At 46.8% G+C, this 63,803-nt stretch overlaps 3 protein-coding genes across 5 annotated transcripts; all 3 read right to left on the bottom strand.

Annotated features, from left to right (window-relative positions):
- Positions 1 to 9,184: 9,184 nt before the first annotated feature.
- Positions 9,185 to 19,330, bottom strand: TREML2 (triggering receptor expressed on myeloid cells like 2). Of its 2 annotated transcripts, XM_034991154.1 has the most exons (5): positions 18,803 to 19,330; positions 16,362 to 16,682; positions 12,544 to 12,961; positions 11,382 to 11,488; positions 9,185 to 11,086 (listed from the first exon to the last, which is right to left on the bottom strand). In XM_034991154.1, exons 1-5 carry the CDS (start codon positions 18,861 to 18,863, stop codon positions 10,992 to 10,994), a joined length of 1,002 nt encoding a protein of 333 aa, XP_034847045.1. In that variant the 5' UTR covers positions 18,864 to 19,330; the 3' UTR covers positions 9,185 to 10,991. The 2 variants fall into 2 exon arrangements, with proteins under 2 accessions (XP_034847045.1, XP_034847046.1); XM_034991155.1 differs by lacking the exon at positions 11,382 to 11,488.
- Positions 19,331 to 30,421: 11,091 nt separating this feature from the next.
- On the bottom strand, positions 30,422 to 40,972 carry LOC118001113 (triggering receptor expressed on myeloid cells 3-like). Of its 2 annotated transcripts, none has more exons than XM_034991079.1 (5): positions 40,782 to 40,972; positions 37,836 to 37,882; positions 36,709 to 36,809; positions 31,026 to 31,102; positions 30,422 to 30,788 (listed from the first exon to the last, which is right to left on the bottom strand). In XM_034991079.1, exons 1-5 carry the CDS (start codon positions 40,805 to 40,807, stop codon positions 30,743 to 30,745), a joined length of 297 nt encoding a protein of 98 aa, XP_034846970.1. In that variant the 5' UTR covers positions 40,808 to 40,972; the 3' UTR covers positions 30,422 to 30,742. The 2 variants fall into 2 exon arrangements, with proteins under 2 accessions (XP_034846970.1, XP_034846971.1); XM_034991080.1 differs by adding an exon at positions 34,294 to 34,396 and having other exon boundaries at positions 30,422 to 31,102.
- Positions 40,973 to 46,343: 5,371 nt separating this feature from the next.
- Positions 46,344 to 55,588, bottom strand: TREM1 (triggering receptor expressed on myeloid cells 1). Its single transcript, XM_034990937.1, has 4 exons — positions 55,481 to 55,588; positions 51,846 to 52,202; positions 50,020 to 50,233; positions 46,344 to 46,745 (listed from the first exon to the last, which is right to left on the bottom strand). Exons 1-4 carry the CDS (start codon positions 55,527 to 55,529, stop codon positions 46,640 to 46,642), a joined length of 726 nt encoding a protein of 241 aa, XP_034846828.1. The 5' UTR covers positions 55,530 to 55,588; the 3' UTR covers positions 46,344 to 46,639.
- Positions 55,589 to 63,803: the final 8,215 nt, after the last annotated feature.

A 63,803-nucleotide genomic window follows, 5' to 3' on the forward strand; every position in this document is an offset into this window, starting at 1 on the left:
AACCACATCCTCGGCACAGGGAGCCTGGGATGTCACAAGTGACAAGCACTTACCTCGCCTTCCTCCCTGAGGAAGACCTTGTCCTGGTACCCCAGCCTGCCAGACCTCAGACCACCCACCCTTCTCCTCTCCAACCCCTCTCCCTTTCTGGCCATGAAGCAACCTGACCCTCAGGTCCCATCCTGGAGTCAATCTGATGTTTCACTGTGAATGACAAAAAACATTCACAAACAAGCTGCTTGAGCAAGAGGCGGTGAATTCCCTGTCCTTGGAGAGACTGAGGCAAACACTGCATGACTCACTGGGATTTTGCAGTTGGACTCACTGGCAATTGGATCCGATGATCTTTAAATGTTACCTTTGAGAAGTGATGAATCGGCAATTCAAGCATTCTTTCCCATGACGTGGCAGGACGCCACCCTCCACCCCCATGGCCTGGAGTTTCCGCAGTTCAGAGTCACTCCTTGGGGGCACCTAAAAAAAGGGGGCTCTGTCTCCATAAGGGCCCTGTGCAAGTATACTAGGGCAAAACAGGAGGTAGCCCTCAGCCCACTCTGCTTGAGATGCAGCTAGCTGAGTAGATGATAGTTTCCATGGAAGGCAGAGGAACGCAGATCAGTTCTGGTGGAGCTGCAGGGGCCGCCATGGGGAAGGAAGCTCCCATGCCCCACCTTGACCGGCAAGGCCAAGGGTTAGGTGGGACCCCCTGAGAGGCAGGCACTGCCCACATCCTGTCAAAGTCATTTGTGAGAATCAAATCAGGAGGTCAGGAAGGAGAGGAGGAGCTAGGGTGGAGAGATAGAACTTTCTAGCCAGGCTTAGCGGCCCTGAGAGAGCAGCCCTGGCTGTCATGAGTAGTGTCACCAAAAAGGAACTTGCACCGTGTGTCAGGATTTCACAGCCCCTGGTCAAGAAGGAAGTGAGGGTCACAGAGTGGGGAGATCGGGTCACTCGAAGGCACTGGGGTCCGGACCCTATCTAATTGCTCCCTGGGAAGGGGAGCAGGCAGGTGTCTAGAAACCCCTTCTATAGGCCCCAGAGCCTGCCCATCGCTCAAAGCTTCTCCCTTCTGCAGTGATAAGGACTTTCCTTTCCTCCTTCCTCCTCATCTTCCTTGTAGGAAGGGATGACCTTTTGCTGCTTTGGGACCATCTTTGCCACACTGAAGTGCCCCCCATCTCTGGTAAAGCAGCCCTGTGCCTCACAGGTATTTGCTAAGTGCTCACTGCCCAATGAAGTTTGTCTTTAGCTCTTGAGCTCCCTGTCCAGGACAGTCAACTTGGAGGGCTGGGGTCTGGTTCCAGCAATGCTGGCATATTCTAAAGTCAGAAGGGGGTCAGGCATGGGCTTCAGGTTGGGCTGGGTGTTGACATAGATGGTGTCCTCAGAGCCAAATTGGTTCAGGTGGGTAAGTGAGGCATAGCAGATGGCCCCAGTGTCCTCATCAGAGCCCATCTGTCGATTGGAGCCCTGGGAATCAAAGATGACAGACGTTCATTGTACAGATCATAGCTGGGAGTGGTCAGTGGCCCCCGGGCCTGCCCAGAGCTGGGTGGAGGACAGAGACAGGGATAAGGTGTGGAACAGAGTATGGACTCTGCAGAGCCTCCGGGAATGGCTAAAGGCAGCAGAGTCGCCATCACTGAAGATGTTTAAGAATAGGCTAAGGAAGAGGACACAGGGTGTGATCCATGGCCCAATAGCACCAGCAGCCCCTGGCAGTTTGAGAAAATCTCGGGCTCCACCTAAGATCTATGAAGGCAGTCTCTGGGGGTGGGGCCCAGGAAATTCTGTTTGAACAAGTTCTCCAGGTGATTTGTATGCACACTCAAGTTTGAAGACCATTGATCTAGAAGAGCACTTGGTAGGGATGCCATTTGTAGAGTTGATTCCAGCATTACAGAAGGTTGAACCAGATGACTTTAGATCCTCCCAATCCTGCGATTCAGTGATTTCAAGAGCCTTAGGTCTTTAGACAAGACAGACCTACCCAACGGCAACGTCCAGTTCCCAGCTCCTGATGAGAGAGCACCTCGGGAGCCATGTTTTTACTATGGGACCCCCGTCCCCCTAGCTGACTGGACTGGTGGCAGCCACACCATGAGATGGACTCCCCATTAACAGTTGACTCCTGTGGGGGTGAAGATCAAAAGCTGGGGCAGTCAACTTCTTTTTCTTTCTAAGCGGTTTGAATTGGGAAGGATGGGGCCAAGGGTGCATGCTGATGAGGCAACAGGAGTGTAAGGAGTCACGAGTGAGCCCAGGTCCAGAGTGAACAGAAACTACAAGTAAATACAAGCTGGGAAGCTGAAAACAACAACAACAACACTGACAAACAAGATACCCAGGAAAGCTGAGATCACCTCTGCCCTGGTGAGGGATCCTTCCTATGCACAGTGCTCTGCTCTTTCTGGGCTGAGATGTTGTTATAGATGTGGTGTGATTTGTCCTCACCTATGAAGAAAAGGGTCCAGTTTGGGGCAGGGTCCTCTCCCTAGGTCCCGTTCCCCTGGGAAGGCAGGGGTGCTGGAGGTCCCCACTGGGCTGAGGGACCAGGGCTGGGTCTGGAAATCCTACCCGGCCCTGGGGAGTTCACCGGTGGCCAGCACAGAGGGGTGTCCAGGGATCAGACGTTGGTGCCAAGGAGCAAATCAGACTGGCGGCATGCAGCTAATTTGCATAAAACTGGGAAAGCTGAATCAATTCCAGTCACTGAAAGTTCCAAATTTAAACATCCATTTAAGTATAATCTATTTGCTGGTGAAGTTGTCTATAATGCCTTTCAAAATTTTGGACCGGTAACCACAATGAGAAACATTTTATCTTACTCCCACATATACAAACACACACACTCATACACACACACACTCAATCTCTCTCCTAAAATAAAAGTCAAATGAAAAAATATTTATCCTTCCAATGTGCAAACCACTGTGACATTTTGCTTTTCTATTTTATTCTATGAAAATAGTATTGTGACCCACTAAATTGACTATACATAGCACAGTTTGAAAAATATGTGTATACAATTTTACAACCCATTACTATTTAGGATTTTTATAGCACGAAAAATTAAAATCACTGAAGTCCAACATAGTGCTGACCCGCCTCCACATTTCAATCTTGCCAACAGACACATCACACTGGATTATATGGTTAATAAATACACAGCACATATGTCCTAAACAAACCAAACAACAAAAAACAAGGCAGGCATCATCAAAAGGAACTAATCTGATAAGTCTTGCACAAAATGCTGGTGATTTTACATGTGATTAATGCTAAAACCTTGCAACGTGGGAGATTAAAAAGTCCTTTAATGCTTTTAGGAAGACAAATTTTTAAAACAACAGTGACAATTAAAAAACAATACGGTTGACCAGAAAGGTTTTTAGATAAATCTGTTTAAAAATCCTTAGCTATAAGAAGATGGCAAAATATATGCTCCCAAATGGACACTAGAATTCCCGGTTTTAGGCGAATGAGGCTTGGAGGGTACTGACCTTGATTCTGAAGAGAATGATCCCGCCTGCTTCTCTGACAAAGCAAGAGAACCAGGGATCCTGACCACTTCACCTCAGAGGCCTCAGTTTCCTTGTTGGCAAAATGGGCATGAGAAGCCTTCGCTTCAGGCTCGCAGGCATGGTGACATCATGGCTAAACCCTGGGTGGTCTGCCCAGAGCCAGCACTGGGGTTTACCTTTCCTGGCGCTTCTGCGGGCTTTCCTGAAATACAGAGTCATGAGGAGGGTGAGCACCATCGAGCTGGGAACGATGAGCTGCCAGTTGCCCTGGGGGCTTTGGAACAAGCAACGACCAGCCAGGTGAGGAAAGTGGGAGCCAACCTTCTGCCCAGAAGCCATCCCTCTCCCCATGCAGGTGGCCATGACAGACTCCTGCTGAGCTGGCCAGGAGGCAGCCCCATGGTCAAGGGCTCTGCCCTGGAAGCCGTGCACGTCCAGCCACGCCTGGGCTTGTTTCGTCCTCTGTGAAACGGGGATGTGTTTGCTCCTTTTCCCTTTCTGGCTGCTGTCCCCTAACTTGCCCCCGGGCCCTTGTTGCAGGGTCTGTACTCACCCCTCCCACATCCTGCTCTTAACTATGCTTGGTCCCGGTTCCTCACCCCTGCCCATGAGATGCACTCAGCTCTCGGAATACTGGTGTCCTGTGACCAACAGCGCTGCCAAATAATAAAAGCCTTTGAAAAGTACCCGTCTTAAGTCAGAGGCAGAGCACTAAGGTAGGCTTCCTTACACCACAGCAGGCTCCCAGGGAAGGTGTCTGGGATGTCAAGGGTCAAAGCCCTAAGCCCAGGAGGTGGCAACTCTACACCTCTCTGCTCCATGGCCAGCACCACCTAGTTTCTGGGTATAACGCCTGGAAGCAAGGAACCAGGGTTTGTGAGAGCCCTGGGCTCCCATCGCAGTGATGGTGGATGGGGAGAAGGCAGGGGAGGATGGAGGCCAGAAGAAAAACAGCTGTTGGGTCAGTCCCAGGGGCTGGGTCCCTGGAACCATCAGGCAAGGGGAGAGAAGAAATCAGGCCATGGGTTTGTAGGAACTACAGAGTGCGCCCTTCCCCAGGACCCCTGCGGCTTTGGGATGGAGAAGAGCTGGAAGAGGGGAGAGGCAAATGAGGCAGCACTGGTCACGTGCCTGGCATTGGGCCAGACCCAATCCCACCTCATCCTCACAGCCACTGGTGGTTGCCAACTGGGGGTGCTTGTGTCCCCCAGTGCAAACTTGGCAATGTCTGGAGACACTTGGGTTTGGTTGTCACAACTGGATGGTCTGGGGGAGGTTTGCACTGTTGCTATCTAATGAGTAGGGGCCAAATATCCTACTGTGTACAGGACACCCCTGAGACCAAACGTCAATAGTGCCAAAGGCAAGCTACCCTTCTGCAAGGTGAGGACGTCATTGGCCCCATTCTGCAGATGAGAAAACTGAGGTTGAAAGAGGCGAAGTGACCTGATGCAAACGGTTTGACTCCCATTTCATCCCTTGAGAGCCAGGCAGCAGTGGAGACATGGTAGCTGGAGGCATTTGTCACAGTTGGCCGTGGGTGGGAGAAAGTGGAGGGCGGAGGAGATGGGGAGGGAGGTGACAGTACCTGTCAGTGACAGGGCTGGTGGCAGAGGTCCAGGCTGTGGTCCCGCTGGGGGTGCTCCTGGTGGTAGGCAGGGTTGAAGCTGTAAGAGATGACAATGAGGGGAGCACTCCCATGTGTTTGCCCCACACTCCAGCCTCCCCACTTCTAACCCTTGGCCCTGGGAAGGACGAGCCCACATATGGCCCTGGGCCAAGTGGGGACTCTGAGAAGCACCATATGCCCTGCAAACGAATGGAGGTGTTACGCTGTGTGGTGTAGGATTTCCCTCACAATCAAGTGCTCCAGTGCAAGTGTCTTTAGGTTAGGATCCCATGGTCACTGGTATACTGGATCTATTGCACAGTCTTTTCTGCTTTCATTGTTCTTGACCATGCCATGCACTCTCAACCTATAATGCGTCCCTCACACCTCCCCCCACTTTTGTCTCTTCTGGATCAATTCCTGCTCACTCATAAGGCCCAAGTGGTATCACCTCCTCTGGGGAGTCCTCCAGGAGAATCCATACCACTGCTTTCTCCAGGAGCCTTGTCCCTCCCTTCACTGGGCTGCCATCCAACAAGCTTCCATTAGGCCACTTACCACCCACCATCCTAACTGTTCACTTATGTGTCCGCCTTGGGTACAGGGGTCGGAGGGGGCACTGTGGAGGATCCAGCACAGGATAGTCTTAGGGTGTTTGATTCCCCTTCCGGAGTGCAGCCCCCGCCCTCCATGGAGTGGACAGTGAGCCATGGCTTGGGTGGTGACTGACCAAGCAGCTGACCAAGGTCCTCTGGGCGCCCAGCTCACCGAATGGCTGAGCAGGCTTGGCAACTGGGCTGGGGTCTGGGAAGACGCCATTCAAGCCCTGGCCATCATAGGGAACCACAGGGGCCTTTGCAAGTCTGAGGTTTTTCAGGAAAAACACCCAGGGCCTCAGTCAGGAGTACCACCTGGCTTCCCACCTGAGGCTTAAGGTCTCTTGACTCTAAGGAGCAGGTCCAAGGTGAAGACCCAGGCTCTCTGAGCCCTTGGCCGCTCCCTGTCTCGCCCCCCAAAGTCCCGCGTCTGCCTCACTAGCTGGCTGTCTCCTGTCTGTCCACATTTCTTAACCCACCCAGTCACCTGGAACTCAAGCACAACCCTGCTAGAGAAGGTTAAGGGTTAGGGGTTAGGGCCAGGAGTCGGGATGCCCAGGAATGGCCCAATCAGCCAGTCTTGCTCAAACCTGAGGAGGCCTTAGAGTCATTACAAATCAATGGATGAGTCTTGTTAGTAACAATAAAAATGTTCAGAGAAACACATGTGGTGGGAAAGGAAGAACCAAGTGAGCCAAGAGGTCTGACTTCTGGTGCGTGATCTGCCCTTAACCAGCAGTGACCTTGGGCAAGGGGCACTGGTTTTTGGCTGTAAGAGCACTGAAGACAATTATTTCAGAGTCCTTCCTCGCTCTAACATCTTGTGATTTAGGATGACTGAGATACCACCAGACGGATGTTTCTATGAACAAAGATCCTGGGGGATTTGTAGATTCCACATGAATAAGATCCAGAGTCTTCTACCCTGAGTTCGGTCATGGTGATGATAAAGTAGCCCCATCTGATGTTATCCTGAATGGAGTCTCGAGGCTTCCAGGGCACCACAGGTCCGTGCTGATACCTGCCTGCGCCAGACTTTCACCGGTTTTGAGGCTTGCTGGGACTGGTACGGGCATTTCACGGAGACTGACTTCCCTTCCAGCTGAGGCAGCGACTCTGGCTTCTGGTCCCACGAGCCTGAAAATACGCTCTCACGGCAGGGAACCATTCCTCAGATACTGCGGGGCTGGCAGGTGGGTGCCTCGCTCCTCAGAATGTGCCCCAGATCCAAGGGCCTCTGGCCACAGCCCAGCCTGCCCCAGCCCTCCCTCTGCATTGCCCCCCTTTCACGCCCGCCTCACCTGGCCATCTCCCCCTCCTCTTGCCCTGTTCCCTCCCTCTGCCCTCCTCATCACCTGAGGCCAGGAGCACCAGGAAGACAGGGGGCAGCAGGTGTGTGGCTTCCCGGGGCATGGGCCCTCTTCTTGAGCTGGGGTGGGAGCAGGGAAGCCCTGAGGAGAGGGAGGCAGTGCTGGGGCGCAGGGGTGGGGATTCAGCCCAGCCCCTCTCCCTTGTCCGGGAAGAAGAGCTGAGGAAGGCAGAGTCCTCCAGGGGGGCAGCGGGAGGCCTGGGAGGAGGGAAGGTCTTGGCCTGTAGGCGGGACCCTCCTGCTGCAGGTGCTACATGTGGGCTGGCTCTGGTCTCAGGGCTGAGGCTCCAGGGGGACTCTGAAGCTTCTGCCGGCTCTCTCATGCCCAGCCTCTTCCTCCTTGTTGCACTAGGGTTGGGGTGTAGAAGGCTGTGAAAGTCCAGGAAGAAACTGGTGAAACCAGAACCTATTTCTCCTTTCTCCATCTCTCCTCTATCCTACCACTTCCTCCCGGCCCCAACTACTGCCTCCCCACCCAAGTAAAAAGTCCCGGCTGAAGGTGAGTGACAGAGTTAGGGGACCTCTTTGGAGGTGCCCAGTGGTCTGAGACTTCCTGCCCAGGCCTGTCTGGGAGCCCGGGAGCTCTGTAGGGATTGGAGGGGCATAGGAGAAAGGAGAGGGAGAGTCATTTCCAGGAACGGAGGTGCAGGAAATGCCCCTGGCAAGGGTGGGAGAGAGTGAAGCTGGGGACATAACCAGCAGGGGCCGGGGGAGGGGGGGGCGGTAGAAGATAGATGCAGAAGGACGGGACCTGGGGGGGGTCTCCTCCTCCAGGCCACCCCATGTCCCCAGCTCTCAGCCTGCCATAATCACCCCATCAGCATTTGTCAAAAGGCCACCGTAATCAAGCACATTTTAAGGAATAATTGTCATTAGAAGAGCTACAGAAAAGCTATCACCACAGGCTCTTTACAACCAAGAAAGGAGAAAACCCCGTGAAAATGCAGCGTGGCAGGTCGGGTTTGCGGGGCACTGGCTGTGTGGTGGAGATTAGCACAGGAGGCCGGAAGTGCCCGGGGACAAAGCCAGGATGAGAAGGACAGGCAGCAGGCCAGGGTGTGCAGCGTTCTGAGGACAGGATGCTCTCCCGATGGCAAGGGGGTGCTGGGGCTTCAGACCCTGCAGCGGCCGGTCGGGGGTGGGGGCGTGGCCGGCTGCCCTGGGAGGGGCCTGGCTCTCTGCAGCTGGGGCAGCCCCCAAAGGGGGCCGGCAGAGGAGGCCTTCCTCTCTCACTGCTCCCAGCAGTGGGGCAAATCCATCAGCCTGAAGGAGGAGCATCCACCGACTCAGTATGATGCAGCCATGTGGGAGAACTGTGACCCTAAGGCTTGCTTGCTGGCCTCCCCGCGGGGGCTTGTGTGTCCCACAGTGACGGATCTGCCTGCCACGCTCTGCAGAGCAAACCCCCCTCGGTGCTGGGTTTTCTTTCCGTGTCCTTGCCCTTCCCAGGTGTGTCCCGTCGTCACAGCCCACTGCTCAGGAGGCTTTTTTGCCTTACCCACTAAAGGCAGCGGCTGCCCGGGCCTGTCTTGATAGCCCCACCTGCCCTGCACCTGCCTGCCCTCCGACTGCCGCAGCTCGGGGTCCACCTGCAGCTCCAGGGAGAGGAGGAAGAACAGGAAGGAGAAAATGAGAGGCTGGGGCTTTGAGGAAAATGTCCCAGAGCACTGGAGGTCCAAAGAGGCCACCCAGGCCCATCGGAGGTGGAGAGCTGGGGCAGGGGGTCTGGACCCCTTTCTCAGAGCCCTGTGTTCTTACTGTGGAGTTCATGTGGGAGCAGACTCCGTGGGTGGACACCTCGTGCAGGCTCACCCCATTCCAGGAGCCCCTCATCCTGGGCAAAGAGGGATGGTAGGTCTCCTAACAGCTTCCCTGCCTAGCATCAGGGCACAGCCAAAGGCCTCCACCTGGGTCCAGCCCCCACCACCTGGGCCCTGACCGTGTGCCCCTCTACCCTCCCTGGCCCCTTCCAACTGAGGGCAAAACAGAGAAATAGGGTCCAAAGGTCTTCAATGCAGACAAAGCCCACTAGAGCTATAGAGGAGAGCTTGAGGACCAGCAATCACGAGGCATTAACTCAGTTGTGTGAGGTTCAGGTCGCTCCATTTTATCCTGAAAGCAGTCTTGAGAGGTAGGAGTTAGTGTCCCCTTTCACAAGAGAGGAAAATGAGACCCGATAGGGTTAGTGACTCGCACACGGTTACACAGTGACAGGTGGCCTCACTGAGTCCCAGTCCTGAGTCCTCTGCGGCTCTCCCACAGGACATCCTGTTCTCAGACGAGGCAGGGCTGTCAGCGTGCAGTTGTAGGATCTCGAGTGGAGTGGGGCTCTTTGGGAGCTATTTTCCCCCAGGGAAGTTAAGCACCGCCCCCCGCCCCGCCCCAGTTAGACACCAAGGTCGTGGCCACACCTTCCTGCTAAGGAGGATGGATTTCAGTGTGTGTGTGTGTGTGTGTGTGTGTGTGTGTGTGTCCTGGCACCAAGCTTGTCCATTCCTCAATCTGAGTCTCTCCTCTAGTGCCCTCTCCTGGACGTAGGACAGAGGTGCCTCCTCCCTGCTGTCCCCCAGAATTACCTCCTGCCCCTTCCTCTCTCCCCGCATCCATTCTGGAGAGGCCCCCCAGCTACCCATCAAGGCCCGGGCTGTGTCATTCTCCTGACTGTGACATTTGCTCTCGCACCGGGGAGGTCCCTGCCCCGGGGCGCAGAGTGGAGATGTCACATCCACCCTTAGGTGCTTATTTCAGTTGCTCCAGGCTGGTGGAGGCCCTACTCCAGGGGACAAATCCAGCCCATATTCTCCAGTCTTCACTGTGGAAGAGGCCAAGTCTGAGCCAAGAGCCAGTGAAGCAGAGGCCAGACTCCTAGGGCCATTGGACCCCTGGTGAGGCTCCTTGGCTCCATCCTCCCCATCTCTTCCCCACCCAGGCGTTCCTCCAGGCTGTGCCCTGCTCCAAGCTGTGCTTGCTGGGTCACAAGTAGCTCCTCTCTTCCCAGGGGACGATGAGTCCCGGGGGAAGGTGGGTGATCTACTCTTTCTCGGAGCCGTGGCCTCCCCTGCCACGGACTCTCGAGGGCCCTCAGTCTCCTGTGGGAGCTCAGACCTGGAGCTTGGAACTGGGGGAGAGAGCCCCGAGTGCAGCCTCTGCATGCCAGTCTCTGGGCGACCTGGTCACAGCTTTCCAGGGAGGGCCGGCCAATGGGTAGCACCAGTGGGAGGGTGGGCTCTGCTGGCTCCCAGGACTTGAGGGACAAGCAGCTGCTGTCAGGACAGGGCACATCCAGATGCCCATCAGAGGACGCAGGGCCCTGAGGGTGGGGGACTTGGACCATTCTGGGGTCCCCTGTTGCCAACACCCCTGTGGACCTCCAGCTCTTAGTCGCTGTTCCTTCCCCTCCAAGACGGGGCCCTTGACACACTGGTTGCCTCTGGGACTCTTTCTTCCCCAAGCCCAGGGGAAGCTTGAGGGGAGCAGAGGGAAGCTGAGGACACAGGATTCCAGATGGGGAGAGGACCTCTGTCCCCCTGTCTTCTCCCTCCCCTCTGCTCCATAGCAAGGGGTTCTGAGGCCCACGGGACCTGGAGCTCTCTGTGTACAGCACCATCAGGACTTCCCCACCACCCAGCTGGGACCCAGGGCTCTGTGGCTCTGAGCAGAATCCCCTCGGTGGCTTCCCCTGGGGTGTCCTGCCTGGCACTCCCCATTCTGGGGGCTGTCCCAGGTTCGCAGCTCAAGGTGACTGAGCAGGTGAAGAGCAGCCTCTGGTTCTGGGGAGGCCTGAGTCCAGCCTTGAGCAAGTCCTCAGCCTGGCTCCAGTTCAGACAGGTCCCCATCTTCACCCTCCTCTGGCCTCCAAAGGCCCCTCCAGGAGGAGCTCACGCACTCCACAGTTAAGTGGCCTCAGACCAAGCAGGCTTCCACGGAGGCTCCAGTCTTCCGAGTGGGTCCCTCCAGGGTCTAGCAGGATCATTGCACACCCTGTAGCCTGTGAGAACAAGGAGAGAGATGAAGAGGGGCAGGGCTCCTGCTCTCTCCTCCTCCCATGATCCTGGGCCAGTCCATCCCCTCTTCTGGCTCTGCCCTCTGCCTCCTGCCAAGTCAGCCCCAGAGGGTCATGCTGTGCTGTTCCTGCCTGCCCACCCTCCTCCCTCGCCTGGGTGCCAAGTAGTCTTTGTGGCTGGACCCAGGGAAGGACATACCGCCTGGGGACAGAGTGCAGTCAAGTGTATCAAACCCCAGTGCTCTGCCCTCAGGAGGCTGGGAGGGTGGGCTGTACTCACTTCCCATGTGTCTCTTCTTCCAGAACCCATAGACCAGGATCAGCATCACAGACACTGGGAGGAAGATCAGCATCCCCAGGAGCACAATGGGATATGAATCCTGGTGCCTGAGGGGACGGGACAGAGCAGGGAGGAGGTGAGCACCCAGTTGCCCCCACCCTGACCCATGTCTTTCTGCATGCCCCATGAGAGGAGCCCAGACCTGGAGAAATCTTCACAGCCCTGGTGGGAGTGTTTGCCTCCCTTTCTTGGGGACCCAGCTGTGGCAGGAGGAAGTGAGGAGCTCAGAGGTCAGGGGAAGAAGTCCCAGGTGGAGGGGGGCATCTTTCCACTTTAGAGCCTCCCCTCCATTGTTCCCTCAATCATGACTGCATCGCTGAGGATGAGAACTCTTAGAGACTCCCATTTGTGACAGATGAGACAGAGAGTCTTGCTCTCCTCATAGAGAGAGGCTCTCCTTGTGGCCCTTCCCTCCTTTGTCCTCTGAAGCAGATGCAGTAGGTGCATGGCCTGTATCCCCTTGCACCAGCCCTCAGCACCTCCATCTAAATTTTTTTCAGCCTGAGGACTTTCTCCTGTTCCTAGAGCCCTCATTGCTACCCATGGCAGGCAGCCCCCCACTGATGACGAACACGAGTAGTGTTGGTGCAAGAGTAGCTGTATCAATACCCCAGCTCCCTCGCCCTTCAGCTGGGAGTCTGATCCTGGGCCCCAGAGCCTCCCCTAGGCTTGAGCTCCACTGCCCACAATGGTGGCCAGCTTGATTAGGTTCTCTACCAACTGTTCCTTGTCTCCCTTCCCCACTCTCTTTCCAGTACTCCTGGTCCCAGAGGCTGCTTCTGGGGGAGCCCAAATTAAAGCACCCACCATTTCCCACTTCCTACCCCAGAGCCACATCCTTGTCCTGCCCCAACCTTGTCCTCTCCATCCACAGACTCTTACACTTGCCCGTCCCCAACCCTTACTTCTTACTGCCATCCTTTATGTCACATCTCCACCCTGGCATCTGGCCTCCTACCCACCTCCCATTCAGCAGCAGGCCAGACTGACTTCCTGCAAAGGAAAGCTCTGCTATAACATCTGCACCTTGAGGTCTGTTCAGGCACCAATTATTGTTGCCTTATCTGGTCAAAAGTCACCCAAGCCCAGGACCCACGGGTACCTGATAGGGGATAATTTGTTGAGGAGATCCCCACTAGTATGACACCTTCCCGTGGTGGGCGATCGGGTGTGCAGGTGCCCAGCCCTGGTGGACATGGATGCTGGGCCAGCAGAGGAGGCTCTGGCATCACTGGGAGACACAGTCACTGTCTGGGATTCCACGGTCCTCCTGGGCCCCGTGGCGGAAGGGCCAGTGCTGGTGAAGCTGAAGCCCGTCATGGAGGTCAGTCTGATGGACTCTGAGGCAGCAGGGGTCACGAGTCTGGTCAAGGTGAGGAGGCCAGGTGTGAGCACTGTCATGCTGGTGGTGAAAGGGGCATCAGGGCCTGAGGTGGGGGCTGGGCCCGATGTGACAACAATTCCACTCTTGAGGATATTGGCCAGCTGTCTAAGAGGAGTGCTTCTCTTGGTCGTGGAGGCTAAGGGGCCAGAGAGAGAGGAACATTAGACTGAGTAGGGGGCCTCACCGATGGGAGCAGATCCTCATCTCCCCTCCTTGACCTTGGACCCAGGATTCTGCTTTGCTGTGTGATCATATGTGGGTTTGCCAGGGAGAAGAAGTGGGCACAGTAAAGAAGGAAGAGACTCTCACAGTTTCTTTAACCTACCCTGTCAGGCCAACTTCCCTCCCAGTCCCCATCTCTCTAGTCACTTCCAGACCCTTCTCATTCCTGTGCGCCAAAGAGATCTCTTCACTATGATGTTGAACAGGGACTTTTCCAGGTGCTCCATAATTGGTGACCAGGGTCCAGAAATGAGGACAAAGAAGCATCGAAGGCCCACATTCCAAAGAATGCCTCCAGCAGCAGGGTCAGATGCCCTCCTTAGGAGCTTACGAAGAGACACTTGCTCCTATCATCCAAACCCTCAGCCTTTTACCTCTCATTTCCTAGGAGGCTGGCATTTGGATGGTGGAAGAGGAAGGGGTTGTAGGAAGCGTGAGGTCCCATCTGGGGCAGCGTGGTGGAGTCTATCTCCGCAGAGAACGAGAGAATTGGAGAGAGATGGTGGGAGAGAGAGAGGGCTGGCACGGGCTGCCACATCCCATGACTGTGCATGGCAAGAACACACTCCTGAGGGCCAAATGGCCACCATGAAAGGTACCCATCTTTCTGGGCAAGGGAACCCAGAACAAGCAGCATTGGTGAGAATAGGGATAGGGGAAGAGGCTGACCTGGAGCCAGACCTCCCTCATCACCCTACTCAGCAGTGGGGAGACCTCAAAGACCCTTCAGAGAACTCACATGTAGGTGACTTGGGAGAGCCAACATTTAGACACCCACCTTACAGAGGATCGCAAAGGGCTGGGTAGAAAAGAGTAACACCCAACAGAAAGAGAACTACGGCGGGCAGTGAAGTCACACAACCACTTCCCTTTCTTCATTCCTGCCTCAGTGCACCAGGGGGTTGGAAGGAGAAAGCAGGACGAGGTACTGAGAACAACCCCACCTTCCCCACCTGCCGAGATGAAGGAGAGGGAATTAGGCAGCAGGCTACACTCTTCCCTACTCTGGGTGGCTTGGGCCGTAACGTGTGGTCTTCAAGAAGGAGTAGAAGAGCATATATTGCTAGAAGATTAGAGTTTTTACATGGGCTGAGGATTTTTTATTTCCTAATAACTGAAAAGGTCTGCAAAGTTGGAATCTCCCCAAATGGTCTTTAAAAGGTAAACCATGGGATTTGACAATGGAGGGAGTGGGGGATATGCAAAGAAAAAAACAAAACCATTTCATGTTTGTATCCCTGCAAATTAAGACTTCGATATACTTGGTTTCAACGATTCCCTGGGTCTAAAGCAGAACCGGAGAGGGGGAATGAGATTTGGCCCCACATCTTAGAGATAGCAGTTGCCCTAGCTCAGACACAACCGAAGAGGGGGGTGCAGGTGGGTCAGGGAAATGGGGAAGGGTGGATAACTCATGTCATCATCACGGGCTGCTTTTTTCAGATTCTCTTGCTGGTTCCTCACCCTTTCCTATCATATAAATGTGGGAGGACCTCAGGCTTGGCCCTTCTCTCTTTTTCTATACTGAAGGGAGAACTTTTACATCCCCTTGATTTTTTAACAGCTTTTTAAAGATATTATTCACATTCCATATACCACACCCATTTGTAGCACCAAATTCAATGACCCTTAGTATATTCACAGAGTCGTGCAGGCAGTCAATTTTAGAACATACGCATCATCTCCAAAAGAAATCCCCACCCTTTAGCTATTACCCTCTACCTCCCTTTCTTCTCCCCCAGCCCTAAGCAACAACTAATCCTCTTTCTGTCTGTATAGATTTCTCAAATCCCCTAGACTTTAAACTATCTTCACAGAGGGGCGCCTGGGTGGCTCAGTCAGTTAAGCATCTGACTTTGGCTCAGGTCCTGATCTCAGGGTTGTGAGATGGAGCCCCTTCTCCCTCTGGCTCCCTGTTCAGTGGGCAGTCTGCTTCTCCCTCTCACTCTGCCCCTGCCCTCCCCTACTCGTGCTTGCTGTCTTTCTCTCAAATAAATGGATTAAAAAAATCTTTAAAAAAAGAACCAATAAAAATAAACTATCTTCACAGAGATACTTCCAAGTATATTCCCAGCTCTGACTTCTCACCTGAGCTCCAGGCTGATATATTCACTGCTGATCCATTTGCCCACCTGGAGTTCTAGGAGGTGTCTTAAACTTAACATGACCAAAGACAGCTCTTGATTTTTCTCCTCCAAACTGGCTCCTCTCCAGAGTCACCCTACCCAATAAATGGTACTGTCATGCACCTTGCTGATGGAATAGAAAACCTTAGAGTCACTCTTGATTCCTCCCTTTCGTTCACCTCCTGTCTTACCTCCAAAGTGTACAGGGTGGGCAGGAAGTCTGAACATCACAGATTTGAAACCTTCTACTTCTCTCCACCTCCACGGCCCACGTCCTACTTTAAGACACTGTCATTCTCGACCAGAATACCCACAGTGGTCTCTCTGCTCATCTCTTACCCTTCCACAATCCATCCTCCACACAGCAGCTGTTATAATCTTAAAGACAAGCCACAACACACCCCTGTAAACTCTCCAGTACTTCCTATTGTACTTAGAATAAAACTCAAACTCCACATCATAGACTTTAGGGCTGCTGTTTGACTCTCCCAACCTCATCTCCTGCCACTGTGCCCCACACTCAATATGGGGCAGCCACACAGCCCTGCCTTATACAAGCCCAGCTCTTTCTCACCTCAGGGCCTTTCCACATGCAGTTCTCCCCACCTAGATTATGAAGCACCCACATTTCAAGAGGGCTAGAAAGCTCTCCTCATGCAAGGCTCTGCTTGATGTCATCTGCCAGGGAGGTCCTCTCTGGTCTCTGGTGCTTCAATAGCTCCCCCACCACTGAGTTACTTTCTAGTTTGTCACACTGTTTGATTTTCTTAAGAACATTTATTGTTATCTACAATTATTCGTCTGATGATGTACGATCACCTGTCATCTCTCATAGGGCAAGACTGCGTCTAGTCCCTGGCACAGAGTTGGGACTCAATGAATATATATTGAACAGATGATGGAATAAAAACAAAGCGCAGAGAGCCCGAAGTTTGAATCTTGTCTCCCACTTGCTAGCTCTGTGACCCTGGGCAAGGTCAGATCCACAGAAGGCTTTTTAGATCTCATTTTCTTCATTGGGGAAGTGGGGGACAATAATGCCCATGAAGATGTCAGTAAAGGAACCATGAGAACCCTGTGGCACAACACGCCCACTGATGGATGATTCTTCTCACTACCTCTGCTGCGAGTGGAGTACGGGGCAGGGAGGACACCCTTACCCTCCCAGTGCCCTGCAAGCCTGCTCACCTGGAGACACTTCTAGCAGGAAGCCCATCAGAGGGTACAGGGTCCCAGAGCTATTGCGCATGCACCAGTACCGGCCGGAGTCCTGGCGCCTGAGGGCCGCCATGGTGATCTTGACCTCCTTGGCCTTGGCATCATCCTGCAGCAAGTAGCGCGGCCCCTGCACCCAGCCCCGGGCGAATCCAGGCTCACATCTCTTCCTCCTGATTTTGCACCATACCTTGCCCTCCACGTGGTTTTTGCGGCTCTTGTAGGAGCACTGCACAGACAGAGTCTCCCCTTCAAAGTGCTGCACTTTAGTGTACACGTTCTCGGCAGGGACACCTGGGGAGACACCGCTGGTGAGCAAGGTCTGGTGACAGAGGCATCTCGAAGGTCGGAGTGAGGGGAGAGGAGGTGGATACTGTCCTGCTGTTATGGGACTCAACAGTTTCAGGGAGAAACACAGCCCTACTCTGAAAGAATTTACACCCCCCCCCCCATCCAATAGAGGAGATGCTTGGGCCCTGCTAAAAACTAGCTCCCAGTCCGAGGGGGGAGACACAGGCCACTCCCTCAGGGAGCTTCCAGTCTGTTGGAGTAGACACTAGTCCTGCCCTCTGGGCTCAGGGAACTCCCAGTTTGATGGTGGAGACACAGGCACAACCCTCAGGGAGCCCCCAGGCTAATGGAGGAAACTCAGCCCTTACACTCAGGAAGCTCCAACTGACACAGCCCCATTTTTCATGGTATTTTCTAGCCCAATGGGAAGATACTAGCCCCAACTTCAGGGTTTTGTGGGAAAGACCCGGGTCTTGTCCTCAGTGAGAGAGATACACAGACACAAACAGAAGTCACAAAGTTATAAAATTCCAGAGCACAAACAACTTAGATAGATAAGAAAACCCAATATTTGAAAAAATGAAGAGTAGTTATTTATTTCACAAATAAGTCCATCCTAGTTATCTTTTAAATAGCAAGTTGTCATAGTTCATTTTAGGTACTATTTCATTTTAAAGCATTCTAGTTGCATAAAACCCAGAGATTAAAAATGACCAAACATGCATCTAAGTTCCCAATGGAGTGCAAACCGAAGAACTGTACAATTATTCACTGTTCGTCCACAGCCTGTTACAGTCTCCGCCTAGAAATAAGATGTGGTCCGTGCATTTCACAATCCACAGCTGGCAGGGAGAGAGTAGAACTAGGGGTAGGGGTGGGGAATCAGGGGACAGGGAGAGGGACAAAGCTATGATGGGCTCCCTCCACTCCACTGCCCACCATACCTCAGCACTTACTCCTCTCACACCCCCCAGAGCCTGCCGTCAACACACACACACACACACACACACACACACACACACATACATTTCTCCCCAGCAAGACAGAGTGCAGAGCACACATTTTGGAGTCTAAATAAATATGGGTTCAAACCCTGGTTCCACCATTGACTGTGTAAGTAGACCCCATAAGTCTCTGTTTCTCCATCTGTTTCAGGTTGGCTGTGGGAACTGGGCCTCAGGACAGTGCCTGGAAGGTAGCTGGGACTCCACGTGCTTCCTTTTCTCAAACGCAGGTTTCTCCAGACTTCTCCAGTCGAGCCCAGAGCTGTGGTAGCCAAGGACCCCGCACATGACAGGAGACATCTACCTGCTTCCAACTCAGCTGCACTACAGCTGAGGCTTGGGGTAAGGTAGCACCCTCTCTGAGCATCCCTTTGTCCCAAACAAACTAAACAGAATGACCCAACTCAGTGATTTGGTGGGTGGGAGGTTTGGGGGACCCCAGGATTGCTCCGCACAGGAGACATACTTCTGCCCTGACAGAGGGAGAAGGATCTCTAGGAGAGGTGCGGGGTGGGGTGCCCTTGGGAAGGGTCTGTGTTCGTTTGTGCCCACCTTTCACCCCCTCACAGGTGGTGGCCAGAACTGAACAGGAAAGGGTAACTTGGTGGCCATGGCAGTAAGGGAAGCAGGATTAGGGGAGGCCCCCTCAAGGGGCATTTAGTAACTATGGGGTGAGCGAGGTCTTCAAGGATGGCTTCCCCCCAGGACAGGGGGTAGTGGCCCAAGCCACTTAGCCAGTTAAAACACACACACACGTGATGCAATGATTCATGTACGCACCAAACAGGGCTTTCTCGACAAGGGAAGGAGACTTTTTGGGTGAGGAAATCAAGTGTCCATGGTCGGAGGTCCTGACCAAGCCTGGCAGATGAAGGGGCCCACCCAGAGAGGGTCCAAAGCTTTATCTTAGTTTGAGTCCTGTGTTAGCTTTGCCTGGGGCCAGATAGTGGGACGTGACCTTCTTACTGGTTAGGAGCCACTAGGTCAGCCCCATCTCCTCTGCCTTCTCCTCCAACCCCACAAGGCACGAAACCAGATTACTGGGCAAGGAAAAGCTGGGAGGGAGAGTCCCGCAAAAGGCCATCCTCTCCTCCCCGGCCAGCTCCTCTGCCCTCTCACCTGAGACAGGGCCCTGGAACCACAGCAGCGGGGGCAGAAGCAGCAAGAAGGTGGGAGCCATGGCTCCATCCAGCTGGGGACAGTCGCAGGCCAGCCGGGGGCGGGACACCTCAAATCCAGGTTTAGGGGCCCAGGCCAATGCAGGATGTGCCACTTAGGTCTGCCAGGGAAGGACCTGGCGTTCTGAAAGTGCAGTTGCCCATTTAGGGAAGTGAGGAAGTTGTGGGACCCACTGTGATCAGCAGACAGCGGGGCCCGCAGAGCCTACGGAGGGCGGTGCTGGATGCTGTTTACGCCCTCTTCCCCGAAACTTCAGGCAGGTGTGGCTGCTCCACCCAGTCGGCCCCCCACACCCCACCCCCCAGCCCAGCAAGGGTTCTTGGGGTCAGAAGACTTCCCATCCTCTCCAGTCCCCCCCTGGAAACTGGCCCGGTGGGGGTGCCTCCTAGCCTGAAGCAGGGGATTGGTGTAGGGGGCTGGGGTGAGTTTTCTGAACCCTCAGCTGCGGACTCCCTGGGATTCCCTGGGCTCAGAGACCCAGGGGTAGGGGCTTGGGGCTGGGACAGGGCACCTTGGATCCTAGGTTTTCACCAACACACATTCGCAAGGAGGTTCTTGTCAACTCCATTCATTCATCCCCTCAGCCCTCACTGATGCGTTCCTTATGGTGCCCCGTCTCTCTTGCCAAGTTCCTGGCTGGTCAGAGCAGCCCCTCTCGCTCACACTGGCAAAGAACCCCTTCCGTGCTCCCAGGCGATCTTATTTCTGTCACGGTTAGAGCGACAGGGACAAATGATGCAAATTGTTAAGGCTCAGAGCGTAGTTTGGGCTCAGGGAGGGGCTTCTGTGCTGTCACACGTGAGGGCGCGCGCGCACGCGCACCCCCCCCCCACAGCTGTCTCTCCTTTTGACTACTCCCTTGTCTCCTTATCTTTATCCCTCTCTCCCGTTCTCCTACCATCCCGTCTAATCACCCACCAGCTCCCCCACCGCCCCCCGCGCCCCGCCTCCCCCTCGCTGGCTGCCCCTCCCCCGCTTCTCCAGAAGCCACGCCCCCAGCCCCTCGGCCCCTGGCCTGGCCCCCTGCTGCACGCGCAGGCCCACTCAACTTCCTCTCGCTCAACCCTATCTCGCCCAGACAGCCGCCCGGCTGCAGCCGAAATGACCCAGCATTTGGCCCAAGACCCCACCCTTCACTCAGTCCGGAGCTCTAAGAATCAGAAGGACAGACTTCTGACGTCCAGGAGCTGTGTCATCTGCTCATTGGGGGCGAGGGGGACCTACACGATTAGGTGTGCTCCCCCTACTCACCTCTGCCAACTGTCTTCTCCTTAGACAGGACTCACAGTAAAAGTCTTCATCTGAGCTTGAACTCGCAAATCCCCAAACAAGGAAGCTTGATCTTTGCTGATTCCAAACTTTCCGTCTCTTTAGCTTATTCTCCGTTCATTCATTCGTTCGTTCGTCTTTACAGTCTTAGGCACCACTCGAGGCGCCCGGTGTATGGGGTAGGGGAATGAGCTTCAGTTGTCACTTCAGATCTCTCAGCTCCCAGAAGACCTGTTACACTTTCTTTATTCACCCTTCCTGTTTAATATGCCTTCCCAGCGCTCAGATCCCTGCGTTCAAAGGCTCTCTGCCCTCCCAACGCATCTTCCTTCCTTCCTTTCCTCCACTCCAGGGGTGAGTAGCTTCAAGAGTGGGGAGTTCTATTTACCTCTTGTGGGGACTTACTGCCTGGAATCACAGTGATAACTGTGACGATAAGGCCATAAAAACCCAACACTCTCATTCCACCGAGAGAGGAAATATAAACTGGATTCAATGTTTCTTGAGGGAAATTTGGAAGGATTTATCAAAAACTCTAAAAATGTGTATACATCAGGCTTTTATGTACAAGATGATTTAACACAGCACTATATTTTTTCTTTTTTTTTTTTAAGATTTTATTTATTTATTTATTTATTTATTTATTTATTTATTTATTTATTTGACAGAGAGAGACACAGCGAGAGAGGGAACACAAGCAGGGGGAGTGGGAGAGGGAGAAGCAGGCTTCCCGCTGAGCAAGGAGCCCGATGCGGGGCTCGATCCCAGGATCCTGGGATCATGACCTGAGCCAAAGGCAGACGCTTAACGACTGAGCCACCCAGGCGCCCCGCACTATATTTTTTCTTTACATTTATTTTCCCATCAAAAAACTAAGGTCTAATTTACATAGAGTAAAATAACCCTTTCCACAAAGAAAACTCCAGGCTCAATTTTCTTCAACTTCTTTAGTGAGCTGCACCAAATACTTAAGATGGAATAACACTGATGTTACAGAAACAGTTGAAGGTAGAAAAGGAGACATATCCCAACTTGATTTGTAAAGTCAGAATATCCTTGACATTAAAACCTGACAAGGACATTATAGGAAAAGAAAAGCACAGATGTGCGTGCCTTATGCACATAGATAGAAACATCTCTAACAAACCACAAGTAAATCAAAACCATCAATGTATATAACATAAAACAATATGACCAAGTAGGATTTATCTCAGGAATGTGACCTATGTTCAACACTTGAAAATTAGTCAATCTAATTCACCACATCACCGAAATAAAGGATAATTATGGGATTATTTCAATTGATGCAGAAAAAAGCATTCGCACCACTCCCCCCACCCCTACCACCACCAATTCTTAATTTAAAACTCTCAGCAAAGCAGCAATAGAAAAGAATGTCCTGGCTTTAATAAGGAACATTTACCAAAAACCTACCTCTAACATTATATTTATGGCAAATATGTTGGCTGCATTTCCCTTAAGATCGTTTGTGGTGGACGTAGATTCTGAGAGCTCAATGCCCTGGCCTTGCTAGATGTTCAGTGTTCTGAATATGACTCTGGGCTTTTCTTGTTTTATGGATGTGATATCTTCTTCTGTTCCCTGAAACGTTTATCTTTCACTCACAGGCAATTACCCTGTTTGTTCAATGTTATTTTTTCTTAGACTATGAATTTCATCATGTATAGAGCAAACAGAATAATGGATCCTTTGTCACATTTTATTTGTGGACAAAGCATTTTGGAATAATTGTCTTCTGCTCACATTTTGGGCTGCCAAGGCATCTGCTTTTGCCATGTTGATTGCATCTGATTTTTTTTTTTTATAACTTCTAGGAATTCCTCAGTTTCTGGTCTGCTGATTACAACCTTTCTTATTTTCAATTTAACAATTTATTTTGGAGTCATTTTTTAGCTTTTAACATATTTGAGGTGGGAGGAGAAGAAAGCTGGTGAGATTCATGTGCCATCTTGCTCATTTTCCCCCTACACATTTCAGCTCAAGGGCTTGCATTTGAGCACAAGAGAAAATACATAGGAATTTCAGGTAGTGCAGAGGCAAGAAACAGAGGAGAGGTGAGGAAGTGAGGTAGGTGCCCAGCTGAGGGGGTGGTGAGAGAGGGCAGGAATCCAGGGAGAGAAGGAGCAGGGCTGAGGTGGGACAAGGTGCTACCAGGGGGTCAGCCCAGGGAGCAGAGGTGTTGATCAGATGCAGAGAAACCGTCCATGGGTGATCAGCCTGGAGGAGTTAGGGAGGTAGGTCTCAGAGTACTCAGTACTGGGATGAAGGGTCAACAGAGATGAATGGGAGCTGGAGGTTGTCTCAAGAAGGCTTTCTTCACAGGACTATGGCATGAGTGGTTAGGGGGGAACTCCCAAATAGCTGGGCAGGGGGAGGAGAATAGGTACTCATCTTGGATCCATGGAGGACATACCCAAGAGTCCTGGGGCCCAGGCTGGTCTGAGACAATCAGAAACCTCCATCACTGCTGTCCCTACAGTATCCTTATCACCCTGAGGAGGGAGGATGAGGAGGAAATTCTTTTTTTTTTTTTTAAAGATTTTATTTATTTTTTAGAGAGCGAGCGAGAGGGAAACAGCATGAGAGGGGAGAGGGTCAGAGGGAGAAGCAGGTTCCCCACTGAGCCGGGAGCCCGATGTGGGACTCGATCCCAGGACCCTGGGATCATGACCTGAGCCGAAGGCAGACGCTTAACCATCTGAGCCACCCAGGCGCCCGAGGTGAATCCTTTCCCCACCTTCTTTCCCTGTCCCTTCCTCTAACCCTATCCCTGTTACTGATCTCCCCCTTTCTCACCCTCCCTTCCTTTTACCTACTTCCAGCCACCCCCTCCTTTCCCCTAAAAGCCTGGCTCCAGATAGAGATAGGGATCAGAGCTCAGTGGGTTGGGAGGGATAGATCCAGGGGAATAGGAACAATTCCACCAGGTCAGAAAAGACAGGGCCATCAGGCCGAGCCATCAGCAGAGGCTACTGAGGCCAGAGAAGAAGAGCAGATTTGCTGAGGCAATGAGGGGGTAGGGGAAGTGGTAGGGAGAAGGCCCCAGAATCAGAGCTAGGCCGACCAGGTGTGGGGGCCACCCAGGGATGGCTCTCAGGAGCCATTAATAGAGAGTCTGGGTTTTTGCCCTGTCTGTGCTCCTAAGTTCTGGGTGACAGGTTCTGACCGGCCCCATGGGATCTCTGGGCCTCATTTTCCTCAACTATGACATCTTAGATAGCCCCTGAGATGCTTTAGGCTCTGAATTCCAGAAGGTTCCTCCTCACATCTGTGGGGCTATCAGGGAGGGAGGAATAATATGTCTATTTTCTCACAGGATTCCTATCCCCAATGAGCACTTTACTGTGTCCTCATTTTGCTGGTTGAAAAGGTATAAAGTGCCATTTCATGGTTGTTTTAATTGACATTTCTTAGATTACTAACAAGTGTGAACATTACTTGCTTGCCTTCTGGATTCTCTCTCCTGGAAATTGCCTTTCACATGTTCTACCCGTTTCCACTGGGATTCTTGTCTTCTTCTTGTTGATTGGCATGGCTCCTTGTATATTATAGATTGTATTGCTATATTACTTTTAGACATTTTCAGCTAATTTTTTCCAGTCTGTCATCTGCTTGATAAGTTTTCCTATAGTGTTATTCAATGAACAGAATTCCTCAATTTTGATGTAATCAAATTAAATATTTTTTTCCCTTACGATTTGTGCCTTTGAAACTTCGTAGAAGTCCTTCTTCATCCCTAGGTATTCATCTGTAGGGTTTTTTTTTCTATTAACTTAATAATTTTATTTTTCACATATATGTCTTGAATCCATCGGGAGTCCATCTTTGTGTTTAATGTTAGGCAAGGATCCAGTATTTTGGGTTTTGGGTTTTTGGGTTTTTTTAATATATTCTGCCAGTTTTCTCAAGGATGTCTACCAAATAATGGGCCCTTAGCCCCATTTATTCATGGTGCTTCCTTATGATAAAATATGTTTTTGTGTATATATGGAACTGTCTGGACGTCCATCCTATGCCATTGTCTCATTTGTCAATTCTTGTACCAGCACCACTGATGTCAGTTATATTACTTAGTAATATATCTTAATATTTGGTAAGATGAGTCCTATCTTTTTATTTTTATTTTTTCATGATTGACATAGTTATTCATGCATCTTTATTTTTCCATATAATTTTACAATAAGTTTATCGAGTTCTTTAAAAAATTAAACTAGGATGTGAGGGTGATCTGGCTGCGAAATCTGTCACCCCATCGATCACCAGGGTTGATTCGGCTGATCTGGCTGGCTAGACAGGTGTCCTCTTCCTCCCTCACCACTACCCCCTTCCCCCCACCCACCTCCCCTTCCACAACCCTCAGTTTGTTTCCCAGAGTAAAGAGTCTGTCATGGTTTGTCTCCCTCTCTGATTTCTTCCCATTCAGTTTTTCCTCCCTTCCCCTATGACCTTCTGCGCTATTTATGTTCCACATATGAGTGAAACCATATGATAATTGTCTTTCTAAAGAGTCTATGTTCTATTTACTTAACTGAGGACCCATATTTATATTGATTTACTCCTATTGCTCCCTTAAACTTATCACTATCTACATATTTTCTCTCATGAGACAAGTACTTGCCATCCTTTCATGGTCTTCTGGTCTCTTCTCACCACATGTTGATGTTGTCTGGAATGTTATTTTTCAGTTGCCATGGATATATTTTCTCTTTTTCTTCATTTTGGTTCTAGCTGCTTTTGTTTGTTTGTTGAAGAAAAAAATAGATTTATCAAGGTGCTTGATCACACTATTTCCTCACCTCTTGCAGCATCTTCTGGATTGGTTTTGAGTATTTCCTCCAAGTGTATTTTCAGAGGGGATCTTTGCATGTGGCAAACTCTGTGAGGCTTTCAAAGTCCCAAAGTATTATGATCACATATTTGAATGACAGTTTGGCTGGATATAAAATTCTAGGTACAAAGTTCTTTTTTTCAATCCTTTAATAATATTACTCAACTGTCTTCTGGCATCCAGTGCTCCTCTTAAGAATTCTAATGTAGATCTAATTCTTGTTCTTCTATAGGTGACCTGAAAGTCTTTAGAATTTACTCTTTGTCTTTGATGTTCTTACACTTCATATCATGGTTTTAGGGCTGTGTGTGTGTGTGTTTCCTATTTTCTCTTCTTGGCAATATATGAGTCTTTCTGATCCGAGATCTTTTCTTCTTCTATAATTCTGAGAGGTTTATATTAATTTTTTCTTCAAATATTTCTTCCCTTCCATCTTTTTTCTTTCACAGGGATTATTGTAACCATATGTTGGTACATCTACTTTTCCATGTCTCTTCACTTGTCTTAATTCTTTTTTTCTTTTTCATAAATAAAGATTTTATTTATTTATTTGACAGAGAGAGACACAGCGAGAGAAGGAACACAAGCAAGGGGAGTGGGAGAGGAAGAAGCAGGCTTCCCGCGGAGCAGGGAGCCCGATGCGGGGCTTGATCCCGAAGGCAGATGCTTAAAGACTGAGCCACCCAGGTGCCCCTTCACTTGTTTTAGATTCTTTAATTCTTTAGATTCTTTAATCTCCTAATGCTGTACAGGAACTTTCCTGAACTTCTCTTCTAGCTCATGCTCCCACCACATCTATTCTTTATATATCACATATATTTGGTCTTATTTCAACCATAATATTTTTCACAACCATTATTTTAATTTAGCAGTTTTAATGGTTCTTGCTTTTGATTCATGTAATTTATGTCTTCCCTTACCTCTTAGCCATACGGGCAATATTTACCTATAATTATTGTGATGTCAGTCCCCATAGTTCTTCTTTAGATGGTTTCTTTTGTTTGGTATATTGTTACTCTTTTAAGGTAGTAGTTCTCTTAAGGCACCAGGTTATTTTGGCTTCTGAATTCAGATTCCCCTGGGCTAATCATATACCCAGTCTAGTGATAGGGGAAGAATGGAAGGCTAGATCCTTTTATCTCGTGAGCTTTAAAAGTGGTACCTAGAGCATAAGAGTACCCCCTTGTGTACCCACATTGCTGCCATTCCCATCCTCTGGCAAGCGTTTCACCTTTAAACACTTTGGGATATCCTCTTTAGTTTGTAACCCACCTGCCTTGGAGTTTGGAGAAGGAAAGGGTTAGGGAGCAAATGCCCATAGGCAGTTGGCCACCTGTCTTCATCAATCACCCACTGCTTTTGCTGGGCCACATTGGTGCCCTAGAGCACCTGTGACCTAGGCTGATGCAGGCTATTTCTGCAATGAAGGGAAGGTCATAATGGTCTCAAATCTCATGACTGCAGGAGTCAAGAGCAGAAATAAAAAGTTTCCTCTCACCTGTTTTTTGTTATGTCTCCAGCCACCATCTTCCCATCTGTGATCTTGCACCCACCATTTGCACACCAATATAGCCTCTGGCTTCCACGTTATGTTGGTTCTATTTGGTCTCATTCCAGAAATCCCATGTCTAACTGACTTTTATATAGTTCCTCTAGAGTTAATGACCTCTGTCCTCCTTATTCCTCTCTCCCCAATTTTGAATGTGAGCTTTGGAAATGCCTCTACAGCACCCTGTACTTCAACCATCTTGGAAATAATCCTTGGGTCCCTTCTTCCTGAGTCTGAGGCTGCATGAGCTATTTGGCCATCCCTTCCTAGGACTCTCCCTTCTGGTGACCTACCTGACCTACTCGAGCTCAGAGCCATTGAGAGAGAGTGGGTGAGAGGTCCTCTCTGGAGAAGTGATGAGAACTAAGGAGAACATAGAGAATGGGATTAGCCTCCAAAAACCTTGAAAGGAAGTGGAAAGGGGATAGAGTCAGCTCCTTAGGATCCCTCAGGCCAGGGGTAACTGATGCCTGGGATCTTTATAATCAGCTGAAGTCCAAGCTGGCCCTGGGCCCAAAGGGGAGGAATTTCTCCCCAAGCTAGCAGGAAGCAAAGGGTAGGTCTGGGACACACAGGTGCAGGGTCTTCTTGAACAGGCTTGCCGCCTGGGGCATCCAGCCCATTCATGGCTATCTTTATGTTCGGATCAGATCGTGCATGTTTATCTCCCAAAGTCTCAAGCCTAGCAAGCCCTGAAGGTAGCTTCCCACCAGCCCAGGCCCCAGGAGCTCAAACCACAGAGGCAGGCCCCCCTGATGCTTCCTTCCTCAAATCTGAGGTGCCCGGTCCCTCTTCATGCACCTCACTGAGACCCCAGACCTACCTGTACTTGGTAGAAGCTAGGTGGGTGTCCACACAGGAGAAGTGGTTGGGGCTAAAACATAAAGAAAGTAAACAACAACTGTCCATGGGCCCAGAAGACAGAATGGAGTCTGGCCCCAAAGCTGTGAGAGAAAGTAGGGGACCTAGAGACTGTCCCTCAGGGTCCATTAGGCCAGGGGTGACCTGTGCCTAAGGTCTGCACACCATCGCTGCTGGTGTATGTGTGTAAGAAAAATAGAAACAGAGAGAGAGACTCTGGGTTTCTGTCTAGTGAGCCCTGGGCAGATCCATCAGTTGGGGCTGGCACTATCAGCATGGAACAGAGGTAAGAGCCCTTCCCTGGAGAGAGGGTCCTTACTCCCCTTGGATCAGAGAAGAAGATCTGGTGGGATCTGAGGTGATTGAAACACATGAAGGGGGTGAGCGACATTTATTCCCAGACTTGGGAGGGAAGGGAGCATTTCCTCAAGAAGGAAGCTCCCCTGGAGACACCACCAAGCTGATAATTCTGAGAATAGTGACCAAGTTGCCAGAAGAGTTGTAGCTTCCACATCAGTAGGGAGGTCCTCCTCCCTCAGCTAAATCATGGTGAGGAAAAAGCCAGCATCTAGCCCACCCCAGATTGTGTGCTGAGAGTTCTGAGCTGTCACGTGGGGCTTGGAGCTGCGACTAATCTGACAGACTCATTTGCAGATATTTGCTGACACTGGGTTTTCCTCATAGGGCTCTCCCTTGAGAGGGTATTGGCATTGCAGAGAGTGCCTGTCCCACCAATTCATAAAGTTCCACAGGCACAACTCTATTTCCCCAGGAACCTGGATAACAAGACCTCAAGTCAGGGCCCTAGCTGTCCTCAGCTACCCCTCTCCCAGGGTTGGGGTAAGGGGAGAGAAAGTGCACACCCACAGCATAGTCCCCAAAGCCAGCCTTTTGGTCACAGAGCCACCCTCCTCCCTGCCCCATCCCTCCCCTTCACCCTCTCCATCTCACCTGAGGCCAGGAGCACCAGCAGGACAGGTGGCAGGATCAAACATAGGGCTCCCCAAGGATGCTACCCCCAACCTGTTTCTGACAGTGAAGGAGAGAGGGGAGGCCTCCGGGGAGAGGGAAGCAGAAGGTGAGCTTGATTCTCCTCCAGCTTCCCAGCATTTCAGAACTAGAAGAGTCAAGAAAGGCCAACACCTTGATTGGGGAAGTGAGCAGCCTTACAGGTAGGCTCTGAGGGCAGTGGGGAGGAAGGAGCAGCTAGGCCTGGGTGGGGGTCCACCACCTTCAGGGTCTGTTTCTGGGCCTGGAGACCTCAGTTCTGCCTCAGGCGCTCACTTTTGCCCAGCTTCTCCCCATTTCTGTCATGCCACACCTTCCACCCCATCACACTCCTCCACCATTGCTACAGAAAGCTCTGAGAATGCCCAAGAAGAGAACTATGGTAAAAGAAGAGGCCATTCCTCTATTTTTTTTTTTTAAGAGAGAAAGAGAGATAGAGCACATGCACAAGCGAAGTGGGGCCGAGGAGGAGGAGCAGAGGGAAAGGGCAAGAGAGACTCTTAAGCAGGCTCCATGATTAGCGGGGAGCCTGACTTAGGGCTCTATCTTACTGAGGTCATGACCTGAGCAGAAATCAAGAGTGGGACGCATAACAGACTGAGCCACCCAGGAGCCCCACCATTCCTCTATTCTTTCTCTCCATGCACTACCTGTGCATGGTTGGGGGGCCGTGGAGTCTCTCTGGGCCCCAGGGCAGCATAGGGACTCTACTCTCAGGCATGGTGGGTCAATGATGTGTTTTCACCCTGCATTAAGACCCCACAGTCTGTGCCCACCCCTTTCTCTGGCCCCCAGTGTATCTGGTCTCTCCAAGGTCCCAGTCCTGACTGCCATGCTGGTCATGCCTCAAACTGTGCTGAATTCCTCCTGGGGCTCCTCCCCAATTAGCCTCACAGGGGTCCTCTTGCAAGAAGCTGGCACAGAGGCCTGTATGCAATGGCTGCTCACGATGGTACCTAATCCTGTGCTGTGGTAGATATTGTCCTAACGCTACCAATACTGTGAGCCCCCTGAAGGCCAGGCAGCTTTTTCTCTCTGTGAGTCCTGCTTTGCTCGAGCCTGCAGCAGCATCCGGGCATTCACCTTGATCTGATAAGGAAGGAACCACAGAGCTCATCTCCAGCCTCTTATTGTGGAGGCTGAGCTGCAAAGCAGGCCAGTGACTATCCAAGTTCTCACAGAGATTGCACAGCTGAGCCAGGCATTGGAACCCTGTCCCCCAACACACCCTAGCACTTTGCCCACTGCTGAGCAGCCCTCATCCACCCTGGCTCCCAGCAGCGTGTCTCCATCAGCCCTCCAAATGGGCTGTGCTTGCACCCACAGACCCAAGGACAAGGCAGCACTGGAGGAGATTTGGGGGAAAAAGGGTGAAAGGATTTAGGCACCAAAATCATATGAGCCCTTTCTTTGAGAATGAAAAATAAAAAATCAGAAGTGTGATTCTTTTTTAAAGAGAAAATTCTGCTTTAATTGAATGGAAACTCTAAGTCAAGTACCATGTGCTATAAAATGTTTCAATCTATATTAATAAGATGCTAAATTTATAACAAGGAACTGAAAGCTGTGTTGGCCAACCGGTTCTGTTGAAAGAGAATTCTTGAAAGCGGGGCTGTGGGACAGAATTTCCTGCTGTGGTGGAGAGGTCCCCTATCTTCCTGCCCAGCACAGTCGCCGCTAGCCACTCGTTGAACATCTGGCACATGGCAGGTGCCACTGAAGAACTGAATTTTGGTATTTCATTTAATTTTAATTAACTTAAATGTAAATAGCCATGTGTGGTTAGTGACTAGAGTATTGGCACAGCTTTAGGTGACTGAGGTCAACTTTAACAATATCCTGCCCCCCCTCAGAAGGGACAGATCTCTTTGTTGCGTGGTGGTTGTGAATGTCGAGACTATAAAGCTAATAGAAGATCATGTATGAGAAGATCTCTATGCATTGTCTAAAAGACAATATTCAAAATATTACTCTGCTTCAGATTGGGATGCACATCTTAAATAAGATCCCCAAACCTAAGTCATAAAGGGAAAAATGGATGGATTTAATTACATTGTCAAATGCTGTCATGCCAAATATCAGCAACACAACCTGTGGGGATGAGAAAGCTGAGTTTATTGCTCATGGCGATCAGGGAGAAGACCGTCTTGGCAGAGCTGTGGCAGCATCCTAGAGGAAGGCAAGTTCCGAATTTACTGAGAAGTTTGTTTAAGACAGGTCTTGGCATAGCAGGGGCTGCATCAGGAGTGGGGAAGGGTTGCAGTACAGCAGTCCAGGATTGGTAGGAACAGCAAGACGAGGATTTTGAGGCAGGGATTCAAAGATTCTTAGGGTGCAAACTATCTCATGATGCTTTCCACTGAAGAGTCGATGGATCTTTCAGGAAGTTTCTATAATGAACAATGAAACCATTTGCCTGGGCAAGAAAACGCCTGGAAAGGTAAAGTAATACTTACGAACAGTGGAAGAGCAAAGTCATGTTCACATAGGCAGTAAGATGTGGCCAAAACGGAATGTAGTTATAAATGGTTTCAGCGCACAGCACAAACATTTATTCTTCAGACAAAGGCTCTCGTGGACAAAAGCAACATTGGCGAAGAGCTCCACGTGGACACTGGCCCGCCTACCTGCAGCCACAGGAGCCATGCAGGCGGAGGTTTGAACTGCAGCTACTCTGAGTCAGACAGATGCACTTGGCCTCTTCCTGGAGTAAGAGACAATGGCAGTGAACACCTGCCACTCACCACCTGATCCCCTCCTGGAAGGCAGTTTCTCATCACCCTCCGTGTTCTGATAAGGTACGAGGCTTTCTGCTGACCCCCTCAGAACAAACCGTCAGATCACTAAGTGGCCGTCACCAACGGGCTCCTCAGCTATGGGGTATCACGGCTGGTTGCAGGTCTCTGACCCATTTTGTTCTGGAGTATGGGACGAGGACCCCAGGAAGCTGGAACATTCAGCTGATCTTCCTTTCACTACCTGTGTAAGTAATAGACTGTCTAAATCTAAAAAATGGCTCCTTGTCTCTTCTGCACCAAATCACTGAGGCCTGGCCTCATATGTGCTTGCCGAGTAACAGATGAGAGACTGAGGGGAGATATTTGCAGTGTCTAAAACTGACCATAGATGAATACCTTAATGAACCAAGGAATTACTAAGAATCAGCAAGCAGAAGAAAGGACATCCAACAGCAAAATGAACAGAAGCAAGAGATCCAGCGCAGTAAGAATCCAAATGCCTAACCAGCCCATGGAGAGAGGTTTGATCTCGTTAGTTCTCAGAGGAGCACTCGTGTGAAACACTGAACTTCCACTTTGTACTCAGCAGACTGGCAGGGACTAGGAAGTTGGATAAGATTCAGTATCAGTGAACATGTGAGAACGTTTTGGAACTTCCATGTGGAATAAGTGTGTGACTGTCCTGCACTCAGTATCCAACTCCTGAATGTATACTCTATTGTGGTTACTGGTTCTTTTGTCCTGTTTAGGAAACATTTGCCTACTCCAAGATCATATTTTCCGTTTTCTTCTAGAAGCTTGATTGTTTATACCTTTCGTATTTAGGTCTATGATCCATGTTAGTTCATTTTGTGTATGGTGTGAGAGAAGGGTAAAAGCCTTTTTCCCCCCTAAGCAACTATCCAATAGACCATCATCATCAGTTGGGAAGACCGAACTTCCCCACCAAGTCACAGAGGCACCTGTGTGATAATCAGGTGAATACACATATGGGCGTGTCTCTGAACCTTTGTTCTATTTGCCTTATGCCCCCTGGGTGCTCTAGAAAATATCTTACATGGGTCCTCCAGGAAGATGATGGGGATGTTTACTTCAAACTGCTTTTTGTTTTTCTGGATTTTGCCTGTTTGTTTATTTTTTATAGTCTGCTGCTGAAGCAGGTGAGGTATCCATCACAAGGGGAAGGGATAAGTAAAATTCAGCACTTACATGGAATCATACATAGCAGTAAAAAAAAAAATCAAAGACTTAGATTTACATATAGCAACAAGGATAGTCTCAGAAGCAAAGTAGAAGGATTGTGTGAAATTTATAAACAGAGTTACAGTTTTCAAAAAAAAAGGTTAAATCACAACTTTCATACAGTTAAAAAAATTAAAGATTCTTTTTAACTCATACTCAGTGAATAAACCAGGCAGATGTTAGGACCAGTTAGAAAAGGAAGTCAAGAAGCATACATTTATATGGAGGAAAGGAATATTGAAACAAATTGCATAGGAAAGCAAACCAGTCTGGGGTTTATTTCCCTCCCACAACAGGGGATGGAAGACAAGACAGAATCTGCATGTCTATCACTTACCTACAACTTACAAAACTATGAAATAGCTCCCCCAGAATCAGAATCAGAGAGCAGAAGGGTGTGCTAGAGACAATGCAGTTTTCCACTGAAGTGCACATTTTTTATACAATAGAATATAATGTGTGTAAAACAAAGCACATAAAACCAATACTACATATTTCCAAGGATCTACACAGATAAAAATAAACATATGGACAGTAGATTGAAAGGGCATATGTTAAATATATGAAGAGGATGCCTGTGGGGAGGGAGCATAATGGGTGGGTGAAGATGAGAAAAATAAAAATCACATTAAACCAAGTAAGTGGTAAAGTATTTCCGTAAGTGACTGTGCCAAGGGGTAAGGAGTGTGGCAACTCAGTTTTGAGCACTTAAAGAGCTTATATTAAAAAAAAAAAGCAAAAACAAAGCATGTTTGCATTCTGTTTGCAATTGGCCTTCTCCTCCATCCTTTAGGAGGATGTTACTTCCTAACATAAATGAGACGATGTATGTCCAGCCTGGAACAGGATCTAGTTTATCCAGTTTTCACTTATGTGACTGCCATGGAACCTGAATTTTCCAAATGTCACTGAATAATTAATGATCATGTGGGCATCCCAGAAGTAGATTGAAATAGAGTGATGGGAAATAGGAGTCATTTTCTTAAACATGCAGAGATTTTTTGAGAAAAGTACCATAGATTTTGGAATAGGAAAAAATAAGAATTCACTGTGTTTGTATCTTATTATGTGATATGCAACATATAATAATGTCCAATATGTTGTTTTGGGTAAATAGGAACTTTTATTATAAAATAACTTCATAATAGACAAAAGGGTATATTTGTCATAACACAACAAAGAATGTATGTTTGTATTTGTCTTTCATTGACCATAAAAACAAAACAAAACAAAGACCTTTCAAATCTGAACTATTTTCATCTCAGTTTTGGCTGAGATTCTTTGGGCAGATGCTGTGGACCAGTCCTTCCTCCTTCTCATGGGCCTTTCTGCACAGTAAAAGGTCCGCACAATCTTTTCTCAGACTTTCTGACAGCTAGGGTTCCAGATATAATTTAGGCCCCACCAATCAAATGCATTTGTGCAAGACTTAAGTTTGGAGGAAAGGCATGCATTTTGCTGGTGTGGATTGTGGCTAAGGTGGGGTGAGGCTGGAACCAGAAGCTAGGCTGGCAGCTTCCTGATTTGGGAAGTTTTCTGATTCTTCAGGGTCCTGTCACAAGAGCAGTGACCCCTTTAGCAGCCCTACCCTGTAGTGTAGCGTTGAGAGTCATTCCCAGTGGTTCACAGTAGGATCTGATTCTGTAAATCATTTACTATTCTAGTTTTTAAAAATCCCTTCGTATATAAAATAGGCAGATTGGATTTAGCTGTCTGCAACTAACACAAGTCTCAAGAAAATAGATGCCATATTCCAGAGTGAGGCATGGGCAACCCATGCAAAAAGGTATCCAAACCTCACCCACACCAAAGTTATGCATTTGCGGGGATTTTGAAGATTGGGAGAGGATTTTTAGACACAGTTTGGATATATTATGACCCTGGGGGTAGAGGGGAGTGGATGTCTGCTCCTTACCTCAAGCCCAGGGAAAGGGGCTTCAAGATCACAACTTGGAGAGCTTAAATGTCTTCTGCACTTGAAAGACACAGCAGACTGGTGTCTGACTCCAGCCTAGGAACTGTAACGGACAGAGACTGCCATTGGCTAGATGTCCCAATGAAGGAGTGAAAGACTGGTTGTGTGGGGATCCACCAGGGTTCCATAAGTTTGTTGGGGTGAATGAAGTGGGTATTTCCCACAGACCAGATGTGAGCTGCACATGTGTGAGACCACCAGTATGGGTTGTCATGGATCCTGTCCAAAAAGGCTGCCTGGAGGTGGACAGACCCCATGGAAGGAAGCTAGAGGTTGACTGATGTAGGTGAGGTAAATAATTTTCCCTCTATCCTTCTGGTAGAGACTGAGACTCCTGTAATAAAAGACAGATTAACAAGAGAAAAACAAACAAAAGTTTATGAACATGTATACCTCATGTATACAGGGGAGATAACTAGGGGGAAAACTGAGTAACTCCCCAAGGTAGCTTAGAACTCCAGCTTAAGTTCTGTCTTCAGCTAAAGACAAAAGACAGGTGTGGGGAGGCCAGTATGGGGAGATTAGTTCCAGGAAAAGCACTGTAAACAAGAGGTAAGGTTCATTATGCAGATTTCAATCCATGCCTTCTCCATGGATAAGTTTCTTCTATGATATAGAGTCAACCTTCTCATCCTGGTACAGAGAGGGAGACACCCTTACAAATGGGAATTTCCTTCATAAATGTAAATTTCTCTCATAAAAGGTTAACTTAAGCTGACTGACCCTCAGAGCAGCAGTGATAGGTGAGACCTTCCCTGCTTCTTTCCTCCTCCCTTCCACTGCTCCAGTCCTGGGGTGTCAGAAACTACAGCAAGGGGTAGAGATGGTGGCTGAGGAAAGAAAGAAAAGCCAGCCTGTACCCTTCTGTCCCTCTGACAGAGGGACAAAATCTAGGGGATCTGAAGGAGAAGATTTCATTTTAAATGGAACCCCTTTTACCCTTACTGACTGAAGCTAGTTTAGGAATAAACTTTATACTGCTTAGAAATGCCCAGAAGGGTGTGGATGAATAGGCAGAGCACAGAAGGGTTTTAAGGAGTGAAACTACTCTGTGTGATACTACAGTGGTGGGTACACATCAGTACACATTTGTCCAAACCCTTAGCATGGACAACACCAAATAAGAGCCCTAAGGTGAACTATGGGCTTTGAGTGACACTGATGTGTCAATGTAGATTCATCGATTCTAACAAATGTACCACTCAGGGACAGGATGTCTATAGTGGGGGAGGCTGTGCATGTGGTGGGACAGGGGAACTCTGTACTGTATCTCAGTTTTTTTGTGAACCTGAAACTGCTCTCAAAAATAAAGTCTATTTTTCAAAAAATGACCAGAAGAGTGATGGGTCTTCCTGTATGTTTTACCAGGGGGCCAGCAAGATCCTCAGCAGAGTGAGTCTAGACAGCAGTAAGAGAACAAATATAAAGTTCATCTGAATTACACTTTGTGAGTCCCAATTGTGAGTCCCAATACGGAAATCGACTGCCATTCCCTTGGCCCTGATGACTCTCCATGGGTTTCTTTGCAGCCAGCCCTCTACATCCCCCCCCCATTACTACTCTTTTCCCTCTGGGTAAGAGAGGGTTCAGACAGAGATCTCACAAAGAAGTTCAGGAAACCTCTTATTTACCACTGAACAGAGTGGAACATGGTATTTGTTAGTGGAGGAAGGCATGCCTGTCTGCTCCTGGAAGGTTAAGTCTGCTTCCCTGGATTTGCTGTGCCCTGGGGACACCTCAGGAGGCTCCCTTACCTGAGGAGTGACAGAAATGAATGATATTTGAAAATGATGCATCTGGAGTGCCTGGGTGGCTCAGTCAGTTAAGCTCAGGCTTAGTCTGCTTTAGGCTCAGGTCATGATCCCAGAGTCCTGGGATCGAGCCCCACATTGGGCTCCCTGCTTAAAGGGAGTCTGCTTCTCCCTCTCCCTCTGCCCCTGCCCCTCTTGTGCTCTCTCCCTCTCTCTCTTTCTCTCTTGCTCTCTCAAATAAATAAATCTGGGGGAAAAAAGGAAGGAAGGAAGGAAGGAGGGAAGGAAGGGAGAAAATGATGTATCCACGCCAGCCCCGGCTTGCGTCTTCCTCCCACCTCTGAAGATAAGACTGGATTGCCAGTAACAAAAATTTTCACCCTGCCCCTCCCACCCATCCCAAGGAACCAGCCCAACTCCATTCACATCATTCCCAATGGTGGGCCCTGCCTCCTCTCCAGACTTCTTAGCACAGAAGTGAAGAAATTCAGGGGACAGGCTCTGGGGAACTCCTGGGAGCTGGTCCCTCTAAATCCACATCTGCAGCTACCACCTGTGTCCCCTCATTTATTTCCACCCAAGCCTGTCCCTGGCCCCCACTCACCTGAGCCCAGGCTTTCCAGAGAAAGATAAACAAGACAGAGAACACCAGAACCTTGTTCAGGATGAATCCACATATCAGAACAATCACCAGCAGCAGCAGGCCTGTGGAAAGGGCAAACACTGGAATCCTAAGTCACACCCCCCCACCCCCCCACCCAGAGTCCAAAAGGGTGAGTATCTGCTGAATGTTCTGCTCTGAAGCTCAGCCTCTCCTGGCTATGAGAGCAGCCAAGCAGGGGTTTATACCCTTTGAAGACGGGGCCTCTATTTTTCCCAGGATCCTTAACCCCGGTGCTCACACTAAAGGAATCTATCTGGCCTCCTGCCCCTAACACCTCCCTTCTCCAGACCTCCCGCATAGCTGCTGGATCACTCTGCACCGAGACCCTCACTCTTCCCCTCAGGGGGCCTAGGGAAAGCCCTTCGTGCTCCTCATTGCCTACAGGACAAAGTGTGCATGACTGCGTGGCCTTCAAGAGTTTCCACAATCTGAACGCATGGTCCTGCGTCAACCTTACCCTCTGCTCAACACTCAGCCCAACTGTCTGCCTCAGTAGCTGACACACTCTGTGCATGCATTCCCACCACTTGCTCCTGGCATGGAATGCCACCCCCTTTGTGCCTTCAACGTTTCTTCCCCTCCAGGTAGGGTTCTCTGACACCCACCCATGGCTTGCACTCCCCGACAACTCTGGGTAGGGATGGACTTCTGTTGATCCCATTCCTTAACTCTGAGGAAGAGGCTGCTAATACTCAGACTCCATTGGTGCCAGGGCCCCATTTTCTAAGTGGTGCCTCATTGTCAGGGTATAATATGCCTGCATGTTCTCAGCTCCCCAACTCCCAGCTCCTTTCCTCTGTGGCTGGTGGATGAGACTTTTGCTGCCTTGAAGTAATAACATTCAATGCTTGCTTTGGGGCTTCAGAATAGAAACGGAAGTGAGGGTCATTCTGCCTGTTAGGGTTCTGGACTCCCTTGGCCTGCCTGGAGCAGAAGAAAGTCCTCCATGTGGTCAGCCTGGCTCCCTGGAGTCCACATGTGGGGACCTGAGCTGAGGGCCTCAGCTAAGCCCTTACACTGCTTTGCTTTGGCTTCCATGGAGCAACTCTCATTCAGACACAACTTACGTTGGATCCAGGTTGCCTTGGTTGGTTCTCTTGGCCAGTGCCATTTTCTGGAAGAGATAAAAAGCCCTTCTGAGAGCCTTGCCTGACATGGGCTCCTACTGGGCGCCCGGATAATGCTTGCTGAGGATGGCTCAGCATCCCCGGAGCTTGCCAGCCTATCTGCACAACCCGGCTGACTTAATCTGAGCCCGAGAGGGACCTCCTTCTCCTCCATGCTGAGCAGCCCTCTCCCAAAATCATTGCCATGGGACTGTACTCTGTTTACGAGAGAAACATTCACAGGGTCCTGGAAGGTCAAAGGTAGAAGGAGCATTCAATACCATCCAGTCCAACCCCCCAAGGAACAGGGTGACAGGGAGTGCCCAAGGTCACTCAGCAGACAGAACCAGCACTGGGACCCACGTTTCCTGACTCCATTCCTATATATCTCTGTGACATCCAGCTGGCCTCAGCCTCTTCTGGAGTCTCGTCCAGTGAGCGTAGTCTAATCTTTCAGCTCTTAGCACCCATGTCCTCCCAGCCCATCACAGTCAAGTGACCCACTCACCTGCCATAACGGTCCTTCTACTCTTGCCTCCAACCTTTGAGGCAGGGAACCTCCCTCCTGCCCCCCCCTTTGACCCCCACCCCCACCTCGGCCTGCCTTGTCTCCTAAGTTCCCATTTCAGGCCTCCCTTCCTACCATGGGGTTGGGTGGACAACATCCATCACCTCCTTATATCCCCACGGTATATTAAGTTTCTTTCTGTGGTCAGCAACTACCATACCCTCCTCCACCTGGAAAACTGAAGAAAAAGTCAAGAAGAATAAAGAAGGACTCCCCCCAGGGCACTGAAGGAACGTCCATTTATCTCTGGACAGGCCAAGCCCACCCAGGAAGAAACCTTATCTGTTCGTTTGTTTAAACCTAACTAAAAATCAGTCCCTAACTACCCTTTCCTCTCGGTACATACTCAGTCATTACTGCTGGTACTCTTTCCAGAGGATTATATTTTGTCTCCCCTGTAAGACTAATAATTCCTTCAGGCAGGAGCAATCTGTATTAGACTTGGTTTCCTTAGCCACATTAGCTTAGAGTTTTCTCCAATTACTGGAGAAAAGGAATATGAAGCTGCTACCAGCTTTCTCAAACTCACAAAGTGTGAGTGTGGAAGACCCAGGTGCACTGATTTCAGGTCTGGAGCTTTTCCCATTACTCTGCGCCATCTCTCCAAAGCAGCCCTCCCAGCAGATGGGGCCCCAGCCTGTGGTTGAGGTCAGTCTCCGCAAAAACGCTTCCCTGTCCTGGGTCTTGCTGCTTCTCACCTTTGCACTCTATCAACCGAATCTGTTTGGACAGGACATGGGGGTTCTGAGGTGAGAGGTCGATCATGCACTGGTACAGCCCCAAGTCCTGCCGCCGGAGCTCAGTCCCTGTGACCTTGCTTACAACCTCCCTGGGACAATCCTTCAGCAGGTATCGCCCAGCCTAGGCCCAGTTTAGGTCTTTGCTCCTAGTGTTCATGTGCACCAGTGTCTCTGGGGAGGCCTGGCTCTTCTCCCACTGCCAGGCCTTCAGGCTAGAGGAGGAGAGCATGATGTTGTAAGAACCAACTGTGGTCCAGTTCTTTCCTCCCAGCAAGCACTTGTTTTTCCCCTTCGCCTACGGCTTGGAATCCTAGAATGGGAAGTCAAAGTACTTCACTGAGCAAATGTTTCTTCCACCTTCCTTACATCTGCAGACCCCAGTGCAGATACAAGGTTGCAGATCAAAAGTATTAGGAGCTCTATCAAGTATTTATGAGTAATTTAGGATTTCTATAAATTATTTTGAAATGGTTCAGCAATTTTATAAATACATATGGAGCAAATAAGGCAAAACATCAATTATGGTTGAATGTTTGAATTTGAATCTAGGTAATAAGTTTGTGGTGGCTATTCTTTCCATATTTTATAGACGGGAAAATTTTAATAATAAAATGGTAAAAAAAAAAAAAAACAAGTAAAAAAGAACTTAACCAGTTTTACAACCCATATTCTACATGTCCCTTGCTTTCTAGTACACAAGACATGTCCCTTGCTTTCTAGTACACAGGACTTCATACTATCTCCTGCCATCCCCAGGTTGAATGCTCTCCCCACTCCTTGCCACCCACATCTGCCCCTTCTGGTCCCAGAGTAGAGTCTACCTGAACAATTCCACTGGCACTAATCTCTTTCCCCTTTCAACCCTCAATACCATTGATCACCCTGCACCTGCTTGCACCACCACCACCACCATCATCATCCTCCTCCATAACTTTTATTAAGCCACTTATTATGCCCTAAATACTGAGCCTAAGAATTTTACATCAGTCCACTACTTAACTCTTAGGACAACCCTCTGAAGTAGGTACCATGTGCAAATAAATACTGAATAGATACTATTTACAAATGAGGACACTGAGGCTCAGAGAGGTTGGAGGACTTCCTAAGGTCACAAATGTAGAAAGTGGTAGAGATAGGATTTGAACCCTATTCTGTCTATTCCAGAACCCTTCACCTCTTTTTCACATGGCCTCTCTGTGCCTTGCTAGAAGGACTTCCACTGTATTTTTGTCTTCATGCTGTGACTTTGCCCTTTTGTTATTTACCTTTCCCTTCTACTAATCCTCCTCTACCTCAGTGCCTGATTCCTTTAAGGAGAGACTTTGTCTTACACTTCACATCTCCCAGGAAATCAACATAGGGATGACAGGTTGTTTGGATGACTTCGCATTTCTCAACTTCACAGTGCACTAGAGGAAGCTCCAGATTCTGTTTCATCACCCAGTTCCTGCTGGGACAGGTGCATCCATTACCTTCATGTCTCTTCCCTGTGTCTAGCACACACCCTGATCCTATCCAGTACCTTCTAAAGAAGTGAGAGAAACCCCTCTTTGCAGGCACCCCTTCGGCCATCTGCATCCCTCCCCCGCATCTCCTTACCTGAGGTCCAGAGCAGCAGCAGCCATAGCCACCCTCAGAGCCCTGTCCCCTCCATCCTATCTCAGTCCCAGGATCCACAGGATGCTGGGCATCCCAAGGCTCTTCCAGTTGCTGGAGGATATTGCCCCCGCAGGGTATTTTCCATGTTCTCTGAGAGGCTTGACTATTACTTCGCAATTGAGAAGGGAAGTGCAAAGAGGGAGCAGTTCAGGAAAATGCAGAAGAGAAAGGAATGATCACTGCCCTTGTGACATCTTCCTTCCTGCTCCCATTACATCACAGCCCCATTGGGCAACACTGGAGAGCTCCCCATTCTCCACCATAGCAAGTTTGGACACACCCATCTGATGTCCCACTTCTGCTCCACTCACTTCCTCAGGTCACCAGGACTTTCTCATCCCTGACCACTGACCACTACATCCTGCACCCTTCCGCCATTCTCCCCGTCTGGAATGACACCATGCATCAAAATTTGTCTTGTCCTTCAAGACAGAGCTCAAACCTTGCTGATGACCTGCCTCCTTTACTCTTGCTCCAAACTGTAGTTCTCAAGTATGGGCATGTGACTAAATTACACAGGAAGTTGGCAAGCATGCACATGCCTGAGCTGCACCGCCAGAGATTCTGATTTGGTAGGTCTCATAAAGCTCAGCAATCTGCATTTTAACGAGCAGCCCAGGGGATTCTGAGGCAAGTGGTCCAAAGAAGGGATGCCTGTAAAAGCTCTGTTTGAGGTCGGGTAAGCGCTGAGGCATTCCTCAGGTACTCATTCTGGATGCAAGGTGTGCACTTCCCTGAGCTCCCAGCCTAAGCAGAGGCATGGAGACCACAAACATGATGGTATTAGGAGTAACTACAACAGATCGGATATATTTGTCATCTTTTGGCTCTCCAGCATCCAATACCTTCTCTACCTAGGGGACATGCCCCAATGCACGGGTCTCACTAAGATGCAGAGTTCTACTTCCTCTACTACTGAGTATGGAGGTAGATATTTCTCCTGCATCTAAGTGCCAGGCATGTGACTTGAACTAAGCTTGGCCAAATGCAAGATTCTGTCTAGATTCTGGATCCTAAAGGTGTGATACAAGGTGTAGGGCTATTGGAGATGACTGACACAGAAGAAATGTAAGCATTGAGAGTCCAGGAATAGCCTGGTGCCAAGGATGTGGTGGCTTCAGGTGTCCAAGGGCAGTGGCACCAATGGCAAAATCACTAGATTGTGTGATATTGTGAATATAAGAAATATGCGTTTGGTCATGCAGATAATTAAAATATATTTCTCACATATATTTTGATTTCATCTCTAGTTCCTGGATCACAGATCCGAAAATCCATGAAATTTCCTGAGCCGTAAGAGCAGTGGGAGCTTCCTTTGTCATATTTGGTCTCTTGTCCTCAGTTCCTGAAAACATCTCAGAGCCATAAATGTGACATAAGTGTCTTGTTCATAACAAGCCCCTTTCCACTACACCTGGGTTTCTGTCATTGAGGTGACTTTTGGAAATCCCGGAAGGATGGGGGCTGTTGTCTCGGGAACCAACCTTGAAAAGAGGGTTGGAACTTTCAACCCCACCCCCTGATTTCTGGGGAAGAAGGAGGGGCTGGAGGTTGAATCAGTCACCAATGGCCAATGCGTTCATCAATCATGCCTATGTAATGAAGCTTCCATTAAAAAAAAACAAAAAACAAAAACAAACAAGGAGGGAGTTCAGAGTGTTTCCAGGCTGGGAAACCAGAATCCATGTGCCACTGTGTTGGGCTCCAAACTCCATGGGGACAGAAATCCTTTTGTTCAGGACCTCACCTTATTTATTTATTCATCTGGCTGTTGATTCATGTCCTTTAATATTCTTTTATAAAAGGCCAGTAAACTAGTACGTAAAATATCTCTGAGTTCTGCAAGTTGCTGTAACAAATTAATGGAACCCAAGGAGGGGATCACTGGTAGCTTCTATAGTAGATGGGTCAGAAGCAAAAGTGCTCTCCAATGGCATCTAAAGACGGGGAGGGGGAGTCTTATGGAACTAAGCCCTCAATCTGTGGAATCTGATGTTATCTTTGGGTAGATAGTATCAGAATTGAGTTAAATTACAGGACACCCAGCTGGTGTCCAAGAATTGCTTGTTGGTGTGGGAAAACCACCCCCTCCCAAGACATACACACACAGGAATTGGGTGCAGAATTCTAACAGGTGATCAGACCCTTTGACTGTTTCTGCTATGACCTCAGCTGTGTCCTCTGCTGTGCATTGCCTCTTGGTTTCACCAGTTAGATGTCTTTTTTTAAAATATTTATTTATTTATTTATTTATTATTTATTTATTTTAGAAAGAGAGAGCGGGGGGAGGGGCAGAAAGAGAGAGAGAATGTCAAGCAGACTCCACCCTGAGTGTGGAGCCCCACATGGGGCTCGATCTCACGACCCTGAGATCATGACCCCAGTCGAAACCCAGAGTTGGCTGCTTAACTGACTGAGCCACCCAGGCACCCCTCACCAGTTAGACTTCTGCAGGCTGTCCCTATGTGCACGTTCGGTTATCACTCTGTCTTCCTTCTGTCTGCCCTATAACTGCCCTGTAGCTCCCTTGCTCACCCATGGTGTTCAGGCCCACCCTGTCTTGCAAACTCCAAAGATTTAAGTTGGTATTTTCTACCTCTTCTGCTCTAAAGGGAAAAGGTCCCATTTGTGGGCCACCATCCCTGCTTCTTATGTGATACAAGGAGAAGAGGCATTTAGACATTGACAGAACTCCTCCTTATTCCATTCTATATGGCTTCGAAGCACCTAGTCTTCAGCAAAGGAACTCTAGTTTTAGTTCCTGCTAGTAAGTAGTGACTTATTACCCATGTGGTCTCATTTTAGGCACATATTTCCTTTTTTTTTTTTTTCACTTAACATTTTATTTTATTTTAATTCCAGTGTAGATAACATACAGTGTTATATTAGTTCCAGGTGTACAATATAGTGATTCAACAGTTCCATATACTATGTGCTCATCACAAGAGGCACTTAATCCCCAACACCTATTTCCCCCAACCCCCCATTCACCTCCCCTCTGGTAACCATCAGTTTGTTCTCTATAGTTAAGAGTCTGTCCCTTGGTTTGACTCTCTTTTTTGTTTTCTTAGCTCATTTGTTTCTTAAATTCCACATATGAGTAAAATCATATGGTATTTGTCTTTCTCTGGCTAGCTTATTCCACTTAGCATTATACTTTCTAGCTCCATCCATGTTGTTGCAAATGGCAAGATTTCATTCTTTTTTATGGCTGAGTAATATTTTATATATATATATATATATACACACACACCACATCTTCTTTATCCATTCATCTATCAGTGGACATTTGGGCTGCTCCCATAGTTTGGCTATTGTAAATAATGCTATAATAAACATAGGAGTGCATGTATCCTTTCAAATTAGTGTTTTTATATTCTTTGGGTAAATACCCAGTAGTGTGATTCCTGGATCTTAGGATAGTTCTATTTTTAATTTTTTGAAGAACCTCCATACTGTTTTCCACAGTGGCTACAACAGTTTTCATTCCCACCAAGAGTGCACAGAGCTCCTTTTTCTCCACATCCTCACCAACACCTGCTGCTTCTTCAGTTTTTTATTTTAGTCATCTTGACAGGTGTGAGGTGATATCTCATTTTGGTTTGATTTGTATTTCCCTGATGATGAGTGATGTTGAATATCTTTTCATGTCTCTGTTGGCCATCTGCATGTCTTCTTTGGAGAAATATCTGTTCATGTCCTCTGCCCATTTTTTAATTGGATTATTTGTGGGTTTTTTCGTCTTTAGTTGAATAAGTTATTTATATATTTTGGATACTAATCCTTTATCAGATATGTCATTTGCAAATATGGCATTCAGTAGATTGCCTTTTAGTTTTTTGGTTATTTCCTTCGTTGTGCAGATTTTTATTTTGATGTAGCCCCAATAGTGTATTTTTGCTTTTATTTCTCTTGCATCAGGAGACATATCTAGAAAGATGTTGGTATGGACAAAGTCAGGGAGATTACTGCCTGTGCTCTCTTCTAAGATTTTTGTGGTTTCAGGCCTCACATTTAGGTCCTTAATCAATTTTGAATTTATTTTTGTGTATGGTATAAGAAAGTGGTCCAGTTTCATTCTTTTGTATGTTACTGTCCGGTTTTCCCAACACCATTTGTTGAAGGAACTGTCTTTTTCCCATTGCATATTCTTGCCTCCTTTTTCAAAGATTAATTGACCATATAATTGTAGGTTTATTTCTGGGCTTTCTGTTTTTTTCCATTGATCTATGGGTCTGTTTCTGTGCCAATACCATACAGTTTTGATTACTACAGCTTTGTAATATAACGTGAAGTTCAAAGTTGTGATGTGTCCAGTTTTGTTTTTCTCTTTCAAGATTGCTTTGGCTATTCAGGGTCGTTTTGTGGTTCCATACAAATTTTAGGATTGTTTGTTCTGGTTCTATGAAAAATGCTGTTGGTATTTTGGTAGGGATTACATGAAATCTGAAGATTGCTTTGGGTAATACAGGAATTTTAACAGTATTTGTTCTCCCAGTCCATGAGCATGGAATGTCTTTCCATTTCTTTGTGTCATCTGCAATTTCTTTCATCAATGTTTTATAGTTTCTAGAGTATAGGTTTTTCACCCCTTAGGTTAAGTTTTTTCCTAGGGACCTTATTATTTTTGGTGCAATTGTAAATGGGATTGTTTTCTTAATTTCTCTTTCTACTGCTTCTTTATTAGTGTATAGGAATGCAATGGATTTCTGTACATTGATTTTGTATTCTAGGACTTTACTGAATTCATTTATCAGTTCTAGCAGGTTTTTGGTGGAGTCTTTAGGGTTTTCTATATAGAGTGTCATGTCATCTACACATAGTGAAAGTTTGACTTTTTCCTTACCAATTTGGATGCCTTTTATTTCTTTTTGTTGTCTGATTTCTGCAGCTAGGACTTCCAGTATGAAGTTGAATAAATGTGGGGAGAGTGGACATCGTTGTCTTGTTCCTGACCTTAAGGGAAAAGCTCTCAGTTTTCCCCCGTTGAGGATGATGTTAGCTCCGGGGTTTTTATATAAGGCCTCTATTCTGCTGAGGTATGTTTCTAGCTGCATACTTCTTGGTCTACATGGGTATGTTCTGAGGACCCAGGGGTAAGATGTACCCCTGGTAATGCACATGATTGACAAATGAGATTCTCTATCAGTCCTGTGCCTTGGATCTCATCTCATCCAGGATTTTCCCAGGATACAACCTTTTGGTTAACTTGGTTTCTCTTCCCCAAATATGGTATTCTCACCATGGTGTCTTGTTTTCTCCTCATTCTGTGGATTTCAAACCCCTTCTCTGGGAAGGTAGGAGAGGGCCACAGATGAAGAGAGAAACCCAAACATCTGATTCTAGAGGAGAGAAAGGCCTAGGAGCAGGGAGAACAGAATGCTTGTGTAGTAAGAGCTCTGTCCAGATCAGGCTAAACCATTATGGCCCAGGGCAAGAACAAGGGCAGAATTAGCGGGGGTGTCCTCGGTACCTCACAACCTCCATAAGACAGCAACAGTGAAGAGCATTGGACTCTGTCTTTATTTAAGGCAAATCCCGAGCCACGGGTGGAATGGGCATGTTTGCAGCTGTATCTTCTCTTCTGAGGGGGCAAAACACACACCCACGGTCACTGGTGTAAATGAGGGGAGCTGGCAGGGCTGAGAAGGTGGGACATGAGCCTTAGAAAGAATCTGTGTTGCAGATTCAACTCACGTCACTGCCCCTCCTTCCTTTCCCCCTCACACTCCTCCCCCAGGACAACTGCCAGAGGGATGTGGCTGGAGGTCAGAGGTCATGCTTATGGCTTCACTGGCCTAAGGTCCAAATGACCTCTGCGTGACGGCAAGCAAGACAGTGAAGACCAGGCTCTTGCTCAGGAGTCCACACAGCACGAGAATGACGATGTTGATCATGGGAACCCTGGGGGAAAGAAGAGATGTAAGCTACTGTTAGCACCAGCATGCCTCACACCTGAGTGTTTACAGAAGTCCTTCATGCCCCTTCTCTTATCTGCTTCGGCCCTTCTAGCACCTGTCCCTGGCCTTTAGTGTGCCCCACTGCCTGAAACTACTGACTGGAAATAGATCTAGTAAAGAGCATAGAGCCCATGTGCAGAAGAGGCACCCAGGAGAAAGGGCAGGCTGCCTGGGCTCCTCTTCCTCACTGGGATGCAGCAGAGAGAGAAGGCCCAGCAAGGAAGCCTGGTTTCTAGTCCCAGCAGGAAGGCCTACTTCCTGGGAGGGCCACCTCACTGCTTTGGCCTCGGTTTCCCCATCTATAAACAGAAGAATCCAATCCTTGCCCCAATCCCATCATGAATTATTACAGATTTTAGCTCAATGATTCTAAAAGTCCTGAGAAAGCATCAGTGGATACCATAAGAAAGAGATACCCATGAGTGAGAAAGCATGGTCTGTCTAGGCTCAGTGATATGGAAACAGATTACAGCACAACTAATCTGCATGATAAGACACAGGGTGAAAAGAGAAATAGATGGCAGTGAAACAAAGAGAAGTCCAGATATTGACTTAATGTTATGCATGAATTTAGCATCTAAGAAATCAGGCAGCCCAGGAGGTAGGCAAGGATTGTTTAATAAATAATCTTGTGGTATCTGGATCGTAATATGAAGAAAAAGTCATCTTTTGTACAATTTATACCATTTAGCAAAATATACCCCCCCAAGATGGACTAAAGATTTAAATAAAATGGGGAGGAGGGGAACTAGAGACATCACCAGGAAATAGAATCAAGCACATTAAGGAATAAAGCAAAGTAATAATTTAAAAATCAACACATTTGCCCATACAAAACTTAAAAGCAAATGTGCAAGCTCGCAGAAGGAGAATTCACAGAATGACAATAAAAAGCCGCCGAGGCCCCTTTACGCTGAAGTCTCCCCCAGGCCCGCAGCCCCGTCCTCCCTGTCTTCCTTCTCCCCCATCACCTGGAGCTACGTGAACCAGCAGCTGGTCAAGTTGACCCCTGACAGCTCCTGGCTGCTCGCGGTTACAGTAGCGCCCTCCGCGGCTCGGGTTCAGCCCATGGCTCCAAGGTCCCAGCTCACTTGACCTTCAAGTCTCCCTTGTCCTCCCAGCCCTTTCACATTTTCATGCGTGGAGCTCCAGAAGTGTGTCCACTCTCGAGGGCCAACATGCACCCCTTTCTGAGGCTGCATACAGGCGGCCAGACCACCGCCCCTACCCCAGTGCCTGGGAATTCATGTGCCGCTGGGCCACCCCCAACAGACGACTGGAAATTCAGAGTATAAATATCCAGTTCCCCCAGCCTCTGATATAGACAAGTCCGTGGGTCCCCCAGAAATCCCCTGCAGGACTGAATCCCAAAGTTCCCCCCTGTGGGACTCAGCTTGGTGATGACATCCTTACTAAGCTTCCTTCTCTCCTGGTCTCACTTCCCGGATGGATTTACCTGGGATCACTTCCTACATTGTACAAGACTTTTCCCACTGCCTGCTTCTAGGGAACCCACCCTAAGACAGTGAGGTGGTGGCTTCCTCTAAGGTGGCCAACCCCATCCATCCCCAGATTGGAAGCTCACTTCTTCCATTACCTAGGCAAATAGCTCCCTGTACAAAACATCTCTTTTTCAAACAGCTCAGTGGCTTCTGCTTCCTTGGCTGGATTCTGACTGATAGAATAGTTCATATGAGTTAATAAATAAAGTTAATAGAAAATATGCAACCTCTAGTAGCAATGTGGGCCAAAGTGGGTACTCTCGACTTATATGCTGGAAAATCAAAGTAACTTAAAAAAAATGTCGATTCTCACTAGAGCATTTATTTAGTCCACAAAGATTTAATAAGCACCTACTAGGTACCAGCACTGGTGCCAACAAAATAACAGTTGGGGGGCGGGGGGACAGTGCGTGGATAGTCACTGCCTCTATCCTCCTGGAGCTTCTAGGCCACAGCAAGAGAGAAATGAAAGCACGTGATAGTTCATGTCCAATTTAGCAGGAATATTTTCCAAATACTAAATCCTTGTACGCAAAGGATCCCTGCAGTGACAACTGCTTCACTTATACATTACAGATCACAACACAAATTGTTTCCAACCTTTGAAGACCATTTGGCAATATGTATACAGAGCAATATAAATGTTCACATTCTCTTAAAGGAATTTCCTTTGAATAAATAATTTAAAAAAAAAAGACATCTGCAAAAATGTTCATCTCAAAGTTATCAATACTGTAAAAAATTAAAACAATCTCAGTGTCTAAAGACAGGCAAGTAAGATGTAAGTCATGGCTTTTTCATTGATAGAAAAGGATGCATTTGTTGAAATTATAATCATGAAGTCTAGGTAGCAACATCAAAGAATAGTCTTAGCATAGAAAAATAATGGCAATGTTTATAATTAGAATTACTGCTATATTAAATATGTATGAACATGAATAAAAACTATAAAGAGAATGTGGCAATCAGACATGTTAGATTAGTGGGAATATGGATGAATATATCTCTGTTAATTCAACATTTAATGATAAACACATTCAGAGATAAATCAACATTTAATAATAAACCATAAAGAGGGGTATGCATGCAAAGTTAATGGGTCTTAGCTTTGCCTGCACATTAAGAAATCTTCTGAAGATCTCATAAAAAATGCTGAGACCAGCCCCATCTCCAGAAATCCTGATCTATTGGTCTACAGGAGGGCACATGCATCAGTATGAAACACAAACCAAAGCAAAAGCAAACACTCCAGGTAATCCTAACACACAGCAGCCGCTGAGAGGAGAGCCGTTGGGCTAGATTATTATTTCCAGCTCTGCATTTGCTAGCCTCCTTATAGACAAGGAAACAAGCCACAGAGCGTTCATGATTCACCCAAAGTCACACAGCTAGCCAATCTGGCTGGCATTAGAATCCAGGGACCCTCACTCCACTATACCATTAGGCTGGTGAGGTTGGCTGAGACCCACTGAAATTAAGCAAAGACACCCTTTCCTTCTTCTTACTCCTATAGGATGCAAGGAAACAGGGTGAACCAGGGAGAGGGGGAGCCTCACCAACAGCTTCCTCCCACTCTAGTACCACTCCCTTCTTCCCCAGGAAAGTTTCACCAGACTTAGTTGACTCAAGTCTGCTCCTGCCCTCCCCTTTCCCCCATTCATCACTCCCCACATCTCAAGCATATGGACTCAGAATCAAACCAGGAGGCCCAGAGACCTGAAACCATAGCTCGTGACATCCGTCGCATTTGTGATGTTGACTCCCAAGCCAGGAGAGGAGATGTCAGCAGTTGATTTGGGTAAGAGTTGGGTCACAGTCTTGGGCCTCTTGAGGAGTGTGCTCTGGGCCTTGGTGGTGGTAGGAGGAAGGGTGGAAATCCGAGCCAAGTTCCGAGTAGGATTCTTGTCTGAGACAGTGGTGCCTAAAGGATCTGCAAGAAAGCACATTGGATAAATGGATGGTTAAGTTAATGAATGAAGTTTTGGGAAGTGAGTGGGTGGATAGACAGGTGGAACAATGGATAGAAGGAAGGCAGGGAGGCAGGAAGGAAGGGTGTTTGGATGGAAGGAAGGAAAGTTGGATGGATGGAGAGGTGTCAGGGTAAATGAAACTGAGGAAGGAAATGAACATGGCCATTCGTGAAGCAAGTTTTTCTTTTGCTAAGATTAAAGAATTAGTGTGAGATCAGCCTGGGTCAGAGGCAGGAAAAAAGAAAGAAGGAAGGAAAGCAGAAAAGGGAAGAGAGAGAGAGAAGGAGGGAGGAAGGTGGGGAAGGGGGGAAGGGGGAAATGGAATTTTCAAGTGATTCCTATCACTGGAAATGCACTCGCCTGCTCTTCTTCACCTATCCATATGCTTCCACCTTCTTCAAGAATAATTCCCTGATTACTTTACCTTGTACCATTCTCTGCCTCACCCTCACGTGAACCTGTAGCATATTGCTTTTCAAATTGTCTTTTATTAATATATTGCATATGAGCCTTGTCTTCCTTAGGCTTAGGATTCCCCAGGTGCTAGAAACTTGAACCTTCCTCCCTTTCCTCTCCTTCCTTAATTTCTCCAGTTGACATCTACTGAGGTCCTACTTTGTCCCAGGCAGTACATTAGTTTCTAGGGATACAGACATGAGAAAGGCACAGGCCCTTTCCTCAGGGTACTCACAGATGAGCATTGGAGGTAGGTAAGTAAGTTGGCCACTACTACCCAATGGGACAGCATCATCTATGAGGGGGACACAAAGTGAGCTCTGGAGATTTGCTATCCAAAATGGGAGCCATGGACCAGCCTCAGCAGCAGCATCACCTGCAAGCAGATCAGAAATGCTAAATCTATGGGATGCCTGGGTGGCTCAGATGGTTAAGCATCTGCCTTCGGCTCAGGTCATGATCCCAGGGTCCTGGGATCGAGCTCCACATCGGGCTCTGTGCTCAGCAGGGAGCCTACTTCTCCCTCTCCCTCTGCCTGCCTGTCTGCCTACTTGTGATCTCTCTCTCTCTCTCTCTTTCAAATAAATAAATAAAATCTTAAAAAAAAAAGAAAGAAAGAAATGCTGAATCTAGGTCCCACCCTAGACCTATTGTATCAGAGGCTGCTTTTGAAATAAAATCCCCAGGCGGGTTGTGCCCCCAGTAAAGTCTGAGAAGCACTGCTTTGGAAGCACACAGGAAGGCCATCAAATGTACTGGGGGGGAGGGAATAGGTGATCACAAAGGCTTCCCAAAGAAATGACTTCCATCTGGAAACCTAAAGTATGAGACTAAATTATCCAAGTCTACCACTCATCTTTCACTGTACCCTACTTCCTACAATAGTACCCCAAATTAAGCTCTGCTACCCTAAAAGGAATCCCATACACAGAAACCCCTTCTTACTTTTGGACCAAATGCCTCTCAAGGACCTCAAATGAAAGACAAGGAGCTTCTGGGAGAGAGGTCAGTTTGCTAGAAATCCTGAGCCACAGCCCTGCGGGTGCTACCACCACCACCCATACCACCACCTGGGCTGGCTTTCCCCATCCTCTTACCCCCCTCCAGGTCACTCACCCTTAATCACCACCAGGCGGACAAGGGGGGACAGGATGTCAGGGTCCTTGGGAGGATGGTAGATCACACACCGATACAGTCCTGAATCCTCCACTTGAAGATTGGTCATTTGGACATTCAGCATGGCCTCACTGGGGTTGTCTTCTAAGAAGTACCTGCCCATCCGGACTTGACTGGGACTCCCTGAAACACTCGTTGTGAAAACCAGTGTCAGGGGCTCCGCTCTATCCATCAGCCTCTGCCAAGCTTTCTGGCTATAGGCATACTTCTGGATGGAGAAGGGACATTGTACATTCAGGGTCTCTCCTGCTGCTAAGACATACTTTTCTTCATGTGGTTCAGTTGCAGCTTGGAGTTCTGTAAGCAGGGAATCAGAGTTAGACTCTGTGAGGAATAGTTTTCTTCTCTTTGGAAAAAAAGAGAGAAACAACCTCTTTTTCTTTTTTTTTTTTTATTCTTATGTTAATCCCCATACATTACATCATTAGTTTTAGATGAAGTGTTCCATGATTCATTGTTTGTGCACAACAACAACCTCTTTTTCTTATTCAACCGCTCATTTTTCAGATGAGGTCCTCAAGGCCTCCAGAGAACATGCAACCTTCCCTGCAAGCCAGCACTAGATCCCAGATCTTTTTACTGTGAGTAATTTTTCTTTTACTCCAAGAGCTAGACCACACATGCTTTGTGCAAACTTTCATAAGTGATTGTTTTTGAGAGGAAAAAAATTGCCTGTTTGGAGGCAGAACATGGGACATGTACCAAGACCGTGAGTGACAGGGGTATTATGGAAGGGAAGATTATAGAGAAGGACATACAGGGTGATGAGTGGATGTGAGACATGATAGTAGCAGACAGTGATTCCTCCAAACAGCTAGGGGAAAGAGTAGGGGAAAGAGATCAATTCTGGTCTGGCCCAAAGGAGCTTTGCCAAGGGGAAGGCCAACTTGAGTGGAAATAAGATCTAGATCTGTGTTTTTGGCTGGACACAACAGAGCTCTATAACTTATCCACAGGGTCTATCCATTCAAGCCTGAGTTACTTTCTTCCATGGAACACCAAATAGTGGGCTGGACAGTAATGTCGGGTCAAACTGTGGATCAGGCTACCGCTACCTACAACTACTACTGCTATTATTAATACTACTGCACACACACACACACACAATTTAATCCCTGGGCAGTAGTTCTGAGAATGCCCATTGAAAAATGCCAACAGCTGCCCCTTTAATGGAGTCCCTGGGCTATCATCACAGCCCAGAAACCAGGCCAGTTCTTCTGGGACCAGACTACAGTTTCTAAGGAAACCTAGAAAACAAGCTTCTTCTTCTTTTTTTTTTTTTTTAAAGATTTTATTTATTTATTTGACAGAGACAGAGATAGTGAGAGCAGGAACACAAGCCCCGGGAGTGGGAGAGGGAGAGCAGGCTTCCCGCCGAGGAGGGAACCCGATGTGGGACTCGATCCTAGCACCCTGGGATCATGACCTGAGCCGAAGGCAGACGCTTAACGACTGAGCCACCCAGGTGCCCAAAACAAGCTTCTTGAAAAGTCCTCTGAATTCTGGTCAGGAATTCCCCTCCAAGAAACAAGGGAGCCAAGACTGGGGGCTGTCTTAAGCCAAGTTTGGCTCACTCATTCATTCACTCATTCATCAACTGGTGGCTGAGAGCCTACTGTGTGCCAGGCACTGTGCTGAGCTCTGAGGAAGACAAACACCTCCTCTCTCTACCCTCTGTAACATTAATGTAAAGATTATAGATAAATTATTTGCCAAGTCCCTGGGCAAGGTAGATGCTATGGTCAGAATGTGTGTGTCCCCCCGCAAAATTCTTATGTTGAAATCCATATCCCCAAGGTGATGGTGTTAAGAGGTGAAGACTTTGGGAGATGATTAAGTCATGATTGATCCCATGAAAGGGATTGGTGCCCTTATAAAAGGGATCCAGAGAGCTCCCTCACCGCCTCCACCCTGGGAGGACAGAGTGAGAAGTCCATAGTCCACAACCTGGAAGAGGGCCTTCACAAAAACCCAACCAAAATGGCAGCATGATCTTGAATATCTACCCTCCAGAACTGTGAGAAATAAGTACCTATTGCTTATAAGCCACTCTGTCTATGGTATTTTATGATAGCCGCCCAAGTGGATGAAGAGAGTGGGAGTTACAGGAGTATGAGTTCTGCACAAACTTGCCTATCTCTTGTGAAAGGAAACAGCAAGAACTCAGCGCTGAAGTGCTATGTGTGCACAATTCCTTGCATGACTGCAAGAAAAGAATTCCAAATACTTTGTATTGCTAAGTGTTTAAAAGTACTAGCTCACTTAATCTTCCTAACTTTATCATTTAAGCTCCATAACTTCTAAGGTTGATGCTGCCATTAGTCTTATTTCAGAGATAGGGAAAGTGAGGCCCAGAAAGGTTATTTAATAAGCCAGAGGTTATTAAGTGATTTGCCCAAAGTTCCGCAATAGAAAGTGGTAGTCAGGATTCAAGCCTGGATAGTCTGACCCCGAACTCAACTCTAAACCTGGGAGCTATGTTGCCCAAGGCAGTTATCTGGTTGAGATGAGAGCAGTCCCAGCCCACGCCTGAATAGGTACCTAATGATTCTGTTCCTTAGGATACAGGAGCTAGAGGGAGTTTTTAGGTTACCCCAAACCACCCTCACAGGACACAATAAAATATATACCACTGGCTTTCTCGCACATCAGTACACAAGCATCAACCCTCCATATTCTCCCAGTTCTGCTTTGGAAAAACATGAATACAACACAAGCGAATGAGAACCAAGCTCCTATCTGCCCATCTGGGTTATCATCCCAGCTCCAAGCAGACTCAAAGTGCTATGTGTGTGCAGGCTTTGCAAAGCGAGTGTCTGTACCCTTGCTCAACCTTGTGTTCCTGGAAAGGTTGTGTTTTCTCTGTAATCTCCAAGTCTTTCCAAGGCAAACCCTTCTTTTCACTTGTTATTTTCCCAATTTATGCATAAGGATTAGGAGGAGGAACAGCCAAAGCCCCAAATGCTTCCATCTTTAATCCAAGTGTGAGCTGTACAACAAGAGAAGTGAGGGTGTGGCAATGGGGCAGACCCATCAAGTCAGGGCAACAACACCCTCCAACACCAGCAGACACGTCGGTCTGCAGTCACAGCCCCCAGGAAAGGGGGCACCAAGCCCCTTCTCTTCACTTCTGTTCTGCTATTCCTCAGCAATAACAGACTTCCGGGGCAATGACTTATGTCTTTGGGGGTTAATGAAGTCACGTGAAAAGCACCACGATGGAATATAAGAAAACAAAACTTCAAACTCAAGCAAAATTATTTCAGATCATATCAAGTTTAGATTTACTCTAGCGTTTTCCCACCTAGACTTGTGCTTATCTTTGCCAACATCAAAATGCACAGATATCCTGTTTCCCTAATTCACCCCTTTTACTTCTGTTCTCAGGGCCTATATATTCTCCTGATTCTGTGAAGTTTGGGTAGAGAAACACAGTCTAACAAGCCTACTGGTTGACTCTATGCTGGGTGGCCACATCCCCTGGAGTTTCCAAAGAGAAGGGAAGCTTTTCTCATGGTGGATCCCCAAGGTTCTGGGCAGAGGCCTCACCTGCTCATGCCTCTTCCTCACCTTACCTGAGATGAAGAGCATCCAGAGAAGTTCCTGGAGCCTGGCCTTCCTCATGCTTTGTGTGCGCCAGCCCCAGCTGCCGCTGGTGTGCCTGGGACACTCTAACCTAGAGGCTCCAGAAAGTTGCATAACAGGATATGAAGTCATTCCTGGGAGGTGCTGAGGCTGACGCTGTTTTCGTCAAGGGTTGTCTTGGCTCCAGACGTCAGGGACAACACAGGAATGCAGAGACAGGGTTTGAGTGTCAGCCTTCTCTGAATTCCAGTTTCCTGTTCTCTGGGGATAATGACAATTACCTTTTCAGCCAACCTTGCAAAATTTTAGTGAGAATAATACTTTGGTGTGAGCAAAAGTAAGGTGTCACTATTGTCAGGGGACTAGAGGGCCACCTTGCTCTCCTGAGGCCAGCTCTCCATTCCCATCCAGTTCAGTGTAGGTACATGGAGGGACAGGTTGGGATAATAATGCCTCACTTTTAGGGTTATTGTGGGGATGAACTGGGGGTCCCTATGGTAAATGCTCAGTACTGTACCCAACATACATGTTTTTTCTACAACCTGTCCCTACCCCCACTCCACCCTGATTCCCTTGGCTTTTTCTGACTTGAGGCCTGCCCCCTCTTCACCCGGATGGCCCACACCTTGCACTTGCCCTCAGCCTCCTGTCATAGACCTGGCTTCAGAGCTCATGGAAGTGTAGGAAGCCCCCTAAATGATTTGAGAGGACATGGCCGCCATTAAACAAGAATAAACTTAGAAACAGGGCGATATAGGACAGGACAGTGATGACAGAAAGAAAAATTTAGCAGTTTCCATACCAGAAGCAATACAAGGCATATTTGACGATGTGAAAAATCAATAACAGAAAAGATTTACTTCAGAAATACTCCCAAATGTAAAATGAATATCGACATTTTGAAGAGCTCAGAAATATATTAGAGGGAAAGTCCTAGAAATCCAATAAGTAATATACAAATAAGAGATGTTTTTGAAGTATAACATGGAACAGTGGGTCATAAATGAGGATAAAAATGTATATTTAAGAAAATACTTTCAGTACAGTATGGCAACTGAAGAAAACCATATTGCATATTTAGAAGTTGCTAAGAGATCTGAAAAGTTCTCATCACACACAAAAAATTCTGTAACTATGTAGGTGACAGATGTTAACCAGACTTACTGTGGTGATAATTTTGCAAAAATACAAATACTGAATTATTATGTTGTACACCTGCCACTAATATAATGTTGTAATTCAATTATACCTCAATTTTAAAAAGAAAAACACTTTCTAGATCTGAAAAGAAATCTGTAATTGGAAGTTGAAAGCCCAACAGGGGCAAGAAAAAAATTCATGTAGTGAGACCAAGAAAGTTCCCAGGTGAAAAAAAATTTTTTTATTTAAATTCAATTAGCCAATATATAGTACATCATTAGTTTCAGATGTAGTGTTCAGTAATTTATCAGCAGTTGAAAATTTTTTTTAAAAAATTTATTTATTTGTCAGAGAGAGAGGGAACACAAGTAGGGGGAGTGGCAGGCAAAGGGGGAAGCAGGCTCCCCACTGAGCAGGGAGCCCGACGCGGGACTCAATCCCAGGACCCTGGGATCATGACCTAAGCCGAAGGCAGACGCTTAACTGACTGAGCCACCCAGGCATCCCAGCAGGTGAAAATTTTTTTAATTTAAATAAAAATATTCCTTGCAAACTGGTGCAGCCACTCTGGAAAACAGTATGGAGTTTCCTCAATAAGTTAAAAATACAACTACCCTACAATCCAGCAATTGCACTACTAGGTATTTACCCAAAGGATACAAAAATACTGATTTGAAGGGATACATGCACCCTAATGTTTATATCAGCATTATCAACAATAGCCAAATTATGGAAAGGGCCCAAATGTCCACTAACTGATCGATTGATGAATGGATAAAGAAGAGGTGATATGTATATGATGTATATAATTATATATGATGGAATATTACTCTGCCATAAAAAAAGAATGAAATCTTGCCATTTGCAGTGATGTGGATGGAACTAGAGCATATTATGCTAAGTGAATAAGTCAGTTAGAGAAAGACAAATACCATATGATTTCACTCACATGTGGAATTTAAGAAACAAAACAGATGAACACAGAGGAAAAGAGAGAAGAGAGAGACAAACCAGAAAACAGACTCTTAACTATAGGGAACAAACTGAGGGTTGCTGGAGGGGAAGTGGTAGGGGATGGGGTAAATGGGTGATTGGCATTAAGGAGGGCACGTGATGTAATGAGCACTGGGTGTTGTATGTAAGTGATGGATCACAAAATTCTACACCTGAAACTAATATTACACTGTATGTTAAGTAACTGGAATTCAAATAAAAACTTGAAAAATTAATTAATTTTAAAAAGATTCCTACTGCTAAACAAACAGGAAAAAACCCACCTTGATTCCTTCAAAAGAATTGAAATGAGCAGGACTCATAATTTTTCTCTAAGTAACAAATGCTAAGAGACAGTGGGATGATGTATAAAGAACATTATGACTAGAATTTTACACCTACACTGATTGCTATTCAAGTCTGAAAACAACAAGAGGTATGATTATGTTTGCAAATTTAAAAAGAAATTCTAAAGTTAACTTTGACTTTTTAAGATAAAACTGTGGAATGTAGCAATTTCTAAAATATACATAGTAGTAGAGACTTTGAAATCATATTATTACACCCTGCAGAGATTATTATAGTTAAGGTTTCACTAAAGGTCCTTCTATGTTCTATAAATAAGAGAATCCAGGCTTCAAACTGAGCTTAGATTGAAATCTGCCAGACCCACTATTTGTTTTACTCCTTCAGCCCACACGGAGGAAAAGTAGACAGTTTTGAAATTTTCTGACTCAGAGAGAAGCCTAAGTGATTTTTTATAGGGATGAATCAGATTAGTACAGTTCATTTAACAAATCCCTTTTCTTACAACAAAGTCCACACTTAAATGAATAACACAACATTTCCTAATTTTTCATGTCTTTGCATACTTCTTTTTGAGAGTTAATTTCCTCGAAGATTAAAAGAGAACTTTTTTTAGCTGTATTAATTTTTGCTTCTTGTATTTTGAGGCTCTGTTGTTTGGCATGTATATACATTTTGGATCATTAAATCTTCTAGGTGGATTGATGTTTTTAACATTATATTGTGTCTGTCTGTAGATATTTTCTTTGCTCTTAAGTCTACCTTAATCAGATATTAATATAGCCACTCCTGCTTTTTAAAAAGTTAATGTTGGGGCCGCCCGGGTGGCTCAGTCAGTTGAGCGTCCTACTCTTAATTTCAGCTCAGGTCATGATCTCAGGGTCATAGGATTAAGCCCCAGGTCCGGCTCTGCACTCAGTGGGGAGTTTGCTTGAGAATTCTCTCCCTCCCTCACCCTCTGCCCCTCCCCCCTCAAATGAATAAATAAATCTTAAAAAAAAACAAACTTATTGTTGGTATGGTATATTTTTTTCCATTCTTTTTCTTTCAACTTACCTAATCATTGACTTTGAAGGGAATTTCTTGTCAGCAGTATCTAGTCATATTGTGCTCTTTTATCCACTCTGTCATTTTCTGTCTTTTGATAGGCATATTTCAACAATTTAAATTTAAGGTAATTATTGATATGTTAGCACCTGGTCTATCACTTTATTACTTGCTTTTTGTTTCTTTCCTGTTGGTTCTCATTCTTCTGTTTTCCTTTTGGGAACTTTTAATTAAACAGCCCAAGAAGGATTTCTAACTATCACAAGAAGTGGATTCCTCCTTCATACCATCTTAACCCAAGGTGGCACCTGAGTGTGTTTAAATGAGAACACTACATCAAAAATGATGCTGGCTAACTGAACATAATAAAAGTAAATAAACAAATAAATAAATAAAGGTAGAGAATCTCTGCAAAAAAATTTTTTAATTAAAAAAATTTAAAAAAATAAAAATAATATGAGAATAAAGTCTTTTTCCACCTGTCCTGTCTGCTTTGTGCACTTAAGGTAAACAGAATGTAAATATCCTCTACTCCCTTATCCCTTAGTTTTCTGAGGAGTTGGATGACCTGTGTAGTATCTTAAATTCTCAAACTAGTTTTCCCATCAGGCTACTATCTCTTAAGGCTTCTCATTAAATCATCGTGGGTCTTGTGACCTACAGTTTCTTTTCATTTCATTGAGGCTGAGTCAAAAGTTCTACTTTCACACTTAATCCTTTGGTGGCCAGAGTACTAGGAAGGTTTATTTTTAAGGTACCATTTTTTGTATTTATTGGTCAAACATTATTTTCAGTGTGATCTTGAAAGCCTGTACAAATATTATTCTGTTTGGTTTTTTGTTTCCTTCAGTAAAGTCACTGGCCCAAGTCAATATGTCCCAATTGTCGTGATGGGGTAAGGTAACAGTTTCTTTCTTAATATGGATTGGTTAAGCACATATCTGTTCTAACCTAGCTGGAATATATCTGTGACATTTTTTAACAGGGAGATTATGCATATCTTCTTTTCTGTCTCAAAAGAGGGTCCCACAGGTCTAGGACACAGAGCTCTGAGATCTGGTGCTCGTGTTTCTGAGAAGGCTCAATGAGGCTTTTACTGGGAGTGGAAAAAGCTTTAAACTGGCACCAACTACAGCTGCTGGAACCACTGTCCTTGCCCTGATGAAATGCATTGCTGTGTGACACTCAAAGGAACAGGATGTAACCAACCTGTCCCCCCCCTCCAGTCCCCCAGTCTGCCTCTAACCCCCTTATCGACAGAAGACAATAGGGAACCAGCGGGCAAAGAAGTCTGGTTTCAGAATCTCAGTTCAGACCAGGGAAGAGAAAGGGTTAATCAGAGAGGTGATAGCTGAATAACCAGCTCACTCACAATCAATAAACGAGGCTGCCCTAGTCATGGGATGGGAATCTTTTATGTGTCTTGCTGACGGTGACTTTGAACATGGAACAACCTTTGGACATGGAAACACTTTTACCCACTCTGAAAACATACATACAATTAAATGTGAACATTTTTCTTAATCTGGGCAAAAAAATATCAACCTATATGTAGCACTTATTAATTTGTAAAGAAAAACACATTTTATTCCTTTTTTAATACAATAAAAGATAGATACAGCTTTTTGAGACTCAATTTTTTAATAGATTGGCTGCTATTTCATTTTTGATGTTCATGTAGTAACAGTTTGGCCACTGGGGGGCCTTTAAGCTGGCTTTTGTGCCTTTCACCACCACACAGAATGTCAAATATGTCCTCACTTGACAGCAACAAGATGCCACAAGCTTATCTTAAGTTCTCCCTTCCCAAAATGGAATCAGCCACCCTCCAAGAAGCCAAGAAACCTTGAAGAGGAGAACAGTATTAGAAACCAATCTCTGGGACCAAGTGAGGATCATTAGTTGTTTCTCATGAGTGTAATTATTACTGAGGTAACCCTGCTTCAAGCCACTTCAGAGGAAGAGCCAGAAAATACTTTAAAAAAAAAAAGTTAATAATTTTTAAACTTCCCATAAAGAAAATCTCAGGACCAGATGACTTCACTGGTGAATTCTACCAACCATTTAAAGGAGAGTAAACACCACTCTTTCACAAACTCTTCCAAAATATAGAGAGGAGGGGACAGTTCTCAACTAATTCTATGAGGCCAGTACTACCCGGATACTAAAACCAGACAAAGACACTATAAGAAAACTATAGACCAATATCTCTTATGAATATAGACACAAAAGTCCTCAACAAAACACAACCAAACTGAATACAACAACATATAAAAAAGAATTATACAACATGACCAAGCAGAATTTATTCCAGGATTGCAAAGTTGGTTCAACATGTGAAAATCAATTAATGTAATACACCATATTAATAGAATAAAGGAGAAAAAAAACACATGGTCATCTCAACAGATGCAGAAAAAGCATTTGATAAGATCCAGCACCTTTTCATGATAAAAAAAAAAAAGAAACCCTCAATAAATTAGGATAAGAAAGGAATTTCCTCAAATTGATAAAGGGCATCTATGAAAAACCCATGATTAACATCATATTTAATGGTGGAAGACTGGGGCTTTCTTCTTAAGGTCAGGAATAAGACAAGGATGCTTCTCTTGCCAATTCTATTCAATATTGTACTAGAGATTCTAGCCAGGGCAATTTAGCAAGAAAATAAATAAAAGACATTCAGATTAGAAAAGATGAAGTAAAACTATCTCTGTTCACAGATGACCTAATCTTCTACATAGAGATTTCCAAGGAATCAAAACACACACACACACAAAACCAAACAAACAAAAAAAAAACCAGCACTAATAAATGATTTCAGCAAATCTGCAGGATATAAGATCATTATACAAAACTCAGCAGTATTTCTACAAACTAGCAATGAATAATCTGAAAATGAAATTAAGAAAGCAATTCCTTTACAATAGCACCCAAAAGTATAAATACTTAGGGATAAATTTAACAAAAGAAAGGCAAGACTTGTACACTGAAAACTACAAAACGTTGAAAAAAATTTTTTTAATCTGAATAAATGGGAAGACATCCTTGTTCGTAGATTGGAAGACTTAATATTATTAAAATGACAATATTCCCCAACTTTATCTACAAATTAAATGAAATCCCTATCAAAATTCCAACTTCCTTTTCTTCAGAAATTGACAGCAAGTACTAGCATAAATATGTACACATAAATCAATGCAATAAAATTGATGGTGTAGCAGTAAACCCAGACATCTATGATCAGTTGATTTTCATCAAGAGTGACAAGACAATTCAAAAGGGAAAGGATAGTCTTTAAACAATTGGTATGTAACAACTGTATGGCAACATGCAAAAGAACAAATTTGAACCCTTACTTCACACAATATACAAACTCAAAATGGATCAAAGATCTAAATGTGAGAGCTAAAGCTATAAAACTCTTAAAGAAAACAAAGGAATAAATTTTATGACCTTGGGTTGGACAGTGATTTCTTAGATATGACACGTAAACACAAGCAACCAAAGAAAAAATAGATAAACTGACCTTCATCAAAATTAAAAACTTTTGTACTACAAAATTATACCACCATCAAAGTGAAAGGACAATCCACAGAATGGGAGCAAATACTTGCAAATCATATATCTGATAAGGATCTAGTATCCAACAATAAAAAGACAAATAATCTAAATTTATAATGGGCAAATTTCTCCAAAGAAAATAAAACAAATATCCAATATGCATTATTCTAGGGTCACTTACATTCAGTGATGTCCTGGGAAATATTTGATAACCAGCTCTCTGAAAAGTGGCTTGATATGTAGCAAGCCAATTTCTGTGGTATAAATACTCCCATAAGGATTGATTTCAAGCTCCCAACATGATGTCACTGAATGTGGAGTTGGAAAGAGATGCTTGCAATCAGCTTCCATGAGCCAGTACAAGCTGGCTCCACTATATAATATGTAATATATAACATATATGCATGTAAAAAGTTATGTAATAATTACATGCAATTATGATAATTATAACATACTTATATTAAGAATTATAATAATTCTTAATTCTGTTTTAGTTATATAAACTCTGATGCCCACTGTTGTTCATTTTCATTGAGGAGTATTAGTACCCTATCAGAGAACATTTTATACTTGGTTTTTGCTATGGCAGGATAGTGAAATTGACTCTACAAGTCTAAATTGTGATCAAAGCGGGAAAAAGTGAACAGTTCTGTCTAAAAGCCTTTCATTTAGCTGCAGTAGGTCTGCCATCAATCGCTCAATGCATGGTTTTCTGTACATGTTAATAAGCGGGAACCCACTGAACAAATTCACTTTGCATGGACTATCCATAACAATAGAAATTCTAGTAATACAATTAAAGTATAAATTTATAAATGAACTTCCAAAATTATTTGTTGTTAAGCCTGACACAACTGCGAATTGTCATCAAGATTAATGGCAAAGACCAAACTAAACAAGACAGAAAATAGAATATATAATCTTCAAATGCACTTTTAGATGTATCCAAATCAACTTGAACTTTACTCTGTCATTTTCTATTGAATCTTGATTAAAGGCATATTATTTAGATTTCCCTCTTTCATGAACTTTTTTCTTGCTTTTTAAAAACATTTTCTTGGGGCGCCTGGGTGGCTCAGTTGGTTAAGCGACTGCCTTCAGCTCAGGTCATGAACCCGGAGTCCTGGGATCGAGTCCCGCATCGGGCTCCCGGCTCAGCGGGGAGCCTGCTTCTCCCTCTGACTCTCTCCGCTTTCATGCTGTTTCTCTCTCTCTCTCTCTCAAGTAAATGAATAAATAAAATCTTAAAAAAAAAAAAAAAAA

The sequence above is a fragment of the Mirounga leonina genome, unplaced genomic scaffold (genome assembly GCF_011800145.1).
Source record: "Mirounga leonina isolate KUSES-001 unplaced genomic scaffold, KU_Mleo_1.0 Mir_53, whole genome shotgun sequence".
Classification (NCBI taxonomy): domain Eukaryota; kingdom Metazoa; phylum Chordata; class Mammalia; order Carnivora; family Phocidae; genus Mirounga; species Mirounga leonina.

What these genes read in the sequence shown, in the direction of transcription:
- LOC118001113 (XM_034991079.1), bottom strand. Translation starts at nt 40,807, where the DNA reads ATGGCTGCTGCTGCTCTGGACCTCAG. An exon ending in TCTGGAAAGCCTGGGCTCAG is followed by an intron (nt 31,103 to 36,708) that starts GTGAGTGGGGGC and finishes CTCTTACTCCAG; the next exon opens with GAAGAGGCCAAGTGCATCTG. An exon ending in CATGGCTCCTGTGGCTGCAG is followed by an intron (nt 30,789 to 31,025) that starts GTAGGCGGGCCA and finishes TGTTCATTATAG; the next exon opens with AAACTTCCTGAAAGATCCAT.
- TREML2 (XM_034991154.1), bottom strand. Translation starts at nt 18,863, where the DNA reads ATGGCTCCCACCTTCTTGCTGCTTCTGCCCCCGCTGCTGTGGTTCCAG. An exon ending in GTTCCAGGGCCCTGTCTCAG is followed by an intron (nt 16,683 to 18,802) that starts GTGAGAGGGCAG and finishes GTGTCTCCCCAG; the next exon opens with GTGTCCCTGCCGAGAACGTG. An exon ending in GAAGAAGAGACACATGGGAA is followed by an intron (nt 11,087 to 11,381) that starts GTGAGTACAGCC and finishes TTGTTCTCACAG; the next exon opens with GCTACAGGGTGTGCAATGAT.
- TREM1 (XM_034990937.1), bottom strand. Translation starts at nt 55,529, where the DNA reads ATGAGGAAGGCCAGGCTCCAGGAACTTCTCTGGATGCTCTTCATCTCA. An exon ending in CTGGATGCTCTTCATCTCAG is followed by an intron (nt 52,203 to 55,480) that starts GTAAGGTGAGGA and finishes CCCTGCTTACAG; the next exon opens with AACTCCAAGCTGCAACTGAA. An exon ending in GTCACGAGCTATGGTTTCAG is followed by an intron (nt 46,746 to 50,019) that starts GTCTCTGGGCCT and finishes TCTTTCCCCCAG; the next exon opens with GGTTCCCATGATCAACATCG.